This window comes from Syngnathus typhle, linkage group LG3 (assembly GCF_033458585.1).
Source record: "Syngnathus typhle isolate RoL2023-S1 ecotype Sweden linkage group LG3, RoL_Styp_1.0, whole genome shotgun sequence".
In the NCBI taxonomy this organism is placed as follows: Eukaryota; Metazoa; Chordata; class Actinopteri; order Syngnathiformes; family Syngnathidae; genus Syngnathus; species Syngnathus typhle.
The window spans coordinates 16,829,895-16,901,983 of NC_083740.1; the positions used below are offsets into that span (position 1 = coordinate 16,829,895).

Consider the following 72,089-nt stretch of genomic DNA (forward strand, 5'->3'; position numbering starts at 1 on the left):
TCAGGGCACATTAACGAATTGATGATGTTACACACAAAACTTCACAAGTCCGTACAAAATAACAAAAGTGGAAGGATGATGAATGGACGAGGTGCGACAGTGTATGTGCAAGAATAGAGGAAAATGTTTACAGGAAGGTCACTTGGAGATAAAATCAGCAGAGGTGCCAGAGGGAGAACGCCTGGAGGAAGACAGCCAAGAACCCAGCCAAAGGTGATCGCCAAGGCCGAAAGACGGGATGGAAAACACACACCGAATCGCCCATAATCACCACCCACCCTCACGGAACCAGCTCTCACCGAACCAGCACCCACTCCCATGGAATCAAACTCTCCTGCGAACTTGCCCCACCCCAAAGACTCATCACCCATCAAACTCGGCCCACACTGGCATGTGCAACTGAATATAAGCTGACCAAAGAACCTTGAACGTTGCCTTTTCTGAATGGAGACTTTCTGCTCTTGAGCATTGTCGCACAAAAGGCCCTAACCCTAACCCTGAATACAGAGCTTTCTTAACAAGAATTGTGATCGAACTCAACCAACCTGTGTAAGTCTAAATTTTGTTTCGGTGTCTTCGCCTTTTCCTAAAACTGAAAAAGAAAACGAACACTCAGTGAGTAAATTGGATAACAGATGATTGGCTCTGGTTTTCGCCGTGAGGCGCGGATAGCGCGCTTCCCAAATTGTGGACCAAATCCAACACCATCTCCGGCCCTCCCTGTGTGGAGCTTTGCATGTTCTCCCTGTGCTTCCGTGGCTTTTCTCCGGGCACTTCGATTTCCTCCGACATCCCATAAACATGCATGGTAGGCCGATTGAGCACTCTGAATTGCCAATTGTCACGGAGCGGATGGAGCAGGACGACCAAATGCAGCTTGGACCAGGGTTTATTCAGCAAAACAAACAAACAAACAAACAGACTCAGCAAACTGACATGACTTAACAAAACAACAAGAGGACTAACCGACAGGGACATGAAACAAAGGACGTGAAGACATTAATGATCCGACGGGGAGTGAGGGGCAGTCAGGACTTAAATACGCGACAGGTAACAAGAGGCAGGTGAGATTGATCACACTAATCATGGGCACACAGGAGGGGAGGGGCGAGCACACAGACAGAAATCATGACAACAAACAGTAAAACGGCTGGGGATGAGACGTGACACCAAATGATGTGAGTGCAAGTACAGATGGTTGTTCGTCTCTGTGTGCCCTGCGATTGGCTGGCAACCAGTTCAGGGTGTCCCCTGCCTACTGCCCAATGACTGGAATAGCCTCCAGCACGCCCGCGACCCCTGTGGGGACTAGCGGTACAGATAATGAATGGATGGATTGTAATAATTTTTAGCTCATTAAATCATGCTCTTTTGACACAAATTAATGTTTTAGATACCAATTTTTTATGTCAGATTCTTCCCCTAAATTAAATCCTTCCTCATTTTATCTTTTTACTTTAAAATCATACACAACAAAACACCAATACCAGAAAATAATAACCCATAGTCCTTTCGTTGTTTATGATCACTGAGTGGGCACAGTAGTATTTGCAGAGTTCATAGTGAATAGACAGAGCTCACCAGTAGTCCGTGGGCTGTTGCCTTTCCCCGTGCAGCGTCACTGGCAGCATTTCTGATCTGAGCGTCCCTAGTCCTTGGTGTGCGGGAGTTTAAGTGAGGAAGTGTCTGTGTCACTGATAATCTAATTGACGGACACCTGAGCGCACACGAACCGGGAAGGGACATGGGAGATTGCACTCGCACCCGAGCAAGAGCGCCTGCCCGTACGTGTTCCCGTTCATATGCGCCTTTTCCTTGTGGCTCGCTTCGAGGCGCGCAGGTCCCCGCGACAGAACGAATTAAGAAAGAAATATCAAAATTTGCTTTCTGGGGTCTTTAATTGAATAAAAAGACAGAATACAGTTAAAGCAAATTACAGTCCTAGGAGTTTTCTCTGCCATCTATGGTAACTCTTCGTTTGTTTTAGACTTAGCAAGTCGAAGAAGATATATTCAGTGTTTATTTGATAAAACTGTAGACAAATGAACCTAGGATGACAGCCAATAATACACAGCAACAGAAGATCATCATTTGTTTCTTCGCAGCATGCAAGAGAAGGACAAACACAAAACATGTAAGTATACAACAAAGAAATATCCATAACATCATCTATGATTGACATACTTGACTTATAAGTTTACCTCGTTCTGTTTATTGTGTGTAACTTCAATTATTTGTATCGCAAAGCAACTTGTACTGAACAGAAATGAATGCAAATCCCATGAACTCATTTGATACCAGTCATTTTCACTGGCGCAACCCCCTAAATACCAATCTTACTGGATTTTGACTGAGTTTTCAAAGTCCACAGAATATTAGACAGTTGGACGGACGCCAATGGAAAATGAACTGGCCCCCAACTTCGTGTGCAGCGCAACTCGACTCAATATAAACACTACAAAGAACTTCCTTACTCGTTTTCCTGATATTGCATTGGGTCACTGTCGGAGAGAAAAGCCCAGTACTGATTTGTAAACCTTTGTCCTGAAAGCAGATGTAATATAATCAGCTGAATTTTAACTAGTTAGATGTGAGTTTGATTTGTGTGAATATTTTTTCCTTAGAAGAAAATGAACACGCGTTGAAGAGGTTAGACACAAATAATTACCGTATTGGCATGAATATAAGACGACCCCAAATATAAGACGGCCCCCACTCTTTTTCAAGACTCAAGTTTGAAAAAAGACTTTTGTAACACCAAATTTAATTTTATACAGAAAATAATTACAGGCTGTTAGGGTCCTGAACTCTCTCCCGCCTTCTGCGTAGTGTCCTGTACTTTTGCGCTTTGTTCTGACTGTCTGCTGTGCACTCTTGCTCCGTTTTGCTCCTCTTATTTACTGTGTTATTTGTTTATTTATTATTTATTCATCACTCTTATTGTTCATTGTTTGTGCCTTCTTGTTTTTATTTTGCGTTGTTTACTTGTATGTTTATCGTGCACTGTGTCTCGTCACCGTGGGATAGGGGAAACGTAATTTCGATTTCTTTCTGTGTCTTGGCATGAAGAGATTGACAATAAAGCAGACTTTGACTTTGACTTTTTTCATAGTTTGGGTGGGGGGGTCGACTTATATGTGTTTTCTTTCCAAAATGTCCCCCCCCCCCCAAAAAAAAGTGAAACCGCGATAAACGAACCGCGATGTAGCAAGGGATTACTGTAATTTGAATTTCAAGTGACGTCAGCAGTGCGGCGCGGCGTGGCGTGGCGCGGTGCGGCGGTTGTTTACATAAAGGAGAAAGATTGATCACGGGAAGACGAAGATGACAAAGGGCCCTACGTACTACCGGCATCATTAGCGGCTTTGTTTCTAAGTGACACGGCGGACAAAGAGTTTGAAGGATTTAAGGATTTGGAGTGACACAGAAGGTTTGAAAAACTATTATGGCTTTTACCCACGCCCGGTCCTACTCTACGGAGCTCTCTTTCACCTCCGTGGATTGAAGTCGGGGGCCGGCGCTCGGCGGGTGGCTGTCCAGGGACGGTGGATGGGGCTCGGACATGGCTTTTACGCACGCCCGGTCCTACTCTACAGAGCTCTCTTTCACCTCCGTGGATGGAAGTCGAGGGCCGGCGCTCGGCCGGGTGGCTGTCCGGGGACGGTGGATGGGGCTCGATCATGGCTTTTACGCACGCCCGGTTCTATCCTATAGATCTCTCTTCCACCTCTGTGGCTGGAAGTCCACCCCGCCACTTGCCTGGAAGTTTGTTTTGTTAAATAAAGAGCCGTTTACCAAACCCACGTCTTTCCTTGTACTTTGTTGAGGCTACAATACAGTTATATACTAGATCTGTGGAATAACGGCGAGGCTGACGTCAGGACTCACGCGTGGCGTTGTTGACAAAGGACGAGGAATTTGATCGATGGATTTAATGATTTAGAGTGCACAGATGGTTTGATAATGTTATTGCTTATATAATAGTTATTTGATTTCTAATTTATATATCGTTGTATGGGGCTGTGGAATATTTTGAAGTGCAAGCGCCGTCAGCGGCGCGCACCCATTGTTGACAAAGGACGATGGATGGATTTAATGAATTAGAGTGGCACAGATGGTTTTATAAATGTGTTATTTATGTAATAGTTTTTTTTAAATAACTGAATGTTACATCAGGGCCGTTCTCAGCTCTTCGTTTGTGTTTATGTCACGTTAGCATACCTATCGTTTAGCCTGTTGTTGCTCGTTCATAACTGTTCTTGGTGTTGGAATTTGTCGAATAAATTGCCCCCCAAAATGCGACTTATACTCCGGAGCGACTTATATATGTTTTTTTTTCACTTTTTTGGGCATTTTATGGCTGATGCGACTTGTACTCCGGAGCGACTTATAGTCCGAAAATTACGGTACATCTGAAACAAAGGATTATAAGAATAAAGTCGAGAGAAAAAGCATGTTAATTTGCCTCATTCAAATCATGTAAAAACTGTATCACATCTTAATATCTGAACATTTAAATATGTAAACTAAAGTGCAATCACATTTGTAAATGAATGGCTTCGGGTTTTTGAAATGTAAATAAACCAATCTACTGTGATAAAACAACAAAATTGCAATAACTACCTTAACCATCAAAGTGAAGTGTAACTGTAACTGTAGTCTTGAAACAAATCTGAATAAGGAAAAACATTGCAATAAAATAATTCAAAACTGCTACCGCTATTGTTGGGGAGTCTGAGGACTGTGTAGGGCATAGGTCGGCAACCCATGGCTCCGGAGCCACATGTGGCTCTTTCATCCTTCTGTTGTGGCTCCCTGTGACTTTGGAAAATAATGAGTATTTTATAAAAATTAAATTTTATTTTAGTTTGTTCATTTTAAAATATAATTGTGAATTTGAAGATTATGGTAAACTTGTAACATTAAAATTAAACGTTTTTAATATTTTTACCGCCCAAAATATGCGTCACATCCGCCGATGTGCAACATTCGAATTCCTGACGTCCCTCACGTCTGGCAGCCGTCATTTTTCCAGCACACTACCAGCGTGATAAATATATATTAAGTGAAGTAGTCCTTTTTTTTAATTCAGGAGGACAACTGGCTGCACACTCCAGTACACGCGATGGGACAGAAGCAGCATTTTTTTGGTTTGCATTGTTCGTTCAGTGCTGGTGGATAACATTTGGATACGTTTGGATTTTTATCTCATAAATAAGAGGACAGGTGACTGCAGGCAGTTTGCATTTATTGTTCAGTGGGTTGGGTAAGTTTGGATTTTTATTTCTTAAATACGAGGACTCAAATAGACTTTTTATTTGAAATTAAGCATCAACCAAGTGTAAAATGCTTTTTGTTACATGCAGAAATAAAATTCTGTGTTCTCTGCAGCAGTTCGTTGATTTCATTTTCATAAATGCAATAGTTTTTTGTACATAGCATAATATATACATGCATAATATATACATATAATGATGTCAAAATGGGTTGTGGCTCCGGGTGCTTTCTTTTCATTGGGGGGCGGGCCCAAATGGCTCTTTGAGTAAAAAAGGTTGCCGACCCCTGGTGTAGGGGGTTGGAGGGTTATGCTCTTTTTGCCCCCGGGTGTCGGTCAGAACACAGGAGGGAAGACATGATTCAGTTTTGATTGCTTTACTGAATTATTGGCAAAAAAGTAAAAGGCACTGTGGCTCATAGGGGCATACAGGCAAACTGGCAAAAGGGTATAGGCACACATTTGGTCGCAAGGATGTGAGAGCAAGTGTGTGTAGTGTACATGGGTGAGTCTTTGGGTGTGTGAATGTGATTCTTGTGTGTGTGATTATTGTATGAAGCGTGTGAAGGGTGTGTGGTGTGTAGTGTGTGTGTGTGTGTGTGTGTGTGTGTGTGTGTGGGTCTGCAACAGACAGAAATACAGCACGTAAGTCAACGCTCAACTTCTGACGTCACACAACACTAGTAGACGGCATACATTACATTACTAACTGCACGTAACGGTTCCACCATACTAAATAACCATAAATGAAATACTCTCAGCAACACACCAAACAAAAGTCATCGAGACACCAAAATACATTTGCTGGCGATCGTTTGTCGCCGTGCCGTTGGGTAACGGCTACTCGTACGATGCGAGGAAAACTTAAAGGAGCGCACCGAAGCTATCAATCAAACGGCGTACACACGAAACAAACTGCACAACAGTAGACAGTAGTCACAATGAAATGTATATACTCACTTTGTGTCAAAGACGCACACAATCACAGAACATACTCAGTCGATACCAGCAACCTTTAACTTACCACTGCGCACAAGATCCAACAATCGCGATAAGCTGAGGTAATTTACGCGAGACTTAAGGCGCGGTGACGTAACTTTCCAAAATTTTAACATCATAGGAACCTTTCTAACAGCTATTTTTATTTCTCTTCTTTGTGACAGGGGTTTGCATTTGCCTGGGGAGTTATGTTCAGCATCCGCTTTAAAGATATCTGGCGCCATCTAGCGTTGTGAATGGATATAATGTCTAGACCCCGAATGTAAAACAACCCCCACTTTTTCAGTCTTATTTCAATGCAAAAAACACCGTCTTATATTCAGGCCAATACTAACTGTGATACGAGGCAAATGGCAATTGGGGTGCCCTCAGCTCCCATACCATAAACCTTTCCCACACTACAAAAAACACCATATTCTTTCAACTCTGGAGCACATCATCAACCATTGCAGTCTACAAAGACTGTGCCATCCTTATGTCTTTATCACAAAATTGTTTCTTTTTTTCGGCTAGTACATTGTCAGCATTCATCTCAATTTCATTTCACGCAGTTAACACATGACTTGCCAAAATGGGTTAGGGTTAACAATTTTTTTTATCTCATCCCACCCAATTTCAACCAGCAATTTACATCACCTAGCTCCATAATTACACTTCTATGTTACTTTTGCGACCACAAAAAAACCCAAGAGTGACATTTTAAGTCGTACAGCAATAACATGGTCGTTTACTGTTTTTTTCCGTGTATAGTGCGCCCCCATGTATAATACGCACCCTAAAAATGGCATGCTGATGCTGGAAAAAAGCCTGTACCCATGTATAATACGCACCCAATTTTTATGAATTTTTAAATTTTTTTTATATATATATATATTTTTTTTTTTTAAGTCCCAATGATCGTCACACACGCAGGGAGGCAATGGGTCCCATTTTTATAGTCTTTGGTATGGTCTTAACTAGGCTGGATGTAATTTTTTTTGTTGGCGTTGATTTCTCCGACTGCCCGTAAACGCACCACCGCGATCAGTGCGGACATGTGAAAAAGGCGTGCGGACATGTGAAAAAGGTGGCTCTGTATGGGAGAGACGTTGAAGAGGAATAAAAACACCCTTGGAAACCAAAACTTGCCCCTCGTCGTGACTCGGAGCCGCAGCAAATGCTTCGGATTTGTATAGGGTACATTGTGACAGCAAACGAGCAAGTGATCGAGCAAGCGTCTGATACGAGAGCATTGCGTTCGTATGGAGCGTGTTTGAAGTGAACAGCAGAGACGAAAGGAACAAGACAAAGTGTTGTGAAATAAAATATTACCTGTAATACGCATTTTGTTATTTGCTGATTGAAACTGCTAATTAAACTGTGAATTGAAACTAATAGGAAGAAAACTGAACTCTCGCTCTTTATATAGCTGCCGTGTCTTGCGCATCCGTTCTGCGCATCACACACGCAGGGAGGCAATGGGTCCCATTTTTATAGTCTTTGGTATGGTCTTAACTAGGCTGGATGTAATTTTTTTTGTTGGCGTTGATTTCTCCGACTGCCCATAAACGCACCACCGCGCTCCGTGCGCGCACGGGAAAGAGGCGTTCGGACGTGAAAAAGGCGGCTCTGTATGGGAGAGACGTTGAAGAGGAATAAAAACACCCTTGGAAACCAAAACTTGCCCCTCGTCGTGACTCGGAGCCGCAACAAATGTTTCGGATTTGTGTAGGGTACATTGTGACAGACAGCAAACGAGCAGGTGATCGAGCAAGCCTTGTCTGATACGAGAGCATTGCGGTCGCATGGAGCATGTTTGAAGTGAACAGGGTATCTGCGGGGTTGTAAAAGGTATTACAAGATCGTAAATGAAGGCCATTAAAAAGTATGATAAAGTAGTAAACGCCATCTGACGAGGTATTACATTTTTGAACAGCTGTAAGGCCTATTCTCTAAAAATCACGTAATTTCATTTATTATGTACTAAATCATAGTATGTGCGAGCAGGACCTGTGTCCTACAGTATGTTGTAGTTTGCGGCGTTAATGCACTGCTGTGGATGCCAACAACCGGAAAATAAAGTCCAATTTCGTCTATCAGTTTGCGTGCACGATAAAAACGTCATCACATTAATTCGTGCCTACACAATATTCCCTGGTAATGGAGGCAAAATGAAGTCATGGGGAAATGTACGTTTTTCGATATCTGACTGGATGACGCTATATTTAAAGACTGGCTTAGGCCAGTTATTGATAACAACCGAGAGGCTTATTGTCTGTATATAGTGTACAGTAATCCCTCGTTTATCGCGGATAATTGGTTCCAAGACCACCCGCAATATGTGAAGATCCGCAAAGTAGTGTCACCCTTTTCTTAACATACATACAATGTTTGTGTATCAATAAGTGTATATTAAACCATACAAGTGCATACCGTTTTTTCCATGTATAATGCGCAAAATTTAACTAATTTATTGTCCTAAAATCTGGGGTGCGCATTATACATGGGTACAATTTTTTTTAATATATTTTTTATTTTATTATTATTTTATTTTGTAAGAAAATCATGGTACAACAATTTTTGAAGAAAATCTTGTCACAGATGGAGTGTGGAAAGGAGCTGGGCGACCAAGTGCAGCTTGGACCAGGGTTCATTGGAGGAACTCAAAACACAGACTTGGTAAACTAACATAACTCTCTAACAAAACCAACAATAGGACTGACCGACAAAGACGTGGAACAAAAAGACAGGGTGACATTACCAAAGACAGGAACAGAAACCTGTGTTATTGTCAAATATTGTTCGTTTTTTAATCTCCATCGCGGAGTGGACGTCATACGGAGGCAGTATCACTGCGCATGCACACTATGGATTAATTAATACAATCAGCAAATAACAAAATGCGTATTACAGGTAATATTTTATTTCACAACACCTCACACCTTTTGTCTCTGCTGTTCACTTCAAACACGCTCCATACGAACGCAATGCTCTCGTATCAGACGCTTGCTCGATCACCTGCTCTTTTGCTGTCACAATGTACCCTACACAAATCTGAAACATTTGTTGCGGCTCCGAGTCACGACGAGGGGCAAGTTTTGGTTTCCAAGGGTGTTTCTATTCCTCTTCAACTTCTCTCCCATACAGAGCCGCCTTTTTCACATGTCCGCACGTCACTTTCCTCTTTTCATTTTAAACAAACTGATCGCGGTGGTGCTTTTACGGGCAGTCGGAGAAATCAACGCCAACAAAAAAAATACATCCACCCTAGTTAAGACCAAAAAAAGACCATAGTATTTGGTAGACCATACCAAAGACTATAAAAATGGGACCCATTGCCTCCCTGCTTGGCACTCAGCATTAAGGGTTGGAATTGGGGGGTTAGATCACCAAATGATTCCCGAGCGCGGCGCCGCTGCTGCTCACTGCTCCCCTCTCCCCCAGGGGATGGATCAAAATCACATGGGGATGGGTCAAATGCAGAGGACAAATTTCACCACACCAAGATGCGTGTGTGACGATCATTGGGACTTAAAAAAAAAAAAAAAAGAAATTTGGGTGCGTATTATACATGGGTACAGGCTTTTTTCCAGCATCGACATGCCATTTTTAGGGTGCGTATTATACATGGGGGCGCATTATACATGGTAAAAAATCTTTAGAACATTAATGTTATCATTAGAACATCAAAGAATAGTTTCAAACATGCAAATACATAGTATAAATGACATGAGAAAATGTATAAATATGAAATGTGTGTGTGTGTGTGTGTGTGCGTGTGTGTGTGTCTGTGTGTGTGTGTGTGTGTGTGTGTGTGTGTGTGTGTGTGTGTGCGTTTGTGTGCACGTGTGTGTGTGTGTGACATGTATATGTAGCTAAAGTATACATACTGTAAATATGTTTTAGAACTCTTTCATTATTATCACAATTTTTTAATAACAAAGTACAAGTGTACATACTGTAAATATGGTTTTAGAACCCTTTTATTAGACAACGTTTTTATAACACGGTACAATATTGTAAATATGTTTTTAGAACTCTTATTATTATAACGGCATTTTTTTATAAAAAGGTACAAGTGTACGTACTGCAATTGTGTGGACACTCCCTGCCTTCTGATGGCGTGTGGGAAACTTTCGTGCCATAATTCCTCAATTTAGTAGGTTTATTTTGAATTTGTGATATTTTTTGGGGGGGAAAAATCCGCAATGTACTGAAACCGCAATAATCGAACTGCGATGTAGCGAGGAATTACTGTATATAGCAGGGGTCACCAAACTACGGCCCGCGGGCCGGATACGGCCCACGGGCCCGATTAATCCGGCCCACCAACCCTGAACAAATTGTATTATTAAACTTTTTTTTTTGCTCATTTTGCCTGCAATGACTGCGTTTCCTCAGTAGATGGGGAAGCGCTCGCCTGCGCATTTACTACCGGAAGCCGTGTCAGAAAGCTCGGTGCACACTCACAAGTGCGTGTACGGACATGGCGCACTCGCGCTCTATTTGTATCAGTCCCAAATTTAGAGCGTGGGCTGTGACGACAGCATTCTTGTAATTTGCGCGCTGAGCTTTCAGATGCAGTTTTGCGCTAAAGTCACCCACAAACCTTCCCCTGGAATCCTTCCGTTAAAATGTCGCCCAAGGAAAAGCAAGGTGAACACAGTGCCGAGGGTTTAAAAGAGAGTGGCCAATTTGGCTCGACGTACGCGACGTGACGTTCAGCCACATCAACATCTACCCGTCAAAGATCGAGGTAAATGGACCAACACCTCGGATCTCGCCTAAGAATAGCCACAACAAATTTTACTCCAGACTATGACGCACTATCAAACTTTAACAAAAAAGACAGCGGTGTCTACAAGCCTACTGCAACCTACAAAAGGATTATAAGGAAGGAACACAAGAACTTTAAGAGACTGCTCATATGTGTCAGAGAGGTTCTGCTCTGACAACTGAGCTGAACTTTTATCTGTTAAGATTGTGCATGGCACAACAGAAAGTTAATGTTCCATGTTTTTTTTTCTATGAAGAACCCAGAGAGAGTTATTTAGTTATTATTTATTTCCTGTTTTCCTGACTTTTTTTCTGTAAAGAACCTGGAAAGGGTTATTAAATAACCGTTATTTGGTTATGTGTGGCTTTCTGGAAAACAATAAATTTTTTAAGCTCCCCTACGATCGTCACACTTTTTCTGTTACAAACTGACACCGGCCCGCCATCAGAGAAGGGAAAGGTTATGTGGCCCTCACAGGAAAAAGTTTGGGGACCCCTGGTATATACTAGTGTATATACTGTATTTTTCGGACTATAAGTCGCAGTTTTTTTTTTCATAGTTTGGGCGACTTATACTGAGGAGTGACTTATATGTGAATTTTTTCACAAATTTTCAAAATTTAAAAAAAAAAAAAAAAAAAGCGAAACTCCGATAAATGAACCACGATGTAGCAAGGGATTACTGTAATTTGAATTTCAAGTGACGTCAGTGGCGCGGCGGTTGTTTACATAAAGGACAAAGATTCGATCACGGGATGACGAAGATGACGAAGGGCCCCACGTACTACCGGCATCATTACTGGCTTTGTTTGTAAGTGACACGGAGGACGAAGAGTTTGAAGGATTTAATGATTTGGAGTGACACAGAAGGTTTGAAAAACTATTATGGCTTTTACGCACGCCCGGTCCTACTCTACGGAGCCCTCTTTCACCTCCGTGGATGGAAGTCGGGGGTCGGCGCTCGGCCGGGTGGCTGTCCGGGGACGGTGGATGGGGCTCGGACATGGCTTTTACGCACGCCCGGTCCTATTCTATGGAGCTCTCTTCCACTTCCGTGGCTGGAAGTGCCACCTCCGGGGATGGAAAGTCGACGCCGGTGCTTGGGGCCGCGTGGTGGTGAACTATTTATGTTATAGTTATTTGATATATTTAATTTCGTGTAGTAACTTGTATATGTTTTTATCGTTGCAGTTCAGTAGTTATTGGCTCGTTGAACTCTTGTTTTGTTCAATAAAGAGCCGTTTACCAAACCCACGTCTTTCCTTGTACTTTGTTAACGCTACAATATAGCTATATACTAGATCTGTGGAATAACGACGAGGCTGACGTCAGGGCGCACGCGCGGCGTTGTTGACAAAGGACGAGGAATTGGATCGATGGATTTAATTATTTGGAGTGACACAGATGGTTTGATAATATTATTGCTTATATAATAGTTATTTGATATATAATTTATATATCGTTATATGGGCCTGTGGAATATTTTGAAGTGCATTGTTGACATAAAGGACGATCGATGAATTTAATGAACTGGAGTTACACATGGCCGGCGATGTCCTGCACAGCAGTGTAAGCAGGCTGCAAACACAGCATCCACATGCCCTCCTCCTTATTACCGGGGACTTCAATCATGCCTCTCCTTCATCCACACTTCCAACTTTCAGCCAATATGTCACCTGCAGCACCAGAGGAAATAAAACACTGGACCTTTATTATGCCAACCTTAAGGAGGCATATACATCATCCCCCCTCGCCCCCCTTGGAAAATCTGATCACGATCTGATCCACCTTCTCCCCCTGTATCAGCCTCTGGTGCACAGGCAACCAGCAGTCACCCACACCAGACAGATCTGGTCTGAAGAATCTCTGGAGATTCTTCAGGACTGTTTTGAGACCACGGTGTGGGACGTGTTCTGTGAGGACTACGGGGACGACATCGACGGTCTCACCAGCTGTGTCACAGACTACATTAACTTTTGTGTAGACTCCACCATACCCACCAAAACAGTCAGAGTTTTTGCAAACAGCAAACCTTGGATCACCCCTGAGATTAAAGACCTGCTCAGGGACAAAAGGAGGGTCTGTAAATCAGGAGACAGGGACCTGCTGAAGACGGTGCAGAGGGACTTGAAGAAGAAGATCAGGGAGGGGAAGAGCAACTACAAGAGGAGGATGGAAGACCAACTGCAGCGGGATGACGTCAGCGGGGTCTGGAGGAGCCTGAACACCATCTCAGGACATAGCAACTCCAGACCTGCGCTGGACAGGGATCAGGAGTGGGTGAATGACCTGAACCGGTTCTGCAACCGGTTTGAACAACCACCCACTCCTCCCCCCACCCACCCAGCCCTGCTTCCCCCGACTGGAGCCTCTTCTGCTCCGAGGACCCTCACCTCAACCCCGCCCCCTGCTACCCCCCCTCCAAAAAACCCCAGCCCACTCTCAACTCCACCGAACCCACCAACCATCCCCCCTGCAACCCAAAACTCAGCATGGTGCTCTCCACAGCCCAGGTGGAGAGAGGACTGGCCAGGCTCAAGGTGAAGAAGGTTACGGGTCCAGATGGCATCACCTCTAGGCTGCTCAGATCCTGCTCCGGGCAACTGTGCAGGATCGTGGAGCACATATTCAACATGAGCCTGAGACTGCACAGGGTACCACAGCTGTGGAAGACGTCCTGCGTGGTACCGGTGCCCAAGTCATCTCGTCCCAGTGACTTCAACCACTACCGGCCGGTGGCCCTGACATCCCACCTGGCGAAGACCCTGGAGAGGCTGGTCCTCCACCACCTGCGCCCCCTGGTGAGCTCCTCCGCCAACCCCCTGCAGTTCGCCTACCGGCCGAGCATCGGGGTTTGAGGATGCCGTCATCTTCCTCATGCACTCTGAATTGCCAATTGTCACGGAGCGGATGGAGCAGGACGACCAAATGCAGCTTGGACCAGGGTTTATTCAGCAAAACAAACAAACAAACAAACAGACTCAGCAAACTGACATGACTTAACAAAACAACAAGAGGACTAAGCGACAGGGACATGAAACAAAGGACGTGAAGACATTAATGATCCGACGGGGAGTGAGGGGCAGTCAGGACTTAAATACGCGACAGGTAACAAGAGGCAGGTGAGATTGATCACACTAATCATGGGCACACAGGAGGGGAGGGGCGAGCACACAGACAGAAATCATGACAACAAACAGTAAAACGGCTGGGGATGAGACGTGACACCAAATGATGTGAGTGCAAGTACAGATGGTTGTTCGTCTCTGTGTGCCCTGCGATTGGCTGGCAACCAGTTCAGGGTGTCCCCTGCCTACTGCCCAATGACTGGAATAGCCTCCAGCACGCCCGCGACCCCTGTGGGGACTAGCGGTACAGATAATGAATGGATGGATTGTAATAATTTTTAGCTCATTAAATCATGCTCTTTTGACACAAATTAATGTTTTAGATACCAATTTTTTATGTCAGATTCTTCCCCTAAATTAAATCCTTCCTCATTTTATCTTTTTACTTTAAAATCATACACAACAAAACACCAATACCAGAAAATAATAACCCATAGTCCTTTCGTTGTTTATGATCACTGAGTGGGCACAGTAGTATTTGCAGAGTTCATAGTGAATAGACAGAGCTCACCAGTAGTCCGTGGGCTGTTGCCTTTCCCCGTGCAGCGTCACTGGCAGCATTTCTGATCTGAGCGTCCCTAGTCCTTGGTGTGCGGGAGTTTAAGTGAGGAAGTGTCTGTGTCACTGATAATCTAATTGACGGACACCTGAGCGCACACGAACCGGGAAGGGACATGGGAGATTGCACTCGCACCCGAGCAAGAGCGCCTGCCCGTACGTGTTCCCGTTCATATGCGCCTTTTCCTTGTGGCTCGCTTCGAGGCGCGCAGGTCCCCGCGACAGAACGAATTAAGAAAGAAATATCAAAATTTGCTTTCTGGGGTCTTTAATTGAATAAAAAGACAGAATACAGTTAAAGCAAATTACAGTCCTAGGAGTTTTCTCTGCCATCTATGGTAACTCTTCGTTTGTTTTAGACTTAGCAAGTCGAAGAAGATATATTCAGTGTTTATTTGATAAAACTGTAGACAAATGAACCTAGGATGACAGCCAATAATACACAGCAACAGAAGATCATCATTTGTTTCTTCGCAGCATGCAAGAGAAGGACAAACACAAAACATGTAAGTATACAACAAAGAAATATCCATAACATCATCTATGATTGACATACTTGACTTATAAGTTTACCTCGTTCTGTTTATTGTGTGTAACTTCAATTATTTGTATCGCAAAGCAACTTGTACTGAACAGAAATGAATGCAAATCCCATGAACTCATTTGATACCAGTCATTTTCACTGGCGCAACCCCCTAAATACCAATCTTACTGGATTTTGACTGAGTTTTCAAAGTCCACAGAATATTAGACAGTTGGACGGACGCCAATGGAAAATGAACTGGCCCCCACCTTCGTGTGCAGCGCAACTCGACTCAATATAAACACTACAAAGAACTTCCTTACTCGTTTTCCTGATATTGCATTGGGTCACTGTCGGAGAGAAAAGCCCAGTACTGATTTGTAAACCTTTGTCCTGAAAGCAGATGTAATATAATCAGCTGAATTTTAACTAGTTAGATGTGAGTTTGATTTGTGTGAATATTTTTTCCTTAGAAGAAAATGAACACGCGTTGAAGAGGTTAGACACAAATAATTACCGTATTGGCATGAATATAAGACGACCCCAAATATAAGACGGCCCCCACTCTTTTTCAAGACTCAAGTTTGAAAAAAGACTTTTGTAACACCAAATTTAATTTTATACAGAAAATAATTACAGGCTGTTAGGGTCCTGAACTCTCTCCCGCCTTCTGCGTAGTGTCCTGTACTTTTGCGCTTTGTTCTGACTGTCTGCTGTGCACTCTTGCTCCGTTTTGCTCCTCTTATTTACTGTGTTATTTGTTTATTTATTATTTATTCATCACTCTTATTGTTCATTGTTTGTGCCTTCTTGTTTTTATTTTGCGTTGTTTACTTGTATGTTTATCGTGCACTGTGTCTCGTCACCGTGGGATAGGGGAAACGTAATTTCGATTTCTTTCTGTGTCTTGGCATGAAGAGATTGACAATAAAGCAGACTTTGACTTTGACTTTTTTCATAGTTTGGGTGGGGGGGTCGACTTATATGTGTTTTCTTTCCAAAATGTCCCCCCCCCCCCCCAAAAAAAAGTGAAACCGCGATAAACGAACCGCGATGTAGCAAGGGATTACTGTAATTTGAATTTCAAGTGACGTCAGCAGTGCGGCGCGGCGTGGCGTGGCGCGGTGCGGCGGTTGTTTACATAAAGGAGAAAGATTGATCACGGGAAGACGAAGATGACAAAGGGCCCTACGTACTACCGGCATCATTAGCGGCTTTGTTTCTAAGTGACACGGCGGACAAAGAGTTTGAAGGATTTAAGGATTTGGAGTGACACAGAAGGTTTGAAAAACTATTATGGCTTTTACCCACGCCCGGTCCTACTCTACGGAGCTCTCTTTCACCTCCGTGGATTGAAGTCGGGGGCCGGCGCTCGGCGGGTGGCTGTCCAGGGACGGTGGATGGGGCTCGGACATGGCTTTTACGCACGCCCGGTCCTACTCTACAGAGCTCTCTTTCACCTCCGTGGATGGAAGTCGAGGGCCGGCGCTCGGCCGGGTGGCTGTCCGGGGACGGTGGATGGGGCTCGATCATGGCTTTTACGCACGCCCGGTTCTATCCTATAGATCTCTCTTCCACCTCTGTGGCTGGAAGTCCACCCCGCCACTTGCCTGGAAGTTTGTTTTGTTAAATAAAGAGCCGTTTACCAAACCCACGTCTTTCCTTGTACTTTGTTGAGGCTACAATACAGTTATATACTAGATCTGTGGAATAACGGCGAGGCTGACGTCAGGACTCACGCGTGGCGTTGTTGACAAAGGACGAGGAATTTGATCGATGGATTTAATGATTTAGAGTGCACAGATGGTTTGATAATGTTATTGCTTATATAATAGTTATTTGATTTCTAATTTATATATCGTTGTATGGGGCTGTGGAATATTTTGAAGTGCAAGCGCCGTCAGCGGCGCGCACCCATTGTTGACAAAGGACGATGGATGGATTTAATGAATTAGAGTGGCACAGATGGTTTTATAAATGTGTTATTTATGTAATAGTTTTTTTTAAATAACTGAATGTTACATCAGGGCCGTTCTCAGCTCTTCGTTTGTGTTTATGTCACGTTAGCATACCTATCGTTTAGCCTGTTGTTGCTCGTTCATAACTGTTCTTGGTGTTGGAATTTGTCGAATAAATTGCCCCCCAAAATGCGACTTATACTCCGGAGCGACTTATATATGTTTTTTTTTCACTTTTTTGGGCATTTTATGGCTGATGCGACTTGTACTCCGGAGCGACTTATAGTCCGAAAATTACGGTACATCTGAAACAAAGGATTATAAGAATAAAGTCGAGAGAAAAAGCATGTTAATTTGCCTCATTCAAATCATGTAAAAACTGTATCACATCTTAATATCTGAACATTTAAATATGTAAACTAAAGTGCAATCACATTTGTAAATGAATGGCTTCGGGTTTTTGAAATGTAAATAAACCAATCTACTGTGATAAAACAACAAAATTGCAATAACTACCTTAACCATCAAAGTGAAGTCTAACTGTAACTGTAGTCTTGAAACAAATCTGAATAAGGAAAAACATTGCAATAAAATAATTCAAAACTGCTACCGCTATTGTTGGGGAGTCTGAGGACTGTGTAGGGCATAGGTCGGCAACCCATGGCTCCGGAGCCACATGTGGCTCTTTCATCCTTCTGTTGTGGCTCCCTGTGACTTTGGAAAATAATGAGTATTTTATAAAAATTAAATTTTATTTTAGTTTGTTCATTTTAAAATATAATTGTGAATTTGAAGATTATGGTAAACTTGTAACATTAAAATTAAACGTTTTTAATATTTTTACCGCCCAAAATATGCGTCACATCCGCCGATGTGCAACATTCGAATTCCTGACGTCCCTCACGTCTGGCAGCCGTCATTTTTCCAGCACACTACCAGCGTGATAAATATATATTAAGTGAAGTAGTCCTTTTTTTTAATTCAGGAGGACAACTGGCTGCACACTCCAGTACACGCGATGGGACAGAAGCAGCATTTTTTTGGTTTGCATTGTTCGTTCAGTGCTGGTGGATAACATTTGGATACGTTTGGATTTTTATCTCATAAATAAGAGGACAGGTGACTGCAGGCAGTTTGCATTTATTGTTCAGTGGGTTGGGTAAGTTTGGATTTTTATTTCTTAAATACGAGGACTCAAATAGACTTTTTATTTGAAATTAAGCATCAACCAAGTGTAAAATGCTTTTTGTTACATGCAGAAATAAAATTCTGTGTTCTCTGCAGCAGTTCGTTGATTTCATTTTCATAAATGCAATAGTTTTTTGTACATAGCATAATATATACATGCATAATATATACATATAATGATGTCAAAATGGGTTGTGGCTCCGGGTGCTTTCTTTTCATTGGGGGGCGGGCCCAAATGGCTCTTTGAGTAAAAAAGGTTGCCGACCCCTGGTGTAGGGGGTTGGAGGGTTATGCTCTTTTTGCCCCCGGGTGTCGGTCAGAACACAGGAGGGAAGACATGATTCAGTTTTGATTGCTTTACTGAATTATTGGCAAAAAAGTAAAAGGCACTGTGGCTCATAGGGGCATACAGGCAAACTGGCAAAAGGGTATAGGCACACATTTGGTCGCAAGGATGTGAGAGCAAGTGTGTGTAGTGTACATGGGTGAGTCTTTGGGTGTGTGAATGTGATTCTTGTGTGTGTGATTATTGTATGAAGCGTGTGAAGGGTGTGTGGTGTGTAGTGTGTGTGTGTGTGTGTGTGTGTGTGGGTCTGCAACAGACAGAAATACAGCACGTAAGTCAACGCTCAACTTCTGACGTCACACAACACTAGTAGACGGCATACATTACATTACTAACTGCACGTAACGGTTCCACCATACTAAATAACCATAAATGAAATACTCTCAGCAACACACCAAACAAAAGTCATCGAGACACCAAAATACATTTGCTGGCGATCGTTTGTCGCCGTGCCGTTGGGTAACGGCTACTCGTACGATGCGAGGAAAACTTAAAGGAGCGCACCGAAGCTATCAATCAAACGGCGTACACACGAAACAAACTGCACAACAGTAGACAGTAGTCACAATGAAATGTATATACTCACTTTGTGTCAAAGACGCACACAATCACAGAACATACTCAGTCGATACCAGCAACCTTTAACTTACCACTGCGCACAAGATCCAACAATCGCGATAAGCTGAGGTAATTTACGCGAGACTTAAGGCGCGGTGACGTAACTTTCCAAAATTTTAACATCATAGGAACCTTTCTAACAGCTATTTTTATTTCTCTTCTTTGTGACAGGGGTTTGCATTTGCCTGGGGAGTTATGTTCAGCATCCGCTTTAAAGATATCTGGCGCCATCTAGCGTTGTGAATGGATATAATGTCTAGACCCCGAATGTAAAACAACCCCCACTTTTTCAGTCTTATTTCAATGCAAAAAACACCGTCTTATATTCAGGCCAATACTAACTGTGATACGAGGCAAATGGCAATTGGGGTGCCCTCAGCTCCCATACCATAAACCTTTCCCACACTACAAAAAACACCATATTCTTTCAACTCTGGAGCACATCATCAACCATTGCAGTCTACAAAGACTGTGCCATCCTTATGTCTTTATCACAAAATTGTTTCTTTTTTTCGGCTAGTACATTGTCAGCATTCATCTCAATTTCATTTCACGCAGTTAACACATGACTTGCCAAAATGGGTTAGGGTTAACAATTTTTTTTATCTCATCCCACCCAATTTCAACCAGCAATTTACATCACCTAGCTCCATAATTACACTTCTATGTTACTTTTGCGACCACAAAAAAACCCAAGAGTGACATTTTAAGTCGTACAGCAATAACATGGTCGTTTACTGTTTTTTTCCGTGTATAGTGCGCCCCCATGTATAATACGCACCCTAAAAATGGCATGCTGATGCTGGAAAAAAGCCTGTACCCATGTATAATACGCACCCAATTTTTATGAATTTTTAAAATTTTTTTATATATATATATATATTTTTTTTTTAAGTCCCAATGATCGTCACACACGCAGGGAGGCAATGGGTCCCATTTTTATAGTCTTTGGTATGGTCTTAACTAGGCTGGATGTAATTTTTTTTGTTGGCGTTGATTTCTCCGACTGCCCGTAAACGCACCACCGCGCTCCGTGCGCGCACGGGAAAGACGCATGCGGACGTGAAAAAGGCGGCTCTGTATGGGAGAGACGTTGAAGAGGAATAAAAACACCCTTGGAAACCAAAACTTGCCCCTCGTCGTGACTCGGAGCCGCAACAAATGTTTCGGATTTGTGTAGGGTACATTGTGACAGACAGCAAACGAGCAGGTGATCGAGCAAGCCTTGTCTGATACGAGAGCATTGCGGTCGCATGGAGCATGTTTGAAGTGAACAGGGTATCTGCGGGGTTGTAAAAGGTATTACAAGATCGTAAATGAAGGCCATTAAAAAGTATGATAAAGTAGTAAACGCCATCTGACGAGGTATTACATTTTTGAACAGCTATCCACCTGTAAGGCCTATTCTCTAAAAATCACGTAATTTCATTTATTATGTACTAAATCATAGTATGTGCGAGCAGGACCTGTGTCCTACAGTATGTTGTAGTTTGCGGCGTTAATGCACTGCTGTGGATGCCAACAACCGGAAAATAAAGTCCAATTTCGTCTATCAGTTTGCGTGCACGATAAAAACGTCATCACATTAATTCGTGCCTACACAATATTCCCTGGTAATGGAGGCAAAATGAAGTCATGGGGAAATGTACGTTTTTCGATATCTGACTGGATGACGCTATATTTAAAGACTGGCTTAGGCCAGTTATTGATAACAACCGAGAGGCTTATTGTCTGTATATAGTGTACAGTAATCCCTCGTTTATCGCGGATAATTGGTTCCAAGACCACCCGCAATATGTGAAGATCCGCAAAGTAGTGTCACCCTTTTCTTAACATACATACAATGTTTGTGTATCAATAAGTGTATATTAAACCATACAAGTGCATACCGTTTTTTCCATGTATAATGCGCAAAATTTAACTAATTTATTGTCCTAAAATCTGGGGTGCGCATTATACATGGGTACAATTTTTTTTAATATATTTTTTATTTTATTATTATTTTATTTTGTAAGAAAATCATGGTACAACAATCTTTGAAGAAAATCTTGTCACAGATGGAGTGTGGAAAGGAGCTGGGCGACCAAGTGCAGCTTGGACCAGGGTTCATTGGAGGAACTCAAAACACAGACTTGGTAAACTAACATAACTCTCTAACAAAACCAACAATAGGACTGACCGACAAAGACGTGGAACAAAAAGACAGGGTGACATTACCAAAGACAGGAACAGAAACCTGTGTTATTGTCAAATATTGTTCGTTTTTTAATCTCCATCGCGGAGTGGACGTCATACGGAGGCAGTATCACTGCGCATGCACACTATGGATTAATTAATACAATCAGCAAATAACAAAATGCGTATTACAGGTAATATTTTATTTCACAACACCTCACACCTTTTGTCTCTGCTGTTCACTTCAAACACGCTCCATACGAACGCAATGCTCTCGTATCAGACGCTTGCTCGATCACCTGCTCTTTTGCTGTCACAATGTACCCTACACAAATCTGAAACATTTGTTGCGGCTCCGAGTCACGACGAGGGGCAAGTTTTGGTTTCCAAGGGTGTTTCTATTCCTCTTCAACTTCTCTCCCATACAGAGCCGCCTTTTTCACATGTCCGCACGTCACTTTCCTCTTTTCATTTTAAACAAACTGATCGCGGTGGTGCTTTTACGGGCAGTCGGAGAAATCAACGCCAACAAAAAAAATACATCCACCCTAGTTAAGACCAAAAAAAGACCATAGTATTTGGTAGACCATACCAAAGACTATAAAAATGGGACCCATTGCCTCCCTGCTTGGCACTCAGCATTAAGGGTTGGAATTGGGGGGTTAGATCACCAAATGATTCCCGAGCGCGGCGCCGCTGCTGCTCACTGCTCCCCTCTCCCCCAGGGGATGGATCAAAATCACATGGGGATGGGTCAAATGCAGAGGACAAATTTCACCACACCAAGATGCGTGTGTGACGATCATTGGGACTTAAAAAAAAAAAAAAAGAAATTTGGGTGCGTATTATACATGGGTACAGGCTTTTTTCCAGCATCGACATGCCATTTTTAGGGTGCGTATTATACATGGGGGCGCATTATACATGGTAAAAAATCTTTAGAACATTAATGTTATCATTAGAACATCAAAGAATAGTTTCAAACATGCAAATACATAGTATAAATGACATGAGAAAATGTATAAATATGAAATGTGTGTGTGTGTGTGTGTGTGCGTGTGTGTGTGTCTGTGTGTGTGTGTGTGTGTGTGTGTGTGTGCGTTTGTGTGCACGTGTGTGTGTGTGTGACATGTATATGTAGCTAAAGTATACATACTGTAAATATGTTTTAGAACTCTTTCATTATTATCACAATTTTTTAATAACAAAGTACAAGTGTACATACTGTAAATATGGTTTTAGAACCCTTTTATTAGACAACGTTTTTATAACACGGTACAATATTGTAAATATGTTTTTAGAACTCTTATTATTATAACGGCATTTTTTTATAAAAAGGTACAAGTGTACGTACTGCAATTGTGTGGACACTCCCTGCCTTCTGATGGCGTGTGGGAAACTTTCGTGCCATAATTCCTCAATTTAGTAGGTTTATTTTGAATTTGTGATATTTTTTGGGGGGGAAAAATCCGCAATGTACTGAAACCGCAATAATCGAACTGCGATGTAGCGAGGAATTACTGTATATAGCAGGGGTCACCAAACTACGGCCCGCGGGCCGGATACGGCCCACGGGCCCGATTAATCCGGCCCACCAACCCTGAACAAATTGTATTATTAAACTTTTTTTTTTGCTCATTTTGCCTGCAATGACTGCGTTTCCTCAGTAGATGGGGAAGCGCTCGCCTGCGCATTTACTACCGGAAGCCGTGTCAGAAAGCTCGGTGCACACTCACAAGTGCGTGTACGGACATGGCGCACTCGCGCTCTATTTGTATCAGTCCCGAATTTAGAGCGTGGGCTGTGACGACAGCATTCTTGTAATTTGCGCGCTGAGCTTTCAGATGCAGTTTTGCGCTAAAGTCACCCACAAACCTTCCCCTGGAATCCTTCCGTTAAAATGTCGCCCAAGGAAAAGCAAGGTGAACACAGTGCCGAGGGTTTAAAAGAGAGTGGCCAATTTGGCTCGACGTACGCGACGTGACGTTCAGCCACATCAACATCTACCCGTCAAAGATCGAGGTAAATGGACCAACACCTCGGATCTCGCCTAAGAATAGCCACAACAAATTTTACTCCAGACTATGACGCACTATCAAACTTTAACAAAAAAGACAGCGGTGTCTACAAGCCTACTGCAACCTACAAAAGGATTATAAGGAAGGAACACAAGAACTTTAAGAGACTGCTCATATGTGTCAGAGAGGTTCTGCTCTGACAACTGAGCTGAACTTTTATCTGTTAAGATTGTGCATGGCACAACAGAAAGTTAATGTTCCATGGTTTTTTTTCTATGAAGAACCCAGAGAGAGTTATTTAGTTATTATTTATTTCCTGTTTTCCTGACTTTTTTTCTGTAAAGAACCTGGAAAGGGTTATTAAATAACCGTTATTTGGTTATGTGTGGCTTTCTGGAAAACAATAAATTTTTTAAGCTCCCCTACGATCGTCACACTTTTTCTGTTACAAACTGACACCGGCCCGCCATCAGAGAAGGGAAAGGTTATGTGGCCCTCACAGGAAAAAGTTTGGGGACCCCTGGTATATACTAGTGTATATACTGTATTTTTCGGACTATAAGTCGCAGTTTTTTTTTTCATAGTTTGGGCGACTTATACTGAGGAGTGACTTATATGTGAATTTTTTCACAAATTTTCAAAATTTAAAAAAAAAAAAAAAAAAGCGAAACTCCGATAAATGAACCACGATGTAGCAAGGGATTACTGTAATTTGAATTTCAAGTGACGTCAGTGGCGCGGCGGTTGTTTACATAAAGGACAAAGATTCGATCACGGGATGACGAAGATGACGAAGGGCCCCACGTACTACCGGCATCATTACTGGCTTTGTTTGTAAGTGACACGGAGGACGAAGAGTTTGAAGGATTTAATGATTTGGAGTGACACAGAAGGTTTGAAAAACTATTATGGCTTTTACGCACGCCCGGTCCTACTCTACGGAGCCCTCTTTCACCTCCGTGGATGGAAGTCGGGGGTCGGCGCTCGGCCGGGTGGCTGTCCGGGGACGGTGGATGGGGCTCGGACATGGCTTTTACGCACGCCCGGTCCTATTCTATGGAGCTCTCTTCCACTTCCGTGGCTGGAAGTGCCACCTCCGGGGATGGAAAGTCGACGCCGGTGCTTGGGGCCGCGTGGTGGTGAACTATTTATGTTATAGTTATTTGATATATTTAATTTCGTGTAGTAACTTGTATATGTTTTTATCGTTGCAGTTCAGTAGTTATTGGCTCGTTGAACTCTTGTTTTGTTCAATAAAGAGCCGTTTACCAAACCCACGTCTTTCCTTGTACTTTGTTAACGCTACAATATAGCTATATACTAGATCTGTGGAATAACGACGAGGCTGACGTCAGGGCGCACGCGCGGCGTTGTTGACAAAGGACGAGGAATTGGATCGATGGATTTAATTATTTGGAGTGACACAGATGGTTTGATAATATTATTGCTTATATAATAGTTATTTGATATATAATTTATATATCGTTATATGGGCCTGTGGAATATTTTGAAGTGCATTGTTGACATAAAGGACGATCGATGAATTTAATGAACTGGAGTTACACATGGCCGGCGATGTCCTGCACAGCAGTGTAAGCAGGCTGCAAACACAGCATCCACATGCCCTCCTCCTTATTACCGGGGACTTCAATCATGCCTCTCCTTCATCCACACTTCCAACTTTCAGCCAATATGTCACCTGCAGCACCAGAGGAAATAAAACACTGGACCTTTATTATGCCAACCTTAAGGAGGCATATACATCATCCCCCCTCGCCCCCCTTGGAAAATCTGATCACGATCTGATCCACCTTCTCCCCCTGTATCAGCCTCTGGTGCACAGGCAACCAGCAGTCACCCACACCAGACAGATCTGGTCTGAAGAATCTCTGGAGATTCTTCAGGACTGTTTTGAGACCACGGTGTGGGACGTGTTCTGTGAGGACTACGGGGACGACATCGACGGTCTCACCAGCTGTGTCACAGACTACATTAACTTTTGTGTAGACTCCACCATACCCACCAAAACAGTCAGAGTTTTTGCAAACAGCAAACCTTGGATCACCCCTGAGAATAAAGACCTGCTCAGGGACAAAAGGAGGGTCTGTAAATCAGGAGACAGGGACCTGCTGAAGACGGTGCAGAGGGACTTGAAGAAGAAGATCAGGGAGGGGAAGAGCAACTACAAGAGGAGGATGGAAGACCAACTGCAGACTGCACAGGGTACCACAGCTGTGGAAGACGTCCTGCGTGGTACCGGTGCCCAAGTCATCTCGTCCCAGTGACTTCAACCACTACCGGCCGGTGGCCCTGACATCCCACCTGGCGAAGACCCTGGAGAGGCTGGTCCTCCACCACCTGCGCCCCCTGGTGAGCTCCTCCGCCGACCCCCTGCAGTTCGCCTACCGGCCGAGCATCGGGGTTTGAGGATGCCGTCATCTTCCTCATGCAGAGGTCCCTGGCCCACCTGGAGCGGGCTGGAAGCACTGTGAGGATCATGTTTATGATTTCTCCACTGCCTTCAACACCATCCAGCCAGAACTGCTGGGGAACAAACTGCACCATGCTGGAGCCTGCCAGCAGCTGACATCATGGGTCCTGGACTTCCTCACAAACAGACCACAGTTTGTGAGGACAGGAGGCCGTGTTTCTGACACGGTGGTCTGCAACACAGGAGCTCCACAGGGGACCGTCCTGGCCCCCCTCCTCTTCACCATCCACACAGCTGACTTCACCCACCACACATCGACCTGCCACCTCCAGAGGTTCTCGGACGACTCCGCCATCGTCGGTCTCATTAACGACGGAGACGAGACGGAGTACCGAGGGTTGAATCACAGATTCGTGGACTGGTGCCAGCGGAACCGCCTCCAGATTACCTCTGGAAAAACAAAGGTGCTGGTGGTGGACTTCAGCCGGCGCAAAGTCCCCCCCTCGCCGGTGAACATCCAGGGAACGGACGTAGAGATTGTGGACTCTTACATGTACCTGGGTGTTCACCTGAACAATAAACTGGACTGGACTGGTAACACTCAGTGTGGTAACACTTCCATCCTCCAATACAAGAAGGGCCAGAGCAGACTCCACCTGCTGCGCAGACTGAGGTCCTTCGGAGTGAGGGACGGCCTCCTGAGGACCTTCCTCTGTGGTGGCGTCTGCCATTTTTTATGGGGTGGTCTGCTGGAGCAGCGGTATCACTGCAGCGGAGAGGAAGAGGCTGGACAAGGTGGTGAAGAAAGCCGGCTCTGTCCTCGGCTGCAGTCTGGACCAGGTGGAGGTGGGGGGGAGAGGAGGATGGTGGCTAAGCTGTCCTCCATCAAGGACAACGTCTCCCACCCCCTTCATGAGACTGTCAGAACCCTGGAGAGCTCCATCAGTGACCGGCTTCGTCACCCACGATGCACCACCGAGAGGCATCGCAGGTCCTTCCTCCCTGCTGCCATCAGACTGTACAACCAGGCTAATCACTGTAGCTAACGGACAATATTAAGTGCAATAATGTGCAATAACCGTATGTGCAATCATATGTGCAATACCTGTCTACCTCATACTCTTTTTACCTGCTTTTTTTTGCACAGTTGTTTTCTTCATTTGCACTATTTTTTTATCTAATATTTTTTTTATCTCCACTGTATATTGTGTATATACTGTCCATATTTTTTTAAATTATATATATCTTTTACTTTACTTTTTTAAATCCTTTACCCCCTTCCACGCATGCGTGTGTGTGTATATTTTAAGTGTACTGCTGCTTACACAGGAGTTTCCCCATTGAGGGAATAATAAAGGATTATCTTATTTTATCTTATCTTTATAAACGTGTTATTTATGTAATAGTTATTTGAATAACTCTGAATGTTATGTCAGGCCCGTTCTCAGCTCTTCGTTTGTGTTTATGTCACGTTAGCATACCTATCGTTTAGCCTGTTGTTGCTTGTTCATGTCTAATCTTGGTGTTGGATTTTGTCGAATAAATTTCTCCCAAAATGCGATTTATACTCCGGAGCGATTTACATATGTTTTTTTTCACGTTATTGTGCATTTTATGGTTAATGCAACCCATATTCCGGAGCAACTTTTAGTCCGAAAATTAGGGTACTCTATTTAAAAAAAAAAAAAAAAAAAAAAAAAAAAGTGAATATTGTCTGGATGAGGCTGAATGCCGTCACGTCGTGCATGGAGTCAAACTCTAGCCAACAGTTAAGGATTAGGGGTGTAAATCGCGGGTTTTGTCATGATACGATATCATATCGATAAAAAGAATCACAATACGATATTTGCCGATATCTTAAAGCCTGCTGTGATTCATTCACGATACATCACGATATAGTGCTTTACGATCGATATAGAACAATATCCTGATTTATAACTATTCATACGCAAAATCAACAAGGTACTGCAAACTCTTTATTTAGGAAATTACAAAGTGCTTCCAAACGAATGAGTTGAAGCCCAAAGGGGAGCGAATTTCCTCGTCTTCTTGGACACTAGCCATAGCACCAGCCCGGGAGCCGCGTAGTTGTCGGCTCCCCTTTCACGTGCCTGCTCTGCTCACAACACGCCGCACACTGCTCTCGGAAAGAGGAAGCAAGCAACAATGAACTGGATTTCAAAATAAAGTCGCGTCTAATGTCCGAGGTCAAAAACGGGCGATATAGATCGATGTTTACGTTTAGCATCGATGCCAACAAATCGTAGCGCATTATATCGATTAATCGATGTGTATCGATGAATCGTTACACCCCTATTAAGGATACATCGACGGGGTGGGCAGTTTAACGTTTCAATCTTCTGCAGTAGTGGGACGGCTACATCACCGCAAACCTCCACAGCTCCCCACCAATCGCCAAAAGCTTTGCGTGCAGCAAGGACAGACTGGCTACGTAATCAAGTTTTGTTTAGCGTCATACTTCAAGAAGAAGAAGCGAGTTACGAGTGACACAGAGAAAAAATGAACATACACATTAGGGTTTTAGAGAATGACTGTGTGATTTCAAGATATTTTGGTTTCAAATTCCTGGGTCCTGCAAAGATATATGATCTGTCACAGCACATAATTTCCAGTTGTAAGAGAGTGAACAACAATAAATAATAAATATACAGAATACAATAGTTTATGAAAATATAATTTTTCTAACTTCATCTCTGATGTTTTACTTAAGGAAAATGTAATGCCATAGTTGTAGGCTAAGATCAATCCTCTATATTGCAACAGTGGGATGTCCTCTTTCTACCTTTAACAATGAAAAAACATTTTGTCCTTTCATTGCACTTACCCACTCAGAAAGTTGCGTGAGAAAATACAATAATCTGTAACTTTATTTGTAATCCCTATCCCTGAAGTTTGAAAGGTTGTCATAGTTGCAACTCAAAGTTGTGTTGGTATTAAAAAAATATTGTGACAAAAGGTTGTCAGAATTGCAGCTAGAAGTCATGTTGGTATTAAGAATTATTGTGATGGTATTAAAAAGGTATTAAAAAGTATTAAATTCCATTTGAGAATTTATGTACATATATTCCCTGAATGAACTCTTCACTGTTTTTTAAGGCCTCCAGATGCAGACATCTTTAGTGTGGAGATCTCTACACAGGGAGGCCTCCTTCTGATTCAGATCAAACAAATTAGTCGTGATTATTACTTTTTTTTATACTGATCTCAATTGATACACATTCAAATATGTTTCTACCACCACTGACAATCTAATGTCTCTATATAAAGCTCTCCACTAGATTTGTTGATCCTTCTCTCTTGGACAAATACCATCTTTAGTCCAAGTTTCTGATTAATTAATTTTAAAGGGCTTATCCCAATGTCAATAGATATTCCTGTATTGTTTCAAAGTTGCCATTTAAACTCCTGCTCTTGCAATGAATTGTGGACAGCTTTTCTTCCAAATAAATGCACCGCCATCCAAGATTAATAAAGATACTGGTTAATCTTGGATGGTGAATTATTTCCAAGTTTATGTTGTCATAGCGTTAGCCAAATCCAACAGTTTCAGTAAAACGATTTTCTGCTTTCTGCTTGTTAATGTAAGTAGCACGGCACAGTTGTCGTGACTCAACCACCGGTGACTCGTCTCTTGGGAAGCAGGTGGCATGAGTTCACGTTTGCTTTTTGATAAGAAATCCACCGCTTGCTGTTCCACGGATCGGTTGTAGTCATCATCCACATTGTTTTCGTGTCTCAGTGACCCGGCGTTGCTTCTTGGTGCGATCTTGAGACCAGTGATGATTACATCTTTGGTCTTATTCTGCTCATCAAGCTCTTCTACACTGCTGGTGAGGGTTTTGATCAGCTGATCCTTCTTGGCATTCTCATTTTTGAGGAATTAGATCTCCTCCATCCTAGCTTCTATCCTCATCTTGATTTTCCAGAGCATTCGTAAGTGAATCTTCTTTGGCACCATCACTCTTTGATTTTTGTGGCAATAAAAGTTGGAGGTTTTCCATATTCTTTCTCTGTCTGCTATAACAGGCTACATAATTTATGCAGCCTGGTAGTTGGTTTTTGGCTCACCAACAGTTTGCAGCTGTATCCTTGAGAGCGTCCTACCCGCTCAGCAGCCTGAACTGAAATGTCCTGTAAATTTGGATCCTGGTTTTTGGGTCAAAGCTCTGTGAGCACATTGAATATCAAGAGATACCTTCAGGTAAGAGACACTGCATGGTCAACTTCTTTCCATCCATCCATATTTTAAATTTCTTCCTTGCCCTCTGAAGGGTTATGATCAAGAGATGTCAAGAATATTTGTCAACTGTAGGGATGAATAGCCATTTGAGATGTTTCTGTGTTTTAGTCTATATAAATAAACTTGGCATGACATGATACTTGAACCCAGCCTACTAACATCGATATACCGTATTACCCCAAATATAAGACGGTGATTTTAGCATTGAAATAAAACTGAAAAAGTGGGGGTCGTCTTACATTCGGGGTCTAGACATTATACCCATTCACAACGCTAGATGGCGCCAGATATCGTCAAAGTGAATGCTGAACTTAACTCCCCAGGTCAAAGCGAACCCCTGTCACGAAGAATAAAAATAAAAATAGCTGTTAGAAAGGTTCCTATGATGTTAAAATTTTGGAAAGTTACGTCACCGCGCCTTAAGTCGGTAGCGGTAGCAGTAGCAGTTTGCATTGTTTTATTGCAATGTTTTTCCTTATTCAGATTTGTTTCAAGACTACAGTTACAGTTAGACTTCACTTTGATGGTTAATGCAGTTATTGCAATTTTGTTGTTTTATCACAGTAGATTGGTTTATTTACATTTCAAAAACGAGAATCCATTCATTTACAAATGTGATTGCACTTTAGTTTACATATTTAAATGTTCAGTTACGTATTAATATGTGATAGACAGTTTTTGCATGATTTGAATGAGGCAAAATAACATGCTTTTTCTCTCAAATATATTGTTATAATCTTTGGTTTCAGATGTACTGGGATTATTTTCTGTATAAACATTTAATTTGGTGTTCAAAAAGTCTTTTTTCAAACTTGAGTCTTGAAAAAGAGGGGGTCGTCTTATAATCAGTGTCGTCTTATATTCGGGCCAATATGGTACTCATAATATTAAAAGTTTGCTTCAATTCAGAGCAGGATCCTGGTTAAAGTAATATATTTTCCGCACTATAAAGTGCTTTGAGTTAAAAGGCGCAGACTCAACAATGGGGGGTATATCTGTACTTAACCCACATATTGTACAGCGCATTATAGGGCACATGCTGGCGAAAACATACGGTATACAAAAAAGGTAACAAGAGCAAGTCAGTGAGTTCGGTTGTACTTTATTCTATTTAGGAATATACTCATTATTAACCAGTTTTTATCCACAAAACCATAGATGTCCTCATCTTCTGCATCTGAATTAAACATGCCACGTTCACTTTTGTCATTGTCTGTGTCAGTCTCGTTGTCAAGTTGCCTTTCAGCAATGATCCAGGATCTCCATGAAGGTTAAACCTGATACCTTTACCCATGCATCTACAATCCATTCACATAACTTGCATAACTTGCTCAGCGCTGCCTCAGAGTGAATGTGTAAATGTGTTTGCCTTTGTTGTGAAACTTTCTCACGGAAGCTCTCTTACCATGTGCTGCCTCAACTGATGACCCGTAGCTTGTAAGTATGTTATTTCTCCAATGCTATTTTCAGGGGTCCTTAGCCAAACCAATGCACGAATCAGTATTTATCAGTTGAGGCGGCGGTAAGTACGTACTCTACGTATTACGTATGTTCTCAGAGTGGTTTACCACTCCAGTGTATGTATTTTCCATATTGTGTAATGTCTTCTGATTGGTTACCGTTTTTTTCCGTGTATAGTGCGCCCCCATGTATAATACGCACCCTAAAAATGGCATGCTGATGCTGGAAAAAAGCCTGTACCCATGTATAATACGCACCCAATTTTTATGTTTGCGTTGATTGTTGGCGTTGATTTCTCCGACTGCCCCGAAACGCACCACCGCGCTCCGTGCGCGCATGTGAAAAAGGCGTGCGGACGTGAAAAAGGCGGCTCTGCATGGGAGAGACGTTGAAGAGGAATAAAAACACCCTTGGAAACCAAAACTTGCCCCTCGTCGTGACTCGGAGCCGCAACAAATGTTTCGGATTTGTGTAGGGTACATTGTGACAGACAGCAAACGAGCATTGCGGTCGCATGGAGCGTGTTTGAAGTGAACAGCAGAGAAGAAAGGAACAAGGCAAAGTGTTGTGAAATAAAATATTACCTGTAATACGGATTTAGGTAGAGAACTGAACTCTCGCTCTTTATATAGCTGACGTGTCTTGCGCATCCGTTCTGCGCATCTGTAATGGCGGCCTCCGTATGATATCCGGTTTGCGTGTGTGCGCGTGTGCGCGTGTGCGTGTGTGCGCGTGTGTGCGAGAGCGAGAGCGCGAGAGAGAACGCTCAACCATAGCGCGCCGCCGACCGCCCAACTGCACCGCGCTGGTCGCATTATTGTGACAGAGCCGTCGCTGAAATTTAGAAGATATTTTTAAAGTCCTGATGTACTTTCTAAAATTTAAGTGGACCTCAGTGCGCACTGCGCAGGGAGCTTAATTTGGTGCGGTCGCGCAACCGCAGCGCGCCGGGCGCTCACTGTCGCATTGCTTAAAGAGCGCCTTTGTGCTTTAGGATGAACAGCAGAGACCAAAGGAACAAGGCAGTGTTGTGAAATAAAATATTACCTGTAATACGCATTTTGTTATTTGCTGATTGAAACTGCTAATTAAACTGTGAATTGAAACTAATAGGAAGAAAACAACTCTCGCTCTTTATATAGCTGACGTGTCTTGCGCAGCCGTTCTGTGCATTTTATTTCACAACACTTTGCCTTGTTCCTTTCTTCTCTGCTGTTCACTTCAAACACGCTCCATGCGACCGCAATGCTCTCGTATCAGACGCTTGCTCGATCACCTGCTCGTTTGCTGTCTGTCACAATGTACCCTACACAAATCCGAAACATTTGTTGCGGCTCCGAGTCACGACGAGGGGCAAGTTTTGGTTTCCAAGGGTGTTTTTATTCCTCTTCAACGTCTCTCCCATACAGAGCCGCCTTTTTCACGTCCGAACGCCTCTTTCCCGTGCGCGCACGGAGCGCGGTGGTGCGTTTATGGGCAGTCGGAGAAATCAACGCCAACAAAAAAAATTACATCCAGCCTAGTTAAGACCATACCAAAGACTATAAAAATGGGACCCATTGCCTCCCTGCGTGTGTGACGATCATTGGGACTTAAAAAAATAAATAAATAAATAAATAATTTTTTAAAAAATTCATAAAAATTGGGTGCGTATTATACATGGGTACAGGCTTTTAAAAAAAAAAAAAATTAAAAAAAAAAATTAAAAATTTTTTGTACCCATGTATAATGCGCACCCCAGATTTTAGGACAATAAATTAGTTAAATTTTGCTCACTATACACGGAAAAAAACGGTAATCGCTGTCATCTTACATATTTTGAGTATTACGTACTGTTCTTTACGTATACGACCCTGTGTCGGCAGCCGCACAACATTTACTGATTTTGGAACTCGGGGCAGACAAAAGGCTCACCTTCTTAGAATGCGCCCTGTAGATTTGTCAGAAAATTAAAGGCTTTTAGGTGCACCTTATGGAGTGGAAAATACGGTAACCATTTTAATCTTAGGACTGACGATGGAAGGAGGGACGGACTGTTGGCGGAAGCCCTTTTTCAATGAGAACTATGGACGAGGATAAATATACAGTAATCGTTCGCTATATTGCGGTTCATTTATCGTGGCTTCAGTACATTGCAGATTTTTTCCACCCCCCAAAAAAAATCAAAAATTAAAAATAAAATCTCTAAATTGAGGAATTATGGCACGAAAGTTGCCCGCACACTAGCAGAAGGCAGGGAGTGCCCACACAATTGCAGTACGTACACTTGTACCTTGTTATAAAAATTATTCTAAAAACATATCAACAGTATTGTACCTTGTAAGATTTTTTTTATAATAATAAGAGTTCTAAAAACATATTTACAGTATGTAGACTTGTACCTTGTTATAAAAAAGTTAATAATAAAAGAGTTCTAAAACCATATTTACAGTATGTATACTTTAGCTACATCTACATATGTGACACACATACATACACACACACACACACACACACACACATGCACACACACGCACGCACACACACACACACACGCACACACACACACACACATTTCATATTTATATTATTTATACATTATTTTCTAGGGGTGTAACGATACATCGATACACATCGATTAATCGATATAATGCTCTACGATTTATTGGCATCGATGCTAAAGGTAAACATCGATTTATATCGCCGTGTTTGACCTCGGACATGAGACGCGACTTTATTTTGAAATCCAGTTCATTGTTGCTTGCTTCCTCTTTCCGGGAGCAGGGAGCAGTGCGCGGCGTTGCTGCACGTGAAAGGGGAGTCGACAACTAGTACGCGGCTCCTGGGCTGGTGCTATGGCTAGTGTCCAAAAAGACGAGGAAATTGGCTCCCCTTTAGGCTTCAAGTCATTCGTTTGGATGCACTTTGGATTCCAAAGAAAAGATGGCTCAACGGACAAGACACGTGCAGTTTGTAAATCCTGCCATGCGATGATCAAATATTCAGGGAGCACAAATCTCGCCGCACATTTAAAGAAAAAACACGACATCAAAGTTCAGTGTTAAAGTAAGCAATTTGTATACTGCAATACTCTTGTAATTTCCTAAATAAAGAGTTTGCAGTACCTTGTTGATTTTGCGTATGAATTGTTATAAATCAGGATATTGTTCTATATTTTTTATTAAAAAAAAATATATCGATCGTAGAGCACTATATCGCGATATATCGTGAATGAATCGCAGCAGGCTTTAAGATATCGGTAAATATCGTATCGTAGTTCTTTATATCGATATTATATCGTATCGTGACAAAACCCGCGATTTACACCCCTATTATTTTCCATATGTCATTTATACTGCATACTGTAGAGAAAAAGTGGACCAGCACGGATTGTAGCAATATGCAAACAGGGCACGAGAGGTTTTCTTTCACAGTTGTGCTTGGTTGCCATGGTAATGGACAAAAACTATCACCTACAGTATTTTTTTTAAAGATGAAGACGCTGCCTAAAGAAGTTTCCAGCCAGAGTCACTGATACCGGAAATCAATAGGGCTGGATGGATAAGGAGAAAATGAGAGGGTGGCTGAGAGAGTTGTACATGAAGAGACCGGGTGTTTTTCTTTCACACATGGCCCTCCCTGTTCATCTGAGACTCCATGCATCTCACAACTGCTGTAAAAGCCAAGTTCAGAAAATTAATTAGAATTCTTCCATCATTCCAGGAGTATTAACAAAGGAACTCCAACTGTTAGACAGTCACGTGTCTGCGTAACCTGCCACCTAGCTGCTCCTTTTTCTCTGCATCGGCCGGTCATGGCAGTGCCCACACAATCAAGATGACCACCGGCACCTGTTCCCGCTTAGCGTACTGATTATTTAAACTCCGGACTCTCGTCTTCACTCTGTCAGGTCATTCTTTTACCCTGCCCGTGACGCCACCCCTGTGCTCACTGTGCTCACTGTGCTCTGCCCGAATGATTCCCGTTGCCGATGTTGCCCGTGTACCGACCCAACTCGCTTTGCTCGCTGCCTGTCCTGACCACATGCCCATCTTTGACCACGCTTTGATCGCCGCCTGCCCTGACCACCTGCTTGCCCCTGACCAGGACTATCAATCCAGTCTTCTACTTCCCCTTTGCCCTTTTTCAATAAAGATCCGTGCCGCACTTGGTCGCCCTGCCTTGATTGTGGCATGGACATTGGTGTGAACAGAGCAAAGTCAAGTTCCAAGCAGTGTGGGAGTAATGGATGTTAGCGACCACTCGTTTACTAAAACTGGCATTCCACATCAACGGCAAATCTTGCCATCATTCCAGGAAGATTAACAAAGGAACTCCAACGGCTGGACATTGGTGTGAACAGGGCATTCATAGTCAAATTGCAAGCAGCGTGAGAGCAATGAATGACAGACAGCAACCACACGTTTACTAAAACTAGCATTTCACATTAACGACAAACAAATTTACTAAGATTCAGAGGCAGCGCTGAGCGAGTTATGCCATCATATGTGAATAGAATGTGGATGCCTGAAAAAAGGCATCAGCTTTAACTGTTATCTGTGCTTTCTAGAAAGCCAAGATCATTACAACACGACTGACTCCAACAATGACGAGAAGGAACTTAGCATGTTAAATGGCAAACTTGCCGAGCTGTTTGATTCGGAAACAGCAGATGAAGACTTTGATGGATTTGTGGATAAATATTGCTGAACAATAATGTAAGTACAGTTCTGTACATTGTTAAATAGTTGAATGAAGTACAACAATAGTCGCTGTCGTGTTCCCACTACCTTTTTTCTATACCATATGCATGCATGCGTCCTATGATGCGGTGCGTCGTATATGTGGGTTAAGTACAGAAATGACTCTTGTAATTGAGTCTCCACATTTTAACCCGAAACGCCTTATGGTGGGGAAAATACGGTATTATGAATAAGGACGGAAGGGTGCCCAAGTTGCGGACAAAAGACGGAGAATAAAAATTTGGTAAACTGCCCACCTCTGTCCACGCCCTTCATGACCGTCACTCTGTTGTCGTTTTTTTTTTTTTTTAACTATGCCTACAAAACAAAAATACTATTCAAAATGCCCCTCTGGCTGTCAAGATTGTAAGAAGAAGAAAAAAAGTAAGATCGTTGAAAATTGTTGTCAGTTTTTTGGAGTGGAGGAAAACTATAAAATCATTCAATTCTTGTGAAAATAATATAAAATCAGCTTAGCAATTAAAGTTCTAAAAAAGTTGTCTCTTAAGTAGTCAGCAGTGACAATTTGTGCTCACACCTTGCAGACCCGCTGGGTGGATTGGCATGAATTATGGAGAGATTTAGTAAGCCAATTTGTTAGTGACCCGAGGTTCCACAAAGTAGTTCCAACTTTACTGCTCCATTTTTTCCTACCACTGGAGTGGTGCTAGAAGTGCAACCACCACCAAAACCATACCTCAAAAACATCGTAAATCAGGACTTTATTAAATCAAGGCACCAGTGCATATATGTACTATTTAGTACAATATTTAAAATCATATTTCTTGTTATTCCTAAAATAAACTGTCAATTTATTTCAAAATAGTAATACAGTGAGTATGTACAAAAAACAGTAACCATCACCCTAATTCTCATTGTGCATGATTATTTGATCTCATATAAAACTCCGATATTAGTAAGATATAACAATTGAAATATTTAAAATAATTTACTTGAGAAAATCAAGCCAAACTTACCCTGCGTGCTTCTTGTTGGAACTTGGCTGCTTTCTTGGTGTCAGCAACTGCTCTTTCTACAAAGCCCACTGATTGGTCCATGTTACTTTCAATTCTGTCAATCATGCCACCCTAAAAAATGGAAGGCAAGAAATAAAGAGCAAACACAGGCACACATTCTCCAGATGACAGATAGAAATTGTGATTCCAGAGCCATTCATTCACGGCACTTACGGTGGGTTGCAGCAACAAAATTTAAACTTTAATCAGGGATTAGTAAAATCATGTTTAAAAGTGAGGTGATCTGGTATATTAAGATTAAAATTAAGAAGACCTCTGTTGCATCGTTGCATCTCAGTTTAGTAAAAATCAGTTTAACGAAATATAAACACAATTCAATCCAATTTACAGAGATGATCGTGGATATTGAAATAATAATAAACAACAAATTATGGATTTAAATGGAGAGGCTGTCGCTACACCACTGTCAAGCCCCCTGTGTCGACAGGTGCTCTTTTTTCTCTCTCTCGATAAAACATTATGGCTTGTATCTGACAGAGGAACAGAGGTTTGGTTTGCGAATATTTGGATGTAACGAATGTTTTTTTGTTAGGGTTACGAGGTTCAAAGTTACAAAGACGTTTGCTAGACACTCGGGAACACCGTTTCTTTGGATGTGAAGAATGTTGTTTTATTGTGAGGGTTTATCCGAAGTTACAAAGACGTTTGCTAGACACTCGCGAACACCGTTTCTTGTCATTATGACGTTTTGAATCCCCTGACAGGAGTGCGGTGTCTACCACGTGCGCGCACACGTGGACATTCACCAATCAGTGAGGTGGGGTCTTGCATTGTTGCTAGTTAGCAAAAACGTTTGCCTATTGTAATTTGTTCACTTGATCTGCTACATTAAAATGGCTTGGCATCTTAAACTTTTCCTTCTTTGACAACAACTTGCTGAGCGAATTAATGGAGCAAATAGAAGATAGAAGAAAAACCAGACAACATGATGACAAAGAAATGATGCATACACTGGCAGTAACTGCCTGACAGTTGGCATAATAGATATAATTGGGGAAAAAGCAAAAACTATAAACTAAATCCACAGTTGTCCAAATCCATCCCTCCATCCATCCATTCATTTTCTATTCCGCTTGTCCCCCCGGGGGTCGTGGGCGTGCTGGAGCCAATCCCAGCTGTCAACGAGCAGTAGGCGTTGGACACCCTGAACCGGTTGCCAGCCAATCGCAGGGCACGCAGAGACGAACAACCATTCGCTCTTGCACTCACATCGAGGGACAATTTGTAATGCTCAATCAGCCTACAAAGCATGTTTTTGGGATGTGGGAGGAAACCGGAGTGCGCAGAGAAAATCCACGCGGGCACGTGGAGAACATGCAAACTCCATACAGGGAGGGCCGGAGGTGGAATCAAACCTGCACCCTCTTAACTGTGAGGCGGATGAGCTAACCAGTGCACCACCAAGCTGCCCCCCCTATCGAATTTCTTCAAGAAAATTCAATATTTTATGAAATAGTTAAAATCAAATTTGTTTTAATAGTACAAATTAAGATGAGTTCTAAAGAGGAGTTTTATTTCAAACTTGGTCTAAAGTTTGGTTCAATGCAATTTAAACTCTAGTTTTTAAAGTGAAACTTTGTTGGTTCAATCAATCTTTAGATTGCATAACAGTGTGATTAACCACAATCGGGCAGGATAAAATTATGTATAATTAAAACAAGGGCTGGGCGGCTCGGTGGGGCACTGGGTACAACGTCCGCCTCACAGTTAGGAGGGCGCAAGTTTGATTTCACCTCCGGCCCTCCCTGTGTGGAGTTTGCATGTTCTCCCCATGTCCGTGTGGGTTTTCTCCGGGTACTCCGGTTTCCTCCCACATCCCAAAAACATACTTGTGTCACGACTCGTCCCCGATCATGTCTGTGTGCTCGCCCTTCCCCTCCTGTGTGCCCATGATTAGTGTGATCATTCTCAACTGCCTCTTGTTACCTGTCTTGTATTTAAGTCCTGTCTGTGTGTCACTCCTTGTCGGATCATTGCTTGTCTGTTACGTGTCTGTTGTGTGTGCGTGCGTTGTGTGTTCGTGTCACGATGTCTTTTTGGTTCCTGTTGCTGTCGTCATGTCCTGCTGTCTTCTTGTTTCATGTCCCGGTCAGTCATTCAAGTTATTGTTTTGTTAAGTCATGTCAGTTTGCCTTTTGAGTTCGCCAATAAACCCTGGTCCAAGCTGCATTTGGTCGCCCTGCTCCATTCCCCATCCGAACTCGTGACAGAATGATCCGACCACTACAGCAACCAGCGCTTGGACCAACCGTTGCCCGCTCCCGCAACTGCTGCATGGTCGCCACAGAGCTGGGCTTCAGCGAGGCAAGACGCACGACCGCCCCCCGACCCAGTTCCGACGGTGCGGATGCTGCGGCTGCCACCAGTTCCGGCGGTGCGGATCCAGCGGCCGTCACTCAGTCGGCCTTCGGCGGCGTGTGACGAGTGGCCGCCACCCGACCCAGTTCCAGCGAGGCAAAATGCACGGTTGCCACCCAGACCCAGTTCCGACGGCGCGGATGGTGCGGATGCCATCAGTTCTGGCGGTGCGGATCCAGCGACCGTCACCCAGTTGGCCTTCAGCGGCGCATGACGCACAACCGCCCCCCGACCCAGTCCCGACGGCGCGGATGCTACAGCCGCCACCAGTTCCGGCGGCGTGGATCCAGCGGCCGTCACCCAGTCGGCCTTCGGCGGCGTGTGACGTGCGGCCGCCACCCTGAGCCAGTTCTGACAGCGCGGATGCTGCGGCTGTCACCAGTTCCGGCGGCGCGGATCCAGCGGCCGTCACCCAGTCGGTCTTCGATGCCGTGTGAAGTGCGGCCGCCTCCCCGTTCCCTCACGCCCCTTGTTGGACAGTTTGGGATTTTTTCTTTTTGGGACGTCGGGTGCCGTCCCTTGTGGGGGGGGTTCTGTCACGACTCGTCCCCAATCATGTCTGTGTGCTCGCCCCTCCCCTCCTGTGTGCCCATGATTAGTGTGATCATTCTCACCTGCCTGTTATTACCTGTCTTGTATTTAAGTCCTGTCTGTGTGTCACTCCTTGTCGGATAATTGCTTGTCTGTTGCGTGTCTATTGTATGTGCGTGCGTTGTGTGTTCGTGTCACGATGTCTTTTTGGTTCCTGTTGCTGTCGTCATGTCCTGCTGTCTTCTTGTTTCATGTCCCGGTCAGTCACTCAAGTTATTGTTTTGTTAAGTCGTGTCAGTTTGCCTTTTGAGTTCGCCAATAAACCCTGGTCCAAGCTGCATTTGGTCGCCCTGCACCATTCCCCATCCAAACTCGTGACAACTTGGTAGGCCAATTGAGAACTCCAAATTGCCCCTAGGTGTGAGTGCAAGTGCGGATGGTTGTATGTCTCTGTGTGCCCTGCGATTGGTTGGCAACCAGTTCAGGGTGTCCCCCGCCTACTGCCTGATGATGGCTGGGATAGGCTCCAGCACGCCCGCGACCCCCGTGGGGACAGAGTGGTACAGAAAATGGATGGATGGAAAACAAGGGCTTTCTCTTTCAGACAAAAGATTGTTTCCCCCGATAAGCTTTGTTTGTCACACTCCTATCACGTCTCGTATTTGCTCCTCGCTGTTTACGCGTTTCCTCGCGTGTCACTGATTGTTGTCATGGTTTCTGTTCGCGTCTCTGTCCCGTGTCTGTGCACTCGCTCCTCACCGTCGGTGTCTACCCATAATCAGTGCAATCACAGTCACCTGCCCCGCGTTACCTGTCTTGTATTTAGTAAGTCCTGTCCACGTGTCACTCCCTGTCTGATTGTTCTGTTAAGTCTGTTAGTCTGTCTCTGTTAAGTCTCTGTCCTGTTTGCCAGTCCTCTTGTACTGTCCTGTTGCCCCGTCCTGTTAGTTCCCGTTTGTTCCTGCCGGTTAGTCCTACCATGCTGTCCTGCTTGTTTATTCCTCTCATCCTCTCCTCCATCACCCTTTTCCCTTCAATAAATACTGGTCCAAGCTGCATTTGGTCGCTCTGATCCATTCCACCCGTGACAGAATGATCCGACCACTACAGCAACCAGCGCCTGGACCAACAACCACCACCTACTCCCGTTTCCGCAGCGCTGGACCCGCGGCCGCCATCGGACCTTGTCCCAGCGGCGCCGGACCCGCAGCCGGCATCGGATCTCATCCCAGCGACGCCAGACCCGTGGCCACCATTGGACCTCATCCGAGCTGCACTGGACCCGCGGCTGCCATCGGACCATGTCCCAGTGACGCCGGACCCGCGGCAGTCATCGGACCTCGTCCCAGCGGCACCGGACCAGCGATCATCACCTAACCCCGCTCCAACTGCGGCAACACGTGTCTCTGACCCCGTATGCCGCTGTGTGCGGTTCTGACTCCCTGTATGCTGCCGTATGCGGTTCTGTCTCCCCGTATGCCGCCAGGTGTGGTTCTGACTCCCTATATGCCACTGTGCGCACTACGAGCACAGAGACTTCGTTGCTGCCTGCTCGGACCCTGCGCCTGCCCAGTTAAATCTGACTCCGGACGTTCGTGGGTAATTTGGACCGGTGCGCTTCAGCCTGCACACACACACACACACACACACCATGTGGGAGTTTGGGATGTCGGGAACCGTCCCTCGTAGGGGGGTATTATCACGTCTCGTCTCCGCTTCTCACCGTTTCCTCGTGTCAGTGTTCGTTGCCATGGTTTCCGTTCATGTCTCTGTCCCGTGTCTGTGCACTCACTCCTCCCCGCCTGTGTCTACCTGTAATCAGTGCAATCACCATCACCTGCCCCTTGTTACCTGTCTTGTATTTAAGTCCTGTCTGCGTGTCACTCCCTGTCGGATCATTCTGTTAAGTCTCTGTTAGTCTGTCCCTGTTAAGGCTCTGTTAGCCCATCCTGTTTGTTAATCCTGTTCTCCCATCCTGTTAGTTCCTGCGGGTTAGTCCTCCCATGGACTCCTGCCAGTTAGTCCTCCCATGCACTCCTGTTTGTTTGTTCCACCCTTTTCCCTTCAATAAACCCTGGTCCAAGCTGCATTTGGTCGCCCTCCTCCATTCCGCCCGTGACAACTCCTCACTGCATTGTCTTTCAGTTGTTGAATAAAATGACAAAGTAATAGTTGATTTAGGCTTTATTCATTACTTAGGTTATGCTGAATATTGTTTTTTTTAATTTCACACAAAATGTGTACGCACACAAATTCTAATTAACGTTTTTGGTTGACATGAGCTTCCTTTAGAGAATACTAATCTGTTTAACTTTTATTTATCTGTCACATACCTGGTTCTCAACCAACATAGCAATATCAACAAACATGTCATGGAGTTCTTTGATGCTGCTCTCCAACCGAATGATGTCTTTATGACGAGCCTCAATCTCGTTCAAGGCCTGCTGGTTTATTTTTGAATCCATAATCTGAAAGAGATCACATTGTTTTTGAACCTGCAACCACACCAACCCCCATCAACTCACACATTTTTGCTGAACAGTTTCAAGTCAGCTTGACAAACGTGTTTTGGCATTTTGAGAAACAGAAAAATATAAATGAATAAATAAATAAATAAATAAATAAATAAGATGCAAGACGTGGCGGACAAACAACAATAGAGGGAAATTTAGGCTTTTTTTCTCGTCACTTTTTCAGGCACTGCTGTTTTTTCCATCTGCTTCCTCATCTTTGAGTTTGGTTCTTATCGTTCTTTTGTTATCGATCTTTTGTTATCGTTCTTTTCTTTGAACTTCTACAGCTTCATCCCCTATTCATTTCTTGTCAATTCGGGATTTCTGTTCAGGTATTTTCATAGTCCTGGGGGAACTGTCAAGGGCTCAGAACTATGCTACCATTTCGCAGCACCCCATCTTGGAAGAGTCTAAATATAGGCTGGCCCGAAGCGTTGTGCCATAAAATCAATAATAAGTTGCCCGCTGGAACTTTCACGGGAACCTGCGCGACCCAGAGCGAGCCACAGAAATGAAATTCGTCCTAACGGGAACGCGCACATGAGCCGCGCTCATGATCAGTTGCGACCGTGTCTCCTCCGTCCCTTCCCAGTTCACACGCACACAGGTGTCCGTTTGCAAGATAATCAGGGCCACAGATACTTCCTCATTCAAATGTCCACACACCAAGGGTTAGGGGACGCTAAAATCAGAGACGCTGGAAATGACGCTGCACAGGGAAAGGAAAAAAAAAAAAAAAACACAGACTACTGGTGAAAGCTGTCTACTTCATACTAACTCTACACCAGGGATGGGCAATTCCGGTCCTCGAGTGCCAATGTCCTGCATGTTTTCTATGTCACCCTGTTGGAACACAGCTGATTCAAATGGTCAAATAATTAGCAAGGTCTGCAGAAGCTAGATAACAATCCTGATCATTTGAACCAGGTGTGTTGCAGCAGGGAGACCTATAAAACATGCACGACACCAGCCTTCAAGTTCCTGGGAACCACAATCTCTCGGGACCTGAAATGGACCGGCCACATAGACTCTGTCCGGAAGAAGGCCCAGCAGAGGCTGTACTTCCTGAGACAGCTCAAGAAGTTCAACCTGCTGCGAGAGCTTCTGAAGACGTTCTACACTGCCATCATCCAGTCTGTCCTCTGCACCTCCATCACTGTCTGGTTTGGATCGGCCTCCAAACAAGACAAGTACAGACTGCAACATACAATCAGGACTGCAGAAAAGATAATTGGAATCAACCTCCCATCTATCCAAGACTTGTCCAGGACCAGGAAACGTGCAAGGAACATGTCTACAGACCCTTCTCACCCAGGTTGCAGTCTGTTTGAACTACTCCCCTCCGGACGGCGTTACAGAGCTCGGTACGCCAAAACCAGCAGACACAGAGACAGCTTCTTCCCCCAGGCTGTTGCTCTGATGAACTCACACCACTCTTAGAGTCTCAGAGTCATTACTGTGCAATAACATCCTGCTCTCCACACCTTTTTTGAATTTTTCTACACTGTTTGTACTATGTGTCCTCTCTGCATCCATTGCAGCCTGGTCATCCTGGAAGAGGGACCTTCCCATCTGTGGTCTCTTCTCAAGGTTTCTCATTTTCCCTAGCTGGAGTTTTGAGTTTTTCCTTGCCCTTTTGGGAGTTTAAGATCAGGGGATGTTTGAGAATATGTGCCATTTTTCACATGTCCTGAGTGTTGTTAGTCACCTAAATGTTGAACAGAGGGTGTGATTTACCGAAGTCAAATTCCTTGTTTGGCACGCTCAAACATAGCGAATAAAAACTCTTGAATCTTGAATCTTGAGGAATGTCGGTGAGAATGGTTGGCCCCTATACATTTGCATCTAACCAAATCTGGCCTGCTTTGCAAAAGGTTTGTACACCACTGATGTAGACAGACAATGTAAGAATCCTAACATATTAGTGCTGGATTGGTGAGGTCAGAGAGAAGGTGAGACATTGTGAATCCCACCCCCTCCAATATGATGGCTGCCTAAAAGTCTATCGAGAACTCAAGTGAGATCCATAATCGTGTTTTACAATATGTCTGTGTCCAAGATAAGCATGCTATAAGGGGCAACATTCAAATCGACAGTGCAACAAAAAATATTAATTACTTTTACATTATTATTTTTTTTTAGATTAGTATTGTTCGGTATTCGAACAAAAAATTCGAGATTTTTTTGGTTTGGATGTCGAACGAAATTTCGGTTGTCGAACCTCGCGAGATGAGCCGAGAGGACCCGCATGCCAACTGACTCGTTACTCCGAGGATTGCATCATTTCTAATCATGCCTCTAAAGGAAGAAAGTGAAAAGCGGAAAGTAGTGCGCAAAACAGTTGAATTAAAAAAAGAATTAATCGAGTTTCCCGATGGTTTTATGGGAGGGGACCAATAAACTTTTTTTTGGGTGAAAATACTTCCTGTACAAAAGAAAATGTTTTTGCTGTTTTTGCTCCACACGAACTTTGATACAGTACGTATACTGTATGTTATCTTTCATTAGAATTTCTGCAGGTTTTTTTTGTTTTTGTTTTTTGAAATTAAGAAAGAAAATGTTTATGCTGTTTTTGCTGCACACGAACTTTGATACAGTACGTTTACTGCATGTTATCTTTCATTGGAATTTCTGTAGTTTTTTTTGTTTTTGTTTTTTGAAATGAAGAAAACGTTTTTGCTGTTTTCTTTCACATGATCTTTGAAATATTGTCTTTCATTGGTAAAAAAAATTGATGTGCTTTTTTTCCCCTCACAATTTAAAAAGATATCTTTAACTATTAGAATGAAACACACAAGCGAGTTGCTACAGATACGGCAATACATTCCCCAGCCTAGCGTACTCTACTAATTCAGTTTATTATTTATATTATTTATTTATACATTACCTACTCACTTATTTATGCAGTTTATGGTGTAAAATAATGAAAAAAAAGGTTTAAAAAGGCGTTTTGTTTGGCTTGGAACGGATTATCTTTTTTCCATTACGGAATTCGAACGATTCACTTCTCGAACAGCCTTCTGGAACGGATTGTGGTCCATCCATCCATTTTCTATACCGTTTGTCTCCACGGGGGTCGCGGGCGTGCTGGAGCCTATCCCAGCGGTCATCGGCAGTAGGCGGGGGACGCCCTGAACCAGTTGCCAGCCAATCGCAGGGCACACAGAGACGAACAACCATCCACGCTCCTACTCACACCTTATGGGAATTTGGAGTGCTCAATCGGCCTACCAAGCATGTTTTTGGGTTGTGGGAGGAAACCAGAGTGCCCGGAGAAAACCCACGCAGGCATGGGAAGAACATGCAAACTCCACACAGGGAAGGCCGGAGGTGGAATCGAACTTGCGCCCTCCTAACTGTGAGGCAGATGTGTTAACCTGCCGCTCTAGTACAATATTACAGTGCTATTTTTTCCCCATGAACATACACATTACAACACTGTGATTTTTTGGGTTAGGGGAGCTATAAACGGATTGTTGGCATTTCCATGAACTTCAATGGGGAATATATGGTTTTTAGATATGAGTGTTTTGAGTTACAAGCTGGGGTGACAAAATGAATTAAACATTTGTTTCAGGGAACCACTGGATGTGTACAACAAGTATATTTACCCCAGCAGTGAAGACAGTTGAGTTGCCTCCTTCCAGCATCTCCTCCAGTTCTTCATCAGTTGTTACTTTGCCAGCTATAATTAAGTACAAAAATAAAAGGAAGCTTTTTATGTTTGTTTTAATAATCACCTCTTTTTGTCTTTGCTTTTGTTTGCTTGTTTTGAGGTTATTTGAGATTTTTGCATAAAAACACCACTATGGAATATATCATCACAGCATTAAGATGTGTTCATTATACCGATGCTTAGGAGTTTATGTGATACAAATCTTATTTTTTACATAAACTGTAATGGTAACTACAGCATGCAACTTACTGATCTCAAGCTGTCGGGCAATCCGTCCTTTACTCTTGTCTCTGAAGTCAACTTGCGCTTCATTGTATTTTGTCATGACCTCTACAAATTTCTTCGCCAAGATAGCATGCTGTGGAATTTAAATAATTTGTTATTTTTGTCTTTCACTGGTGTAAAATGATGATGAAAATGAAGACCTCATCATAATATGATAAGCTTCAATTGTGTGAATGCTCAGACAATTGTCATTATGGGCCAGATTTACTGAGATCCCAAATAATGAGTGCCAAATTTCATGTTCACTTTAACCGATTACAGCTGTTGTTGGTGGGGGAGTTGTATATTATCGAAAAAGATTGCCAAGGGTTTTTTAAGATCCTAATAATCAGTTACTAAACTGCTTGTTCACTCACTCTTGACAGATTGTGTAAACTTCTACCGACAGGTTTTAAAGCGGTGTAGAGGGTTTTGCTCTTTAGGTGCAGTAGATATAAAATGAAGTTTAAATTGATGGAATTGAAAGTGTGAGTGGAGAAAGCAAGCAAACATTAACGTATGACAGGAAAGAACAATAATAATTTAGGGGGAAGACAGTAACCACATAAAAGCTATATTTTATTTGATTAACCTGTCGACATCTGCACATCCTGGATGAACCTGTTAGAGTACACCCAAAAAACAAGTCTGGGAGAGGCCAACACCAATTGTTACAGACCTATCCAGATGAATGGAACTGCAGAATTGAATGGGAGGATTTTCACAGGTGAATGACCCCTTCATGTGACTGGCTTCAAGTTAGAAAATTGCTTGGCTGAATAGAATTTGTCGCGATAATGTTTTGTTTCTGGTATTTCAAAGTTGACACTTGCCTTCCATTTTGCCTGCGGCTCAGCGGTGCTGCATTTTTTGCACATGGCTTTCAGACAAGTAAAATGCAAAATTCATTCCTTAATCAGGTTTGAATCACTAATCTAACTAATTTGCAAAATGTATCTATTTACATATACTCCTTTTAGAATGCACAAAATGAAATGTGTAGCAATTTTGCGCATTTGGCAAACGCTGTCCTGGCTGCACCTTGTTAGTACAACAGGTTTGATTGATTGATTGATTGATTGATTGATTGATTGATTGATTGATTGATTGGTTGGTTGGTTGCTTGATTGATTGACGTGTTACCATTTTGTTTGTGGGAGCCATTAATTCTCCAAATGTTTTTCGCATTTGAAACTGTTGAGTAAATCACACGTTTCGGAAAAAATGTGTTGTTCTCTGTCAAATTATCAATAAACAATTAAAAGAAAATACTCTTATAATTAGAGTACAAGGCGTTTTAGAATCACATCATTTGAAGATTGTAATTGCAGTAATATATTACACATGCAAGCAATCCTAGAGCACTGATTTAATGTATAGTACATAATAAGAACACATCACACTGCTTTTCACTAGGTCAGGGGTGCCCACAATTTTAAGCATACAAGCTACTTATAAAATGGTATTTGCCCCAAATAATATGTATGTAAATATAATGTAAATCCATGGTAAGGCACCAAAAGGCATGCAACAAGCGTATGACTGGCTGCCCTGTATGTCAATCAAGTAACAATGGGTTATAAACGGAAGTATGCTTTTTTTAACGCATTCAATGCCGTTGGCAGGCAGCTACAGTGGAGCCTCGGTTTTCGACCACAATCCGTTCCAGAAGGCTTTTCGAGAAGTGAATCATTCGAATTCTGAATCATGTTTTTCCACTACAAAAAATGGAAAAAAAAAATCCGTTCCAAGCCAAATAAAATGCGTTTCTAAAGCATTTTGTCATTATTTTACACCATAAACTGCATAAATAAGTGATTAGGTAATGTATAAACAAATAATATAAATAATAAACTGAATTAATAGAGTAGGCTAGGCTGGGGAATGTATTGCCGTATCTGTAGCAACTCGCTTGTGTGTTTCATTCTAACAGTAAAAGATATCTTCTTAAATTGAGGGGAAAAAAGCACATCAAAGATCAAAGGTTTGTTAGTAAGCACAGTCGCCCCTCTCGCAACATCACTTCCTTTAGGAGCGTCTTTTTTTTTTTAGGACCGAGCTGATTGTCGATTTTGCGATGCAAAACTCCCGCGCCAACTCTGACACATGCACACCAGACACTTTGCGATTAAGTCTTTTTTAAACTCAACCGTTTTGCGCTCTACTTTCCTTTTTTCGCCATGATCAGCTTTACTGCTCCCACTTGGTTCCTTTGGAGGCATGATTAGAGTTGATGCAATCCTCAGAGTAACGAGAATGTAATAACAGTCAGTTGGCAGTCGACAACCGAAATTTCGTCCGACATCCGAAGCAAAAATCTCAAATTTTTTGTTCGAATACCGATTTGTTCGAGAACTGGGACGTTCGAAAACCAAGGCTCCACTCTATGTCAATGAAAATTGGAAGGACTGGCAGTGACTGAGGTAAAGCCATTAGAATAGCCGATGCTCCCTTAGATCTACTTAATGAGCACCCCCGCTCTAGATGTTTGCTGTTCTAACCTGTGATTTTCTTATCCTGAGGTCAGCAGAGGCCCTCTCATCTTTGTTTGTCTCGAGCTGGTGTTCAATGCCTGTTAGAATATTTGTGCATACTGTACATGAGTACATGTGTGAAATCTTTTTTCTTTTTTACTTCTCAAGAAAAACATCAACATGTTCCTGGTGGAATAGTTACAATTATAATATAGTTATAATAGTATTATTTATGAGCACTAGATAAATATTCTACACAACTGTGTTCAAATGCCAGATGTAATACAATTTCGGAAGCTTTTCCATGATTAATGTGGTCTATAGCCTGTACAACTCCACTGGAAAACAAACATTTTTGGATGGTGAAGTAAAACTTCCCCCGTGAGTCGTCACCTTATCGTGGTGGAGAGGTTTGCGTGTCTTAATGATCCAAGGAGCCAATTGTCTGGGGCTTTATGCCCCTGGCAGGGTCACCCATGGTCAAAGGGTCCTAGGTCCCCTCGGTCAGACAAAGCACGACTCACAAGAAACCGTTATGAAGAATAAAATAAATGGATTTCGTTTTCCCTCGCCCGGACGCGGGTCACCAGAGCCCACCCTCTGGAGCCAGGCCTGGAGTCGGGGCTCGAAGGCGAGCGTCTGGTGGCCAGGCCTTCGCCAATGGGGCCCGGCCAGGCACAGCCTGAAAAGGAAACGTGGGTCCCCGTTCCAATGGGCTCAACACCTGTGGGAGGGGCCAAAGGGGTCGGGTGCTAAGTGAGCTGGGCGGCGGCCAAAGGTGGGGACCTTGGCAAGTTCGATCCCCGGCTGCAGAAGCTGGCTCTTGGAACATGGAATGTCACCTCTCTGGCTGGAAAGGGGAGCTGGTGTGCGAGGCAGAAAAGTTCCGACTAGACATAGTCGGACTTGCCTCCACACACAGTTTGGGTTCTGGTACAAGGTCTCTTGAGAGAGGCTGAACTCTCTTCCATTCTGAAGTTGCCCACGGTGAGAGGTGTTGAGCAGGTGTGGGCATACTTATTGCCCCCCGGCTTGGTGCCTGCACATTGGGGTTCACCCCGGTGAACGATAGGGTAGCCTCCCTTCGTCTTCGGGTGCTGCCCCCGCGTCCCGACCCCAGATAATCGGAACAAGAAGGATGGATGGAAGTAAAACAAAATAACAGAGCTCATATTGTTGTAAATGTGCACTCCTTGTTTAACAGGATGTGGCTGAACCAATCACCTTCAAACACTTGTTAAAAGTCATTTGGCTTCTTAAAATAAATGTAAGCAATAGCCTTTGTGTACTACTTTGAATGATGAGCACTGTTGTGTTTGCTCCAATCATGAGATTAGGTCTAAAACATTAACCCTGAATCATATTTCATATCACCATTGTTGGGGCATCTGATCGGAAATGTGGCCATAAGGTGGTTGGTGCCTATCATAGTGGCAATCCTCGAACTTGCTGGTGGGTACTAAATTTCGTCAAGCTGAAGGAAGAAACTTTAACTGCCAAATTATATTTGTCATTTATTTGTTTGGATTATTATTGTATGCATGTTTTGTATTCAGAGTTTCTTTCGCGGATTGTGACTTGCACCCGGGCCAGTACTGACTATGTACTTCATTTGTTGCACTGGGGACCCGTTTGGCGGCGGCACTTCCTGTTCGTGTTGTACGTGTTGTCACCGTTTGGAGGATAGCATGTTTGCGTTCCATTGCTGTCTGTAAAGATTTGGACTCGTTCCCTTTTTGGTGTTGTGCAGCCATCGAGGTACGACATACGGGACTGTCTCAGAAAATTTTAATATTGTGATAAAGTTCTTTATTTTCAATTAAAAAAAACAAAAATTTCATACATTCTGGATTCATTACAAATCAACTGAAATATTGCAAGCCTTTTATTATTTTAATGTTGCTGATTATGGCATACAGCTTAAGAAAACTCAAATATCCTATGTCAAAATATTAGAATATCATGAAAAAGTATCCTAGTTGGGTATTCAACTAATCACTTGAATCGTCTAATTAACTCGAAACACCTGCAAGGGTTTCCTGAGGCTTGAGAAACACTCAGCTTGGTTCAGTAAACTAAATCACAAGCATGGGGAAGACTGCTGATCTGACTGCTGTCCAGAGGACCATCAGTGACACCCTCCATCAGGAGGGTAAGACACAAGAAATTTCTCAAAGAGCAAGCTGTTTACAGAGTGCAGTTTCAAAGCACATCCACAAAAAGTCTGTTGGAAGGGGGAAATGTAGCAGGAAACGCTGCACAACCAAGAGAGATGACCGCACCCTTAACAGCATTGTGAAGAAGAGTCGCTTCCAGAATTTGGGGGAGGTTCAAAGACAGTTGACTGAAGCTGGAGTCCAGGTATCAAAAGCCACTGTTCACAGACGTGTCCGGGAAATGGGCTACAATAGCCGTATTCCCATGGTCAAGCCACTTCTGAACTCAAGACAACGGAAGAAGCGTCTGATTTGGGCTATGGAAAAGAAGCACTGGACAGTTGCAGAGTGGTCCAAAGTCCTCTTTTCAGATGAAAGCAAGTTTTGTATTTTATTTGGAAGCCAAGGTGCCAGAGTCTGGAGAAAGGCTGGAGAGGAGCAAAATCCAAGCTGCTTGAAATCCAGTGTGAAGTTCCCACAGTCAGCGATGGTTTGGGGAGCCATGTCAGCTGCTGGTGTTGGTCCACTGTGTTTCATCAAGTCCACCAAGTCAAGTAAATGCAGATTTTAGAGCACTACATGCTTCCATCTGCTGAAGAGCTATTTGGAGGTGATGATTTTCATTTTCCAGCATGATCTGGCACCTACCCACAGTGCCAAAACCACCAGTAAATGGTGTACTGATCATGGCATTACTGTCCTCGATTGGCCTGCCAATTCTCCTGAGCTGAACCCCATAGAGAATTTGTGGGGTATTGTGAAGAAGAAACTGAAAGACACCAGACCCAACAATGCAAATGAGCTAAAGGCAGCTATTGAAGCATCCTGGGCATCCATGACACCTCAGCAATGCCAGAGGCTAATTGCCTCCATGCCACGCCGCAAAGATGCAGTAATCCGTGCAAAAGGATTCCCAACCAAGTACTGAGTGCATTAATGGACATTTTCAAATGTTTGATTTTGTTTTGCTGTTATAAATCTTTTATTTAACTTGGTCGGAGGAAATATTCTAATATTTTGAGATTGGATTTTTGAGTTTTCTAAAGCTGTAAGCCATAATCAGCAAAATTAAAATGATAAAAGGCTTGCAATATTTCAGTTCACTTGTAATGAATCCAGAATGTATGACATTTTTGTTTTTTTAATTGCATTACAGAAAATAAAGAACTTTATCACAATATTCAAATTTTCTGAGACAGTCCTGTAGTTGCTTGTCACGTTGTTGATGCTGAAGTTTGTTTGTGTTTGTTGGACATTTCTTTTATTGCTTTTTCCGAGTGTATGTTTTATATGATTCTATGTCTGTTTGTAGTTTGACGGAGACAAAGGTGACAAATGGAGACTATACGTCTACTGTAAAAAACTCTGGTGTAGTCTATCCGGAGGGAGTGATAGAGACCATCTGGCCCTGTAGGACTCTGAAGGACGCTGATATGCCAAGTGGAACGCTGTTTGGACGGACGGATGGATGTTATTTTGTAGTCCAAGGTTGAATTTTTTGGCCAAAATACCAAACGATGTTTGGTGCAAACACAACACTGCTCGTCTTCAAAAGACCACAATACTTAGTTAAGATTGGTGGTGGAAGCATCATACTTGGCGTTTTTTTCCTTTAGCTGGGCCTTGGGCCCGATACAGGCAGGTTGAAGTAGTAGTCAGTCTTAGCATAAAACTTCTATGCTTGGTTAAAAACTCTTACATGGTTTAACTTGGTAACTGTCATATGAAGTGGACTCGCGGGAACAGAAACCTTGAAGACAAAACGCTGATTCCAATGACATCACATAATCTCATCCGAGTCTGCCATTATCCATCCATCCGTTTTCTGTACTGATTGTTCCCATGGGAGTCGCGAGCGTGCTGGAACCTATCCCAGAAGTCATCTGAACTGGTTGCCTGCCAATCGCAGGCCACACAGAGACAAACTTGCACTCACATCGACGGGCAATTTGATGCTCAATCGGCCTTTTTGTGATGTGGAGAAGTTGTGATGAAGGGCCCAGAGAAAAAACACGCAGGCACGGGGAGAACATAGAAACTCCACTCTGGGTGGGACAGAGGCGGAATCGAATCCGCACCCTCTGAACTGTGAGGCAGACGTGCTAACCAGTGTACCGCCGTGCTGAATTTTATTTTTAATTTCCTATCCCCATTTGAATGAGTGAACGAATTCTATCTTCACAGGTCACTCTTGGAACCAACAAAACCTTGCATCTCATTTACAGTAGATCCCTGGATCTCGACCGTTCCAGAAGAAGCGTCAAAAAGCATTTCAAAGCAATTTGTCTAAGTTTGTCTAAAACAGTACATAAAACCACAAAAATACAGTACAACAAATGTTTGGAGTACAGCCTTACGTGGTCCGTACACTATTTTAACACTAAACGTACTTACCCATCTATCTATCTATCTATCTATCTATCTATCTATCTATCTATCTATCTATCTATCTATCTATCTATCTATCTATCTATCTATCTATCTATCTATCTATCTATCTATCTATCTATCTATCTATCTATCTATCTATCTATCTATCTATCTATCTGTCTGTCTGTCTGTAAGTCTGTCTGTAAGTCTGTCTGTCTGTCTGTCTGTCTGTCTGCCCTCGCAGACGCCCACCCGCCCATCTGTCCGTCCGTCCGTCTGCCTGCTCTCTTGTCCAACACAATACAAGGTAGCGTACTGACTCTTGAGCTTGTTTCTTGCGTTGTTGGCAGATTTCTTAATCTCATTGGTCACTGCTTCAAGATCATCCTGTGTTTCTAAATACAGAAATAGGAATAGGGAAGGGGGGGGTATCAACGGAGAGACCATGCAAAGTACAATGAGTGCTGACGTACTACAAGGATATGAACATACAGCACTGCAGAGAAATGATTGTGAATTTAAGCACCTGTTGTTGGTCTGGGGGTTTTGAGTGTGTGTGTGTGGGGGGGGGGGGTTGTGTGTGTGTGTGCGCATACGTCTTTGTGTGCGTGTGCGTACATGTGTGTGTGTATACATACGTGTGTGTGTGTGTGTGTGTGTGTGTGTGTGTGTGTGTGTGTGTGTGTGTGTGTGCACGCGCGTGAGTCAGTGTGAAACTGAAGGTAATTTACTCTGGTCAGATGTGGGGGAGGATAAGATGGTGGAGTAGAGTTTTTTTATTTCTGTTATGCTCTCATCAGTCTTTTCAATACTGGAGCGGATATCCTCAATCTAAGAAAAGAGCCACATACAGACCATATGAAAAACAATTTATATTTTGATCAAATTAACATTAATTAAGAAAAATACCTGGGCAAAAAAATCTTCCATAAAATCCTCATTCTGCATGGGAACCTCAACGTCATCCCCTCCAACATCACTTGTCTGAAACCATATCGGAATACGTACATTAAAGAGGAGATTCAGACTCTTTAAGCAGTATCTACATCAGTATGCATTCTTTAAAGCATCAGTTATGTACTTCATGTGCTCAATGTAAAAACACAAAACTTTGTTTCGTGTCTGGTCAAGAAAGAAAGAAAGAAAGAAAGAAAGAAAGAAAGAAAGAAAGAAAGAAAGAAAGAAAGAAAGAAAGAAAGAAAAGATTTACAACATAGTGCTGTGCCATAATTTTCAGATCAAATTTGAATAGTTGTCCCTCGCAAAAAAAAAAAAAGACTATAATTGAAAATATTTGAGCACATAGAAAGATGTATGGCATGAGGTGTCCTTTTTTTGGGATCATAATAAAGTAAATCTAGTAATGATCTCTTTTCAAAAAGAAAACTACATTTTAAAAGTTTTTCAAGTGATTTTCATGTGATGTTAGGTGGCATATAACAAGTTGTGTTGAACAATTCTGGTATTGAGGAGATTATATTATATTTTTAAATATTTAATTTCTAAACTTTGTTTTTAACTTCTGTTTGTTCTTTTGAATTCTCTTAAATTGTGGCTGCTGTACACTGGAATAACTTATCTTGAATTGCCTACATAATATAAATTTCTCTTCATAAATTAATTTTCTTGAAATACTCAAATAATTTATTGAGTAATTTTAAGGATTTCTGCACGATTGGTACTATATTTTAAATACTTTTCAAAATCTCAAGTAACCCCTTCACATGGCCCCAGGAGTACACGTACCCCGGTTTGAGAACCACTGCAATAGGTCATACATTGGGTTTGAACAAGCGATTTTTAACCTATGGTATATTTATAGAGTTTGCTTCTAAGTCAGGTTTCATATTAATACATCAATTTAGTTGATGAGCAACAGTGATGTGCATAATAAATCATCCCAACGGGATATTGAGTTGACAACAACAACACAAAGGTTGTCCTCACAAGAGCCTATACCCTTAGGGAAGAACCATTAGCATTCTGCCTACCTCCTTGAGCTGTGCCAGTCTGTCCTTCATCATGAGGAAATGCTAAACAAAAAATGTATTTGTTAAAAGAGATAATAAATGCAATCAATTTAGGAAATTGTAGGGTGAAACTAACTGAATAAATATATAATAGAAATTACTGATTCGGTTGTACTCCCCTCTCTAATGAGACATTGCTCTCTATCTAATCTGAGGTTTCGCTAAGCCTCTCTCCTCTAAGAACAGATTAGGGTAGTAGTTCAGGATGACAAACCTGTCCCCCTCCCCCACAAATTCCAAGTCAGGTTTATAGACTTTATATTCCCAAAGTAAGGAATTATGCCACTTAGAATTTACAGTATTAGGCTATGTTTTGTATCATGATGTTTTGTTCCAAAAAAATTAATATACTGTGAAAGATCAACCCACTTTATCACATAAAGTTTCCACACAAATGGATTCCTGCAGTTTTTGACTAACGCTAACTTGACCTACCGTAATTTTCGGACTAAAAGTCGCGCCGGAATATAGGTCGCATTAGCCATAAAATGCACAATAACGTGAAAAAAATCATATATAGGTCGCTTCGGAGCATAAGTCGCATATTGGGGGGAAATTTATTCGACAAAATCCAACACCAAGAACAGACATGAACGAGCAACAACAGGCTAAACGATAGGTATGCTAACGTGACATAAATACGAACGAAAAGCTGAGAACGGGCCTGACGTAACATTCTGAGTTATTAAAAAAACTATTACATAAACAAAACGTTTATAAAACCATCTGTCTCACTCCAATTCATTAAATCCATCGATCGTCCTTTGTCAACAATGGGTGCGTGCCGCTGACGGCGCTTGAACTTCAAAATATTCCACAGGCCCATAAAACGATATATAAATTTGATATTAAATAACTATTATATAAGCAATAATATTATCAAACCATCTGTGCACTCTAAATCATTAAATCCATCCATCCATCCATCTTCTTCCGCTTATCCGGGGTCGGGTCGCGGGGGCAGCAGCTTCAGGAGGGACTCCCGGGGGATCCCAAGGCGTTCCCAGGCCAGCTGAGAGACATAGTCTCTCCAGCGCGTCCTGGGTCGTCCCCGGGGTCTGCTACCGGTGGGACATGCCCGGAACACCTCCCTAGGGAGGCGTCCAGGAGGCATCCTGATGAGATGCCCGAGCCACCTCATCTGGCTCCTCTCAACGTGGAGGAGTAGCGACTCTACTCCGAGTCTCTCCCGGATGACCGAACTTCTCACCCTATCTCTACCTATGAGTTTACCCTAAACTCATTTCGCCTATTTCACCTATGGTCACGACCCATAGCTCGTGACCATAGGTGAGGGTAGGAGCGTAAATCGACCGGTAAATCGAGAGCTTCGCCTTTTGGCTCAGCTCTCTCTTTACCACGACGGACCGGTACAGAGTCCGCATTACTGCCGACGCTGCACCGATCCGCCTGTCGATCTCGCGCTCCATCCTCCCTTCACTCGTGAACAAGACCCCAAGATACTTAAACTCCTCCACTTGGGGCAGGACCTCATCCCCGATCTGGAGAGGGCATTCCACCCTTTTCCGATCGAGGACCATGGACTCGGATTTGGAGGTGCTGACCCTCATCCCAACCGCTTCACACTCGGCTGCGAACCGCTCCAGTGAGAGCTGGAGATCACGGCCTGAAGAAGCCAACAGCACCACGTCGTCTGCAAAAAGCAGAGACGCGATGCTGAGGTCCCCAAACCAGACACCCTCAACGCCTCGGCTGCGCCTAGAAATTCTGTCCATAAAAATTATAAATATAATCGGCGACAAAGGGCAGCCTTGGCGGAGTCCAACCCTCACTGGAAACGAATCCGACTTACTGCCGGAAATGCGGACCAAACTCTGGCATCGGTGATACAGGGACCGAACCGCCCTTATCAGTTGGCTCGGTACCCCGTACTCCCGAAGCACCCCCCACAGGACCTCCCGAGGGACACGGTCGAACGCCTTCTCCAAGTCCACAAAACACATGTGGACTGGTTGGGCGAACTCCCATGCACCCTCGAGGATCCTGCTGAGGGTGAAGAGCTGGTCCACTGTTCCACGGCCAGGACGAAAGCCACACTGTTCCTCCTGAATCCGAGGTTCGACCTCCCGACGGACCCTCCTCTCCAGCACCCCTGAATAGACCTTACCAGGGAGGCTGAGGAGTGTAATTCCCCTGTAATTGGAACACACCCTCTGGTCCCCCTTCTTAAAGAGGCACTGTCCCCGATGTCCACGCGATGCTGTAGAGACGTGTCAGCCATGACAGCCCCACAACATCCAGAGCCCTTAAGAAATCCGGGCGGATCTCATCCACCCCCGGGGCCTTGCCACCGAGTTTTTTAACTACCTCAGTGACCTCAACCCCAGAAATTGGAGAGTCCGCCTCAGAGTCCCCAGGCCCTGCCTCCACAATGGAAGGCGTGTCGGTGGAATTGAGGAGGTCTTCGAAGTATTCTCCCCACCGACACACAACGTCCCGAGTCGAGGTCAGCAGCACGCCATCTCCACTGTAAACAGTGTTGACGTTACACTGCTTCCCCCTCCTGAGACGCCGGATGGTGGACCAGAATTTCCTCGAAGCTGTCCGGAAGTCATTCTCCATGGCCTCGCCAAACTCCTCCCACGCCCGGGTTTTTGCCTCAGCAACCGTTCCGCTTGGCCATCCGGTACCTGTCAGCTGCCTCGGGAGTCCCGCAGGCCAAAACGGCCCGATAGGACTCCTTCTTCAGCTTGACGGCATTAGGGGATTGCCGCCACGACAGGCACCAATGACCTTACGGCCGCAGCTCCGGTCGGCCGCCACAACAATGGAGGCGCGGAACAAGGTCCACTCGGACTCAATGTCCCCCGCCTCCCCCGGGACCTGGGAAAAGTTCTGCCGGAGGTGGGAGTTGAAGCTCTTCCTGACAGGGGATTCCGCCAGACGTTCCCCGCAGACCCTCACAGAATGTTTGGGTCTGCCAGGTCGGACCGGCATCTTCCCCCACCATCGGAGCCAACCCACCACCAGGTGGTGATCAGTTGACAGCTCCGCCCCTCTCTTTGCCCGAGTGTCCAAAACATGCGGCCGCAAATCCGATGACACGACTACAAAGTCGATCATCGAACTACGGCCTAGGGTGTCCTGGTGCCAAGTGCACACATGGACACCCTTATGTTTGAACATGGTGTTCATTATAGAAAATCCGTGTCGAGCACAGAAGTCCAATAATAGAACACCGCTCGGGTTCAGATCGGGGGGGCCGTTCCTCCCAATCACGCCCTTTCAGGTCTCACTGTCATTGCCCACGTGAGCATTGAAGTCACCCAGTAGAACGATGGAGTCCCCAGAAGGAGCGCTCTCCAGCACCTCCTCCAGGGACTCCGAAAAGGGTGGGTACTCTGAACTGCCGTTTGGTGCATAGACACAAACAACAGTCAGGACCCGTCCCCCCACCCGAAGGCGGAGGGAGGCTACCCTCTCGTTCACCGGGGTGAACCCCAATGTGCAGGCGCCCAGCCGGGGGGCAATAAGTATACCCACACCTGCTCGACGCCTCTCACCGTGGGCAACTCCAGAGACCTTGTACCGGAACCCAAACTGTGCGTGGAGGCAAGTCCGACTATATCTAGTCGGAACTTTTCTGAATCGCACACCAGCTCGGGTTCCTTTCCAGCCAGAGAGGTGACATTCCATGTCCCAAGAGCCAGCTTCTGCAGCCGGGGATCAGACCGCCAAGGTCCCTGCCTTTGGCCGCCGCCCAGCTTGCAATGCACCCGACCCCTTTGGCCCCTCCCACAGGTGGTGAGCCCATGGGAAGGGGAACCCACGTTTCCTTTTCGGGCTGAGCCCGGCCGGGCCCCATGGGCGAAGGCCCGGCCACCAGACGCTCGCCTTCGAGCCCCGCCTCCAGGCCTGGCTCCAGAGGGGGGCCCCGGTGACCCGCGTCCGGGCGAAGGAAAACGTGATTCAATAATTGTTTTCATCATAAGGGGTAATGTGAGCCGTGCTTTGTCTGGCCCCTCACCTAGGACCCGTTTGCCATGGGTGACCCTACCAGGGGCATGAAGCCCCAGACAACATGGCTCCTAGGATCATAGGGGCACGCAAACCCCTCCACCACGATAAGGTGACGACTCACGGAGGGGTCATTAAATCCATCGATCAAATTCCTCGTCCTTTGTCAACAACGCTGCGCGTGCGTCCTGACGTCAGCCTCGTCGTTATTCCACAGATCTAGTATATAACTATATTGTAGCGTTAACAAAGTACAAGGAAAGACATGGGTTTGGTAAACAGCTCTTTATTTAACAAAACAAACTTCCAGGCGTGTGGCGGCGTGGACTTCTAGCCGCGGAGGTGGAAGAGAGATCCATAGAATAGGACCAGGCGTGCGTAAAAGCCATGACCGAGCCCCATCCACCGTCCCCGGACAGCCAGCCGGCCGAGCGCCGGCCCCCAATTTCTATCCACGGAGGTGAAAGAGAGCTCCGTAGAGTAGGACCGGGCGTGCGTAAAAGCCATGTCCGAGCCCCATCCACCGTCCCTGGACAGCCACCCGGCCGAGTGCCGGCCCCCGACTTCAACCCACGGAGGTGAAAGAGAGCTCCGTAGAGTAGGACCGGGCGTGCGTAAAACCCATAATAGTTCTTCAAACCTTCTGTGTCACTCCAAATCCTTAAATCCTTCAAACACTTTGTCCTCCGTGTCACTTAGAAACAAAGCCGCTTATGGTGCCGGTAGTACGTGGGGCCCTTCGTCATCTTCGTCATCCCGTGATCAATCTTTGTCCTTTTTGTAAACAACCGCCACGCCGCGTCGCGCTGCGGACGTCACTTGAAATTCAAATTACAGTAATCCCTTGCTACATCGCAGTTCGTTTATTGCGGTTTCACTTTTTTGGGGGGAAAATTTTTGGAAAAAAACACAAGTCGCTCCTTATTATAAGTCGCCCCCCCACCCAAACTATGAAAAAAAACGCGACTTATAGTCCAAAAATTACGGTAGTTCTTAAAGTGTAGTTAAAGTGTAGGTCCCACATTGTTATACAGTACATTGAGGTTCAATTATTGCGGCATCGGTACATTGCGGAATTTCTTCCAAAAAAAAAAAATTCTCAAATTCAAAATAAACCTACTAAATTGAGGAATTCTGTCACGAAACTTGCCTACATGCCACACTATTGCAGTACATACACTTGTACCTTTTTATAAAAAATAGTTGTTATAATAATAAGAGTTCTAAAAACATATTTACAGTATTGAACCTTCCATACATCCATCCATTCTCTGTACCGCTTAGTCCCCACGGGGGTCGCGGGCGTGCTGAAGCCTATCCCAGCCGTCATCGGGCAGTAGGCGGGGGGCACCCTGAACTGGTTGCCAGCCAATCGCAGTATTGTTGTAAAAAAAAAATGTTATAATAATAAAAGACTTCTAAAAACATATTTACAGTATGTACACTTGTACCTTGTTATAAAAAAGTTGTTGTAATAAAAAAAGAGTTCTAAAAACATATTTACAGTATGTATACTTTTGCTACTTGTATATGTAGTATATATATATATATAATACTGTAATATATATATACATATATATGTCTCTCTCTCACACACACATACACACACACACACGCGTTTCATATTTATATTTATATTACTTATATTTGTATTTATATTTATATACATTTATACATATTTATGTGTTTGAAACTATTATTTAATGTTCTAATGATAACTTATATGGTTTAATATACACTTATTGATACACAAACAATGTCTGTATGTTAAAAAAAGGGTGACACTACTTCGCGGATTTTCACATAATGCTTGGATAATGTCTTGGAACCATTTCTCCGTGATAAATGAGGGATCACTATATATATATATATATATATATATATATATATATATATATATATATATATATATCATCATCATCGGCATCACAGTCACGAAATACCATAGATTTCTTGTGTCTGGAGGTTAGATGTTCTTTGCACAGCGTCTGCTGTGGCTGGTGAGTCCTATCCGTGAGAGGCAGACACGACCACAGATGTTACAGATGTGGGCCAGACCCGGTGGAGGTGGGGGCATGGTGGCTTGCTGCCTCCTCAATTTCCTTTTTGTTTCTCGGTGTTGAGCCAGGGTGATTTCGTAGGTCTGCAGCCCGTTTTGGAGAGCCTGTTGCCATTCGTGACCATCCTGGGCGACGTCTTCCCAGATGGCTGGGTTGATGTTGAAGGATTTGAGGTCTTGTTTGCAGACATCCTTGTAGCAGAGCAGTGGGCGGCCTACTTGCCTTTTGCCTGATTTTAGCTCTGCATATAAGATGTCCTTTGGCATACGACCATCTTCCATCCGACGGACATGGCCCAGCCAACGGAGACGCCGCTGCTTCAGCAGGGAGAGCATAGTGGGGAGCTGTGCACTCTCCAGGACTGCACTGTCTGTGATCCTGTCCCGCCAGGTGATGCCCAGTATGCGTCTCAGGCAACGCAGATGGAAAGAGTTTAGCCTTCTCTCTTGATGTGCATAAAGAGTCCAGGCTTCGCTGCCATACAAGAGTGTACTGACGACACAGGCCCTGTACACTTGCACCTTTGTATGGATGGTGAGCTTGCTGTTCTGCCATACTCTGGGTGTCAGTTTTCCAAAGGTAGAAGCTGCTTTCCCAATCCGGCTGCTGACCTCGGCATCGAGTGACAAATTGCAGGTGATGGTAGACCCAAGATAGATAAAGCTGCTTACAGCTTCCAGTGTGTAGTTGTTGATGGTGATGGAAGGTGGGACAGTAGTCCCCTGGCCCATTGTCTTGGTTTTGTTTAGGCTGATGGTCAGGTTGAAGTCCTGACATGCTTGGCTGAACCGGTCTAGAAGAGTCTGCAGGTGTTCCCTAGTGTGTGTTGCCAATACTGCATCATCAGCAAACAACATGTCCCGAATGGTGAGTGGTCTGACCTTGGTTTTTGCTCTCAGTCGGGATAGGTTGAATAGCTTGCCGTCTGTCCTGGTGTGTAAGTAAACTCCTTCAGTTGATGTTCCGAAGGCTTGGCGCAGGAGGAGAGAGAAGAATATCCCAAACAGAGTGGGTGCCAAAACGCATCCCTGTTTGACACCACAGCGGATGTTAAAGGACTCAGAAGTGCACCCATCGTACTGAACAGTACCTTTCATGTCAGTGTGGAAGGACTGGAGGATGCTGAGGAGTTTTGGCGGGCAACCTATCCGTTCTACCATTTGGAAAAGGCCGCTCCTGCTCACCAGGTCAAAAGCCTTGGTAAGGTCAACGAAGGCCATGTAGAGAGGTTTATGTTGTTCTCTGCACTTCTCCTGCAGCTGTCTCAGGGTGAAGATCATGTCCAGAGTTGATCTTCCTGCTCTGAACCCTGCCTGTGACTCTGGGTAGAGCATCTCTGCGAGGACTTGGAGTCTGTTTAGTACAACTCGAGCAAAGAGCTTACCGGTAATGCTGAGTAGGGAGATGCCACGGTAGTTGTTACAGTCACTCCTGTCTCCCTTGTTTTTGTACAAGGTGACGATGTTAGCATTTCTCATGTCCTGTGGGACAGAGCCTTCTTTCCAGCACAGGCATAAAAGCTTGTGCAGTCTATGCAGAAGAGCAGGCTTCCCACACTTGAGGACTTCGGCTGTTATCCCATCGGTGCCTGGAGCTTTTCCGCTGGGCAGGCTGTTAATTGCTTTGCTTAGCTCCTCAGTTGTTGGTTCCATGTCGAGCTCTTCCATAACAGGTAGGTGCCCTACATGCCTGAGGGCTGCATCAGAGACACTGTTGTCCCTGGCATAGAGCTCTGAGTAGTGTTCCACCCAGCGGTCCAGCTGCTTAGAGCGTTCAGCGATGGTTTCTCCCGAAGCTGATTTCAATGGGACAATTTTGCGGGGTGATGGTCCAAGTGCCTTTTTGATGCCATCGAACATGAGTCTGATGTTGCCTGTGTCAGCAGCTGCTTGAATGTTGCTGCAGAGCTGTAGCCAATAGTCATTGGCACAACGTCTAGCGGCTTGTTGGAGTTTCCCCCTAGAAGATCGGAGGGTCTGTAGAGTTTTGGTGTTTGGAGTGCGCTTGTAATTTGTGAGTGCGACGCGTTTTTCTTCAAGAATTGGTGCCAATGTTGTTAAATTGGCATTGAACCAGTCATTTGGTTTTCCCTGCTTTTTGCCAAAGACCGACAGGGCCGTGCTGTGTATGGCATCCCTCAAGCCATCCCAGTACCGCTGAGCGGAGCTGGACTGGGGTGGGCCGTGGAGGGAGACTTCTAAGGCACAGAGGAAGGCTGTAGCTTTGGTTGGGTCGGTTGTTTTGCTGCTGTCGATGCGTGGGGCTCCCTTTGATTTGGATCTGTGTAGGCTTTTTGCCTGTAGCTTGACTCTACAGAGCACAAGGGAGTGGTCTGTGTCGCAGACTGCACTGTGGAGACTGCGTGTTTGAAGGATGCCTCCGAGATCAGAAGTGCGTGTTATGATCAGGTCTAACTGGTGCCAGTGACCTGAGCGTGGATGTCTCCAAGAGACTTTGCGAATGGGTTTGGTCTGGAAGTATGTGTTGGTGATGCAGAGGTGGTGATATGTGCAGAACTCCAGAAGTCTCTGCCCATTTTCATTCAGCTTACCGATGCCATGGTGTCCCAAGCAGGATGGCCAGGAGTCACGATCGGCTCCGACTCTAGCATTAAAGTCACCAAGTAGGTAGAGCTGTTCACGGCTGGGAATGTTTTTAAGAGTCGCTTCGAGTTCATCATAAAACCTTTCTTTTATTTCCTGGGGGGAGCTAAGTGTTGGAGCGTACACACTCACTAGGTGGACAGGTCCCATAGATGTATTGAGGCAGAGAACCAGGATTCTCTCAGAGCCACCTGTGGGTGGTACCACTGCTCCCAGGAGTGTGTTCCTGACAGCGAACCCTACTCCGTGTTCCCTGGTTTCCTCAGGGGGCTTCCCCCGCCAAAAGAAGGTATAGTCCTTTTCCTTGAGTGAGCCAGATCCATGGAGTCGTGTTTCTTGGAGGGTCGAGATGTCAATTCTGAGCTTCAGGAGTTCGTTGTTGATAACTGCAGTTTTACGGACATCACTAATTTGTTGTAGGTTGTCGCTGAGCCCGGGTGTCAGTCCTGACATTCCAGCACCCCAGGCGTAGTGTTGGAATCTTCGGTAATTTCCTTTTGTTGCTTGGTGCGTGAATTTACAGCCCACTTGTTAGGATAAATCCCTGAGCTCCAAGCACCCAATGAAGCAGGCAGGCTGTGGCGGGAAAGCACCTTATTGGCTGGGGGCTGCCCAGCTTGAGGCGGGCGGTAGCTGTCCAATGAGACCGAACATCTCTCCCACTGTCGGAGGTAGCCCCTGGCACCCACACTCTACGCCAATATGAAAGGGCTTATAACCGGTAACTGCTAACCTCCCGTGTTGTGTCTCCACTGGTTAGTGGAGCTGAAGTTTCCTCTCCAGTGCGCAAGAAGCCTGGGCAAGTTTTATGGAAGCCTTGAGTTTCCCAGGCATCAGGGCTTCCCTCTCGGCCTTCCTGTTGTCACCCAAAGGAACGGTGAACCGATACGTTTGGCATCAGGTTGGCTGCAGGAGTTGCCAGAACAATGCCTTTTTTCTTTTAAAGCATGAGTCTGCCTAACGGAGTCCAAGCCGGGTTTCCTGTCCGGGTTTGCTCCCTTAGCCTTTTCGTTCCAGACGATACCCACAAGGCAGCGGGGGTGCTATTTCCCCCATAGCTGGGACAGTGGTTAGCGGGCACCAGGACATCCACGCGCCGGTGGGCCTGTAGGTCACGCCTAGGGGCCCACTGTTGCTCCCCCGATCGATCCCCTGCAATTTAGCCTGGAGCCGTGAGGCACCCAGTTACCATGTGTGGCCACGAGGAGGCATGCAGAAGTCTTGACGGTGGAGAGGCTATGTACCGGCTGAGGAGACTTACGCACTCGGCTCCTCTTTTCGCCCCCGGAAACAGGGGGCTAGCCGGCGGCAGTGGCTGAAAGCAGAAGGTAGCAAGCAGGAAGAAGCATGCAACATGCACTAACTACGAGCACTACTACTCCAACACCACTGCACTTCGCATCACAACGCCCTGTGTGCAAGCACACACACACACTATATATATATATATATATATATATATATATATATAGAGAGAGAGAGAGAGAGAGATACACGTATATATATATATATATATATATATATATATATATATATATATATATATATATATATATATATATATATATATATATATATATATATATATATATATACGTAATATATATATACATATACGTATATACGTATATAGGGTCTGGTAAAATGATCTGACACATTTGTAGGTTTAATAGAATGCAAATAAATTAAAGAAACCAAAACGTTTTTTTATTTTTGAAAAGTACATGCCATTTTGTTTTGTTGTTTCATTTCATTTTCATTTCTGTCAAGACTCGTCCTCGGTTGTTTTATTATGTGCATATCCATATTTTCTGTTCGCGTCGCCCCTCCCCTCCTGTGTTACCTCACAATCGATGTAATCACAGTCACCTGCCTCTTGTTACCTGTCCTGTATTTAAGTCCTGTCTGCCCCTCACTCCTCTGTCGGATTGTACTTGTCTCTTGCCTGTAGTCTCGTCGGTTTGTCTTTCGGTTTTGTTAGTTTGTCTCCAAGTTGGTCTGTCGGTTACCCCGGTCACTCTGTCTCCGTTAAGTTATGTTAGTTTGCCGGTTCTGTTGGTTTGTTCCCCTCATCCAATTACCTTTTCCCTCAATAAACCCTGGTTCAAGCTGCATTTGGTCACCCAGCTCCATTTCCATCCGTGACAATTTCGTTTTCAAAAAATGTTATTTTGGTCTTATCGCAGCCACATTTTCTGGAGTTCAGTGAGCGGAACCTGGAGCTCGCGTAGCTCCTCTGACAGAAGAAAATAGAGTGCAGTGGGTGACTCTTATCAGACAGTATGGCCCCCAATTTAGAGAACCTCCTCTCCTCTAGCACTTTCTAAATAGAGCCCAAGCCCAAACCTACAACAGAGCATGCCTTCCCAATCAGCTTGTTCAGCCTCAGAGTGTCCACTTTTCTCATACCCACCAAACACACAACAGCATAGAAAAGAACACTGGAGACAATAGCCTGATAGAACATAGAAAAACTTGGAGCAGACCCTGAAAGTGACTAACCTTCTGAGGAAGTACATTCTCCATTGTCCCTTTTTGTACATCACAATTTACTCCCCATCTCAGCTTATCTTCATCACATTTTTATTTGTCATCTCTGGGACTCCATTTCCTTGAGTAAGAGTCCAATTCATTTACGTTGCCATGGAGAGTGGCTAATTTTGATATTTTGGCTTTTAGGTGGAGATCAATCTCTGTCACTTTTTTCTTTGCCTCTCTGATTTTGTTACACGCAAAGTTGATCATCTTCATTTCATCTATAGCCAGAGTGTTCCTGTTGACGGTCGTTTATAAATTTAGCGAGAGTAGAGATAATAGTATCTTGAGATGTGAGATATGTCAGAAAAGAGACTTTTTTGCAGCAGGAGATTTGATGGATTATAACGTGCAAGTGTCGCAGATACCATCTTGACAAACCCTACGCCCCTCAGTGAAGTGCACACCTAGGGGAAGTGCACAAATCTTTGAGCATGTAATGGCCTATTTATAATCCTTGCGCGGGCGTTGCATCACGTAACCGATGTATAGGGTTGCGCAGCAATTCTGAAACTGGTGAAGGTACAAAACCTACTCTGTGTGTCAAGACGCGATCTGTGGCCACTGCGCGATGTGAGGTATGCATGCACCAAAGGTTGGCCATCTTGGATCACAAGCAGCTGCAACTACACTATGTCAAAACACGTTCACACACGCAAAATGCATAAGGGTATCTGCAAACACATAAAATGCTTAGGTGTGCCTACACAATTATTGCGCACGATAGTAATATCGGTAAACTTAGTATATTATCAATTATTATTTCAAATTTTATGAATATTACGAAGAATTATTTCAGATTTGAGGACTGTTCGTCTTAAATATTATTAATCTGTCTGTCTCCTCTGGTATAGTGCCAACAGCCTTTAAAACCGCTATCATTAAACCGCTACTTAAGCGACCAAATCTCGACCCGGACTGTCTCAGTAATTATAGGCCAGTTTCAAATCTCCCATTCATAGCAAAACTTCTTGAAAAAGTAGTCGCGCAGCAGCTTATTGATTAGAAGGTCGCCAATAATCAATTTTAATGTTTTCAGTCTGGTTTTAGAGCTAATCATTCCACCGAGACAGCACTTGCTAAAGTGATTAATGATCTCCTCATAGCTATGGATTCAAACACTTCATCGGTATTATTATTACTCCTTCTTAGTGCTGCCTTCGACACTGTAGACTTCGATATTTTATTAGAGCGCCTTAAAAGCTGTGTTGGTATTTCAGGGTCAGCACTACGCTGGTTCTATTCCTATCTATCAGACAGGACTCACCGAGTAGTCCATGGTAATGCGACCTCTGAGCTCTGTAACGTTACATGTGGTGTCCCGCAGGGATCGGTACTCGGACCAATTCTATTTAATATTTATATGATTCCGCTTGGGGACGTAAATATAATATACGTTTTCAATGTTACGCGGTTGACACTCAATTATCTTTGCCGTTATCAATGACAAATCCGCGGGACTGTTGTAATCTTAAGGCATGCCTTGCGGAGATCAAGCACTGGATGTCACTCAATTAACCCAGATAAAACTGAGATGTTGATAATTGGTCCAGCTCGTTATCACCACTTATTTAAGGAAACCACTATAACGATGGATACATGTACTATCGCTCAGAACGATACTATAACTAATCTCGGAGTAATATTTGACCAAACGCTCTTCGTTCAAAAGCATATTAAGAACATAACTAGAATTGGGTTATTTTCACCTCCAAATTATTGCTAAGATTCATCTGATTCTCTCGACCGGTGATGCGGAAACTATTATACATGCGTTTATTACGTCACGCCTGGACTACTGTAAAGCATTATTCTCTGGTCTTCCTAAGTCCAGGATCAAAAGTCTACAGTTAGTACAAAATGCTGCTGCAAGAATGCTCTCACAGACAAGAAAATTTGATCCCATTACCCCAATATTAGCCAACTTACAGTGGCTCCCGGTCCATTTAAGATATGACTTCAAGGTTCTCCTATTAACCTATAAATCATTGCATGGCTTAGCGCATCTCATCAACTTAGTTGTTCCTTACGTTCCGTCCCGTAACCTCCGCTCGCAAAACGCTTGTCTTTTAGTGACCCTGAGGGCCAAAAAAATGTCTGCAGGGTCTAGAGCAGGGGTGGGCAAACTTTTTGACTCGCGGGGCGAACTGGGTTCTAAATTTGGACCGGAGGGCCGAACCAGGAGCAGATGGACGTAGGCTTTGTGTGAAGTCATATAAGCGACCTGTAAAGGTCATTGCATAAAAGATTTTGGCCTTTAGTAGGTAGTAAAGCATGGATATTCCAAACAAGTTTTTTGAAAACAAATGCATTTATTAACAGCATTTAAAAAAACACACACTCTAAAAAACTGAAATGATTCTCATAAAATACGACACTGTTATTATGAATAACAGTCTCCATCACTTCAGTGCCTGCAGGTCAGATTAATGAAAGATGTTTATCTCATGAGATCACATCAAACGGCAAACATTCTGACCAAATATATCATCTTGAAGAATCGGTGAAAGCATACATCCAAATAAAGTAATCAAAACAGCAACACGGTGAGGGGTATCTGAAAATCAGAGCAGAGTTTTAACTCACAAACACCTGGTAACAGAGGTGAGGAAACGGGAAAGGCTTAAGGCTTCCTTTACAGGTTAAGATTAGTCGCAAATAGGTGGTGCATCAATGTCCTTGAACATCCTGCATTGTTTGAAAATGAGAATGGTCACTAGTTTCAATCCCTGCTATGTGTACAAATCATATTCAAAATGCCTCCCCTTCATTTTCAGTGGGAACAGTGTGGTTGGTCTCCCTTTTTTGCTAGTGCGTCATAGTCTGGAGTAAAATTTGTTGTGGCAATTCTTAGGAGAGATCCGAGGTGTTGGTCCGTTTACCTCGATCTGTGACGGGTTGATGATGACGTTCATGTGGCTGAACGTCACGTCGCGTACGTCGAGCCAAATTGGCCACTCTCTTTTAAACGCTCGGCACTGTGTCCACCTTGCTTTTCCTTGGGCGACTCATTTTAATGGTAGGATTCCAGGGGAAGGTTTGTGGGTGGCTTAAGCGCAAAACTGCATCTGAAAGCTCAGCACGCGAATTACAAGAATCCTGTCGTCAAAGCCCACGCTCTAAATTCGGGACTGATACGAATAGAGCGAGAGTGCGCCATGTCCGTACTACTGAGTACGTACACGCACTTGTGAGTGTGCACCGAGCTTTCTGACACGGCTTCCGGTAGTAAATGCGCAGGCGAGCGCTTCGCCAATAAAGGGAAATGTACTTTCGGCAGTTTGCAAACACATTTGATTAAGGCTGCGTTAGACACATATAATCATATGAATATAATTTCTAGTAGTAGTGTGGTCGCTTAATAAGTGGAAAGGAATGTGCAGACTACATGAATTTGTTTTCTTCAAAGTATTGTGGAACAGGATGTCCAGAAAGGGAGGATATCTCAAGGCCGATGGGGAACGCGAAAAACAACTCGTCTTTGTGGTCCAGACACCTGTGCTGAGCAGGGGAAAACCCAAACGAGGAGGAGATGACCATCGACCATCGACCAATCACCACACAATAATTTGCATGCTTGAATATTCATATTGTGTTTCTTTAAAACTGGGCAACCCGGAAGAATGTGTCGTCTTTTCTGGTCACGAAGGCACACGAGTTTTTGTGTTAAAGACCCGAGACCCAGGCGCCTGTATTAGCTTGCTTTGTCAGGATTAAACAATTGGTAAATTCGGCCTAATTGATCTACTGGTCTTCTCTTTGACAGAACGAACTCGCAAAATTGTTAGGTGCGCCAGTGTGTGGATTAGAACATAGTAGAGATGCACCGATCCGACTTTTTCAGTTTCGATACCGATACCGATGCCGTGAATTTGCGTATCGGTCGATACCCGATCCCGATCCGATATTATGGTTGACTTAACAAGCTACATAACTCTACATGTGGAACAGAAAAGACCAAAGGCAATGGCATCAGGCAGACTACACAGTTCTTTGCTCTAAATTAGGGGTGTCCAAACTAACGGTCCAGTTTTTATTGGCCCGCAGCAAATTCTGAAAACATAATTGAATATGGCCCGCACAAGAAGCTTGAGCTCAGCTTCTCAGTTTCCACACTAGATGGAGCCCGCCACACAAAGCGTTTGACGTCCCATTAACACCCCCCCGGAAGAGAAGCGAACACGCAGCGTTTCACATCCGATTAGCCTCCCCCCCCCCCCCCCCATTCGGGAGAGTAGCGAACGCGCAGCCTTTGACGTCCCATTAGCAACCCGAAGAGAAGCGAACGCGCAGGGTTTTACGTCCGCTTAGCAACCCGGGGAAGAGAAGCGAACGTTCGCTCCATGTTTGCGTTTGTTTAGAAAACTCTCGTGGCATGCGGCACACGTGCTGCTGACGTATGACGTAGCCCGCGTCCCAATAGATTAAGGAAAGTATCGGCTCACAGATCGGCTGCATTTTCCGAAACCTGATCCATCTATTTTGTTGATATCGGGGCCGATATCCGATCCAGATATCGGATCGGTGCATCTCTAGAACATAGCAATTCTTGTGTTAAGTGTTGATCACAATTTGGAGTCAGATCAATAGCTAAAATCCGTATCCTAACAATTTCTTGGCGACCCCGACGTGATGTCAAGAGAAGGGTTATTGACAACTCGTGGTCTGTGTCCAAGTCATCGGACAGTTAGTCTGGGACAGCTGTCTCCCGGTCGGCGTACCGTTTGAATAAGGAATAAGCGCACAACGTTGAGCTGGTACGACGTCTCCTAAACCCTGAGCTCTTCAATGATAAGGTAAGCAGAATACCTGTTACTATATGTACTATAATACTATATGTCGAAATTCTGCAAATTGAAAGCGGAAATTTAAGAGGAGACTGTCGTTCAGATCAAATAAGGTGTGCAAGAAGTTAAGGCAATTAGAAACAGTTAAATTCCGCAGGGAGGGCGGGCTCCTCTGTTTTTTTAAACAGTTAAATTCCGCAGGGAGGGCGGGCTCCTCTGTTTTTTAAAAAACAGTTAAATTCCGTGGTGGGAGGGCGGACTCCTCTGTTTTGCTTCGTCGTGGCGGACAAGGGTGCGGTGAC

The 72,089-nt window shown here is 44.0% G+C and overlaps 1 protein-coding gene across 1 annotated transcript; it reads right to left on the reverse strand.

The window, feature by feature from the left end:
- Positions 1–15,106: 15,106 nt before the first annotated feature.
- On the reverse strand, positions 15,107–55,815 carry LOC133151624 (syntaxin-3-like). The gene is made up of 10 exons (XM_061274808.1): positions 55,786–55,815; positions 54,704–54,778; positions 54,526–54,625; positions 54,115–54,189; positions 49,296–49,366; positions 46,780–46,888; positions 46,466–46,539; positions 42,675–42,809; positions 37,393–37,503; positions 15,107–15,184 (listed from the first exon to the last, which is right to left on the reverse strand). The coding sequence occupies exons 1-10, from the start codon at positions 55,813–55,815 to the stop codon at positions 15,107–15,109; spliced, it is 858 nt and encodes a 285-aa protein (XP_061130792.1).
- Positions 55,816–72,089: the final 16,274 nt, after the last annotated feature.

What these genes read in the sequence shown, in the direction of transcription:
- LOC133151624 (XM_061274808.1), bottom strand. Translation starts at nt 55,815, where the DNA reads ATGAAGGACAGACTGGCACAGCTCAAGGAG. An exon ending in CTCCCCCACATCTGACCAGA is followed by an intron (nt 54,190 to 54,525) that starts GTAAATTACCTT and finishes TTCTGTATTTAG; the next exon opens with AAACACAGGATGATCTTGAA. An exon ending in CTATGTTGGTTGAGAACCAG is followed by an intron (nt 37,504 to 42,674) that starts GTATGTGACAGA and finishes TCCATTTTTTAG; the next exon opens with GGTGGCATGATTGACAGAAT.